The following is a 60948-nucleotide window of genomic DNA, read 5'->3' as shown; positions in this document are numbered from 1 at the left end:
AGAAAACAAAGGGGGTAGTTTTAACGCCCCAAAACGGGTGGGTTTGAGTCAGGTGTGAAGTTAAGATTTTAAACATTTCAAACCGGCCCACTGTCGGTTTTGATAGCGGCGAGCGACCAATTCATTCTCAGGAGCTGGGTCCTCCATTAAAGCTTTTAAGGAGGCTAGGTGCCTCCATTTTAACAAGATACATATTGTAACCCATTCGTCCGGGATTCTCGCGTCTATTGAAACCCGGCAGGTAAAATGACACGAGAAAGGCCAGATCGGTGAGGTAAGTGCCTTAACAGCCCTGCTTATGGATTAGGAGGAGCAGGAGTGTATTAGTTCCCTCCCATCCCAAACAAGATAACATACGATCAGCTATCACCCCGACCCCGACCACCATCGCACCACCCGACCACCATCCCTCCCCCTTGATCGCGAACTCTCCCCCCGCGATCTCGCCCCAAGACAATGTCTAAGTTAGGACCCTAGACCCGTGTGTTAAACACGACCCGAGGTAAACAAACGCTAGGCTGGATTTCAAGGGTATTCGAACACATGTCAAAGCAATCTATTCTAATATTTTATAGTTCTGGCATAAGACCAAATTTTAGACCAAACTGATGCCAGAATGTCATTCCATGCTATAATATGTAATGGATATGTTGTACATAATATATACGGTGCCAAATATGAGGATTACAGAGCCACTCAGCTCAGTGCACTTTCCATTTACCCCCAACCCTGCTTCAATGTCAACTGTGTCACAAATCAGCGCGGTTATACCAGCGGGCGCAGTAACCGCTCCAAACCCGTCCCCCGAAATGTCATTAACAGGGACTTGCTGAACATGTGTATTTAAAAAAACCCAAAATTATGTTAAAATAGTAAAGTTATTTCTGTTTCCTGGTGACTTATTCATTTATCTAATCAGCGATTGATTCCAACAGTTATTTTAACACGAGATCATACAGGGTGAGAACAATCCTGGGGTGATAACTTCAATTAAAATATTTTGATGTTATTACAGGCGGTGGGACTCGGATTTAACAGTGAGCCCCGGCGAGAGCCAAGGGAAGCTTGAGACGTTTTCTAAGATTGTGAAAGGAAAGTCAGGGCGGCGGTTCCAGTTTATCATCGGGAGAGACTGAACTGACTGGCCGCTCGGTCAATAATGGGGAATTAGTTCTAGGGATTTAGTTCAGGAAAATAAATTGTCCCTCCCCCACTCCAACTCCCAAGAAACACGTCAGACTGCTCTGTCAACACTTCCAATTCACGCTTTTTTTCTCATTGGTCCACAGTTGTCATCTTGCGATATAAAACCTGGCTGTTTAAAACTGGCGAGATTGTGACAGGTTAAAACCGGAGCACAAGTTCACTGTGCGCTGTTCCAGTGCTCCTCGGGTCAGTGTGGGAGGGAAGTGGGCTGAAACAAAGAGAATTAAAGATCACTGCGGGAACAGTGAGGTCTCTTTAAGTGAGTTTGTCGTCTTCCTTATTGTGTTTAATTTTGAATGATATTCTTTTGCTCGATTTCCCCTGCGCTGCTGTATCTCTGGGGTGCTCAATAATTACTGAGACTGAGAGAGCTGCGAGGCCATCTTCTCCATGAAATAATATTTAATGAAAGTATTTAATTAGTAGTATAACTTACTAATTGATATATATATTATTTGTAGTGTTAGAAGCAGTAAATGTAAACGTTTTATTATTAGCATTATCGGGAACATTTATAACATTAGTAGTATTGAAATGACTATAAAATATATTATTATATTATTAGGATATAAGGATAATATTAGTAGTATAAGGATTAGAAAGAAAATTAATAGTTTCATTATTAGTATTATCGGAATGATTATTAATGCTATTATTGGGATAATTCTCAGTGAGAATCTCCTTCCTTCGAGTAATATACTTATTATATCTGAGGATCAACATTTCACAATTAACTTCTTTTAACAAAGATCTTGCCTCGTAATAACTCATCTATTAAGACTGGGGGAGGCGGACAATATATTTGAAACCTCGTTTATAAAGAAAGGAAACTGTCACATTAGGATGTGCACAACGAGGTGAAGTTTGGAATTCACCACTTTTGATTCACGGATTGGAAAGTAAAAGGTGGAATTGTTAGCTTATATTTAAAACTTAACTTCCTTGTTATCAGAATGTGGGCTCTGACTGGAGCAGATGCGTTTTAAATGAAGAGAAATCACCAGATTATTATTGGAATCCTTCCTGTACCCAGGACCGCAGCTCAAATCACCCAGCTGCCGTTGACGGATTTCCGTTACAGTTTTGAAATGGATTCAGTATTTGTGACCTCACTGGTCAAGATCGCAGTTTGTTCTTCCATTTCTCCCTTTCCATTTCTTTCTTTATGCTAGTTCTCCTTCTATTTCTCCACCTTTATAATTAAAGGCTTTGCACCTGCCGTGTTTCTGACTTGTCTGGAGGGCAACATTTCAGCGGGGATAAAGTCTGTGGGCATCATTTCTCGGGTTTGGAAAGTGCCTGGTGTGCAGGCGGAACACAAATTGTCTGAAATTTAACCCGATTAAACCGCTATCAGTAAATCCAACGTATTTTAAAGACATTTGTGCTAGGTATGACTCCAGCCAGTGGAGTGTTTTCCCCCTGATTCCCATTGATTTCAGGTTTACTAGGGCTCCTTGATGCCAGCGTCGGTCAAATGCTGCCTTGATGTCAAGGGCAGTCACTCTCACCTCACCTCTGGAATTCAGCTCCTTTGTCCATGTTGGGACCAAGGCTGTAATGAGGTCGGGAGCCAAGTGCTCTTGGCGGAACGCAAACTGGGCATCAGTGAGCAGATTATTCATGAGTAAGTGCCACTTGGTAGAAGGAGAACTAGCATAAAGAAAGAAATGGAAAGGGAGAAATGGAAGAACACGAGAAAGGCCAGATCGGTGAGGTAAGTGCCTTAACAGCCCTGCTTATGGATTAGGAGGAGCAGGAGTGTATTAGTTCCCTCCCATCCCAAACAAGATAACATACGATCAGCTATAGCCCGACCGCGATATCACAGCTTTTCATTTCCAGGTTTTAAAATGAACTGAATTGAAATTCACATGGTGGGATTTAAACTGATGATCTCTGTATTCTAGTCCAGTATCATAACCGTAGGCAGATCACAGACTCGAGGTTTACACACTGGCACTTGTGCAGAAAGGAGGATGCGAACTTTTAAAATCCGCTGCGGTCCTACAGTTGAATCTATCACGGGCTCTCTTAATATTTCTATTTAATTTCCCCGGTTAGCAAATTATACTCTCGCCCCCTCACTCAATTTCAGATCAACTTCTTCTCTTATTCTTTCTCTCCTGTACTTTGGGTATGGATCCTTTCCCTCCCGCCCTCTACACCTGCTCCTTGTCCCTCGGCAGCCCAATGAGCACCACACGGGGACCTGGAGTGGGGAGCTGACCAATAGATAAAGGTTTGTTTAGGTATGTAATGGTGTCTCCATTTAAACAGCGCTGCTCCTTGTTGGGTTCAACGGGCACTGTTGGGTTTATGCTGAACCTGCTGAATTATTTTATTTAACAGTTGTATCCATTTTATAGTAAAAGGAGACCCCTTGTGCTTTGCTGTGGGTCTTCCTGTGATAGTCTGAGATTTAAAACACAGTTAAATGTCGCGCTGCCTTTCTACATTACAGGTTTCTTTAACGTCTTTCTTTGATACGAGATAACATCTTGGAATGGACACGTGGGGCTGAAACTGACCGAAATCCACATCCGGGAACTGGAAGGAATCTTTTTGGAGATCGAAGAGAGTCCGTTTGAAATCAGAGAGAATGAGCAGCACCGAGGATAAGAATCTCCCCAAGGAGCTGGAGGAGAAGGAGTATAAGTTTAGTGGACACCCTTTAAAGATCACTACGTTTGAAGGAGCTTATTAGGCGTTTCCGCGTATGTCTGGGAACCTGTAAGTCTAGTGGACTTTTACAAATGTATTGTTTGAGTTTAAAAGTAAACTCCCGATCTATTTCTCGCTGCAGTTTTGGCTACACTCGCATGGATTGGAAGCGGGTGTAGGTAGGTGCATATCTCCAGAGTCAGCTCCGGGTCTGATTCCGAGGCAGAATGGTACCAGAGCCTCAATGGAGAGCGATGTCCCAATACTTGGCTTGGCAATGTGGATCTCCTGGGTGCTGCGTAGTAATGATTTTTTAAATTCGTTTATGGGATCTGAGCGCGGCTGGCAAGGTCAGCATTTATTGCCCATCTCTAGTTGCCCTGGAGAAGGTGGTGGTGAGCTGCCTTCTTGAACCGCTGCAGTCCATGTGGTGATGGTACTCCCACAGTGCTGTTAGATAGGGAGTTCCAGGATTTTGACCAAGCGACGATGAAGGATCGGTGATATACTTCTAAGTTGGGATGGTGTGTGACTTGGAGGGGAACTTGGAGGCGGTGGTGTTCACATGCGCCTGCTGCCCTTGTCCTAGGTGGAAGACGTCGCGGGTTTGGGAGGTGCTGCTGAAGAAGCCTTGGCGAGTTGCTGCAGTGCATCTTGTAGATGGTAAACACTGCAGCCATGGTACGCTAGTGGTCGAGGGAGTGAATGTTTAAGGTGGTGGATGGGGTGCCAATCAAACGGACTGCTTTGTCTTGGATGGTGTCGAGCTTCTTGAGTGTTGCTGGAGCTGCGCTCATCCAGGCAAGTGGAGAGTATTCCATCACACTCCTTACTTGTGCCTTGTAGATGGTGATAAGGCTTTGGGGAGTCAGGAGGTGAGACACTCGCTGCAGAAAAGCTAGCCTCTGACTTGCTCTTGTTGCCACCATATTTACGTGGCTGGTCCAGTTAAGTTTCTGGTTACTGGTGACCACCCGGATGTTGATAGTTGGGGATTCGGCGATGGTAATGCCATTGAACGTCAAGCGGAGGTGGTTAGACTCTCACTTGTTGGAGATAGTCATTGCCTGGCACTTCTGTGGCATGAATGTTACCTGCCACTTATCAGCCCAAACCTGAATGCCGTCCAGGTCTTGTTGCATGTGAGCATGGACTGCTTCATTATCTGAGGAGTTGTGAATGGCGCTGAACACTGTGCAGTCAGCAGTGAACATCCCCATTTCTGACCTTATGTTGGAGGGAAGATCATTGATGAAGCAGCTGAAGATGGTTGGGCCTAGGACACCGGCCTGAGGAACTCTTGCAGTGATGGCCTGGGGCTGTGATGATTGATCTTCAACCACCACAACCATCTTCCTTTGTGCTAGGTATGACTCCAGCCAGTGGAGTGTTTTCCCCCTGATTCCCATTGATTTCAGGTTTACTAGGGCTCCTTGATGCCAGCGTCGGTCAAATGCTGCCTTGATGTCAAGGGCAGTCACTCTCACCTCACCTCTGGAATTCAGCTCCTTTGTCCATGTTGGGACCAAGGCTGTAATGAGGTCGGGAGCCAAGTGCTCTTGGCAGAACGCAAACTGGGCATCAGTGAGCAGATTATTCATGAGTAAGTGCCACTTGGTAGCACTGTTGATGACACCTTCCATCACTTTGCTGATGAGTGAGAGTAGACTGGTTGGATTTGTCCTGCTTTTTGTGAACAGGACATACCTGGGCAGTTTCCCACATTGTCGGATAGATGCCAGTGTTGTAGCTGTACTGGAACAGCTTGGCTAAAGGCACGGCTAGTTCTGGAGCACAAGTTTTCAGCACGATAGTCGGGATGTTGTCGGGGCCCATAGCCTTTGCTGCATCCAGTGCGCTCAGTCATTTCTTGATATCACATGGAGTGAACTGAATTGGCTGATGTAGGGTTCTCAAAATTCCCACATTCCCCAAAGTTATGGATAAAGGGACCCTGTATGGCCAAGTTATGAAAAGGCACGGTACCCAACATGGCTTCTGCAACCTCGTGACCAAAATTACAGGATTTTAAAAGCAAGGCTCTGCAAACAGGCAGGCACCTTTTTCAAACCTGAAACGAAACTTAAAATGCATAAACCTGTGAAGAGACTTTGTGGAGCCAGACAGTTAAAGCAAACACAGAATATGCATTCCATTCGCCTTGAAACAGATCAGGTTAGAATGGGCCTCAATTAAGGCCATTAGGTTTCTACATATTTAATCGGTAACAGCTCACAGAAGCCATCGAGTCAGGAAAACCGAATTAAGTTTCATACATAACCAACAGCCAGGACATAAAACCATTAAAACACAGAGACAATCATTTCAGGAGTTGTTAAAGTAAATGCCTGTAATCAGTTTAAACGAGCCCGCCAAAAGTTAGACAAAGGACTGACCTGATTTGGCACGCAGATAAGGAAAGAAGAATCGGGTATAATTGTAGGCCCATCAGTAGTGATCGGTCTCTTATTGTGCTTGCTCTTGGCTCTCTTAGCTCTTGCTCTTAGTTTTCTCGTGCCCTGGTCTTGTGGCGGGCTGTCTTCTCGCTCCCCGCGCCGCTCAACACCAAGGACGCCCATTACACCGAGGGTCCAACGCGGGGGGAGAACGAGACCCAAGTTCAAAACCACATAGGACACACAGGCTGCAAACGGGCAGATGAGACGAGACGAGATGAAGAATACGGTAAACCAATAAGAGCAGAGAAGGGCAGTGAAAGACGCATTGGGGAACAAACGCCTAGTTATAAGCTGGTGTTTGGTGAATAAGTTGGCGTTACATGCATGGATAGTAAAACCCCAATTTAAGAATATGCTGGTGTTCGAAGAATGGGTAGCTAAATCAATATAAATGGCCTAGTTATAAGCTGGCGTTTGACACATGGATAGTAATAGCCTAGTTGAAGAATAAGCTGGTGTTCGAAGCATGGATAGCAAAATCATTAAACGGTAAAAACCGCCAACCGACCCCCGACCACAGCCATACCTTTGGCGACCGCCCGAAGGAGAAGAAGGCCCATCGCAATGAAGTACTCGACGAAGACGTTAACGGAGAAAAAGGGAGGGTGCCTCGCACAAACAACTTCAGCGCCGCGCCCTGTGACCATGTGGCGACAGGATACTCCAAAGGACAGAAAAAGCGGACTTCAAACCCCACCATCTAAAGCAACAGGTTTTGAATTGGTGAGCATGAATTCTTGGCCACTCGTAGCTTAATCTAGTTAGGTATAGGGGGTGGGATAAGGATAAGGGGATTTTTAATGTATTTGTGTCCCTCGATGTGCTGTGTGTTCCCCATTCCCATATAAGTGTATCAACTGTTTTATGCCTGTAACTATACCAGTAATTCTCAGTAGTATTGTGTTTTTTTCAGCCTTTTAATAAAATTTGGTTTTCTTGCACCAAACCACTTGTCTACCCGATTTTCTGTATCACCGGTGTCTAGAACCCAGGGGGTGTGGAGCAATTCGAACCGGTCAGAGACAGTCAGGGGCAGAGCTGACTGGGCACACACGCCAAAACCCCCTACACTGAAGACTGGCTTCTATGATAGTGGGGACCATTTAATCTGGGATTTCTAAACTCGCTTCCTTGCGATCTGAGAGTTTACAGCTTAGACCCCACAGCTCCTTGTTAGCACGTACCTTTTTGCAGTAACGCTGTGCTCTAGATTTCTGAAGGATTTCCACCTGTCTGATCAACACGAAGGCGGGCGTGTCACCGTTTGCATCTGACCGTTGGCGGCACAATTACTATTTACACGATTTCCTTTCAAAGAAGAAACATATCTGCTCAGGTTAGGGCACACGGAACAAACTAGGCCCAAAACAATATCGAAAGGAAAATACATTTATATGGTGCCTTGCAGGATCAAAGGACACCGCAATGTGATCTCCAAGTGGTGAAATACTTCTGAAGCGTTGACACTGTTGTTATGTCGGGAAACCCGGCAGGCCCCACAAAGAGCAATGAGGTAAAAAACCAGCTAAATGTTCGTGGTGATGGCTGAGGGATAAATGTTGGTCAGGACAACTCCTCTGATCTTCATTGAATGCCGCCATGCAACCGTTTGCATCTGCCCGAGAGGGCGGCCGTGGAACGCCTCATCCGAAATCTGACCTCTGACTCTCCGCAGCGGCCCTCGGTGCTGTATTGAAGGGTCTGGCTGAATTACATTCTCAATGCCTCCAGTGGGATATGAACCATAATCCTTCTGACTCACTGACCAGAGGGTTTTATCTTGGTGGCCAAGGCTGCCACCAACTAATCTGCTTGTGCCACCGAGTATATGAAGCCCATTAAAGCGGCAGCCCGCAATGACCACTTTTCTTCAGTAGAAAGTAACCTTTTGATGTCCAATTTCACAAATAGTCCAACACGCCGTGGACCAGCGATGTCTTTCATTCCATTAGATCATGTCACGCGAACTGTGTGCCGTTGACGGCAGTGTCCTGCTTCTACTGTTCTTTCGCTGCACATTCAGAGTCTACTTCCATCGCCTCAGACCGGCAATACAGGATAACTGCAGTGTAACTCTTTATCTGGAAATTCTAATTGCTCTTTCCTCGGACACCCACACTGTTCTCACAGTGAACACAGCTGTGAAAGATGGATATATTATTTGTAAATACCTAAGGGGACGAGTGGCGATAGTTGGATTGGATCACTCTGCTTTCCATTATATATTTCTCCTTTCCTTGATTCTGCGTAGATCCACTCCCCACTAAACCCGAGAGGTTGGGAAGAGGACCTGCGTGCAGGACTCTGTCAAGGTTGCTCTGACCTTCCCACACGAAGGCGCCTGATTGGCGTTTAACAACTTCCCCACAAATCATCCTTCCCTCCCTCTTCCAACATTGTCCTCGTTGTTTGTGCACATTGTAAATAATTATCTTTATATGAGTGTGTTTTTTCAGGGTCTTGTCCTTTGTCGGTACTTCCACGATGAGAAGATTAATTTTTCTGGGAAGAAGGTGCTTGAGCTGGGATCTGGCACCGGGATTGTGGGCATTTTAGCGGTGCTGCTGGGTAAGTTAATTCTGCATTTACTATTCAGAGTATTTATCCCTCTACTTACTAATTAAAGCACATATCCCTATAGTTATATTTCATGCACAGAATGTACTCTGGGTGGGGGGCTTCAATGTCCATCACCAAGAGTGGCTCGGTAGCACGACTGCTGACCGAGCTGGCCGAGTCCTGAAGGACATAACTGCCGGTCTGGGCCTGCAGCAGGTGGTGAGAGAACCAACACAAGGGAAAAACCTACTTGACCTTGTCCTCACCAACCTGCCTGTCGCAGATGCAGCTGTCCATGACAGCATTGGTAGCAGTCACCACTGCACAGTCATTGTGGAGATGAAGTCCCATCTTCACACTGAGAACACCCTCCTTCATGTTGTGTGGCACTACCACCATGCTAAATGGGATAGATTCAGAACAGATCTAGCAGCTCAAAACTGGGCATCCATGAGGCGCTGTGGGTCATCAGCAGCAGCAGAATTGTAATCCACCACAATCTGTAACCTCATGGCCCGGCATATCCCTCATTCTACCATTACCACAAAGCCAGGGGACCAACCCTGGTTCAACAACGAATGTAGAAGAGCATGCCAGGAGCAGCACCAGGCGTACCTAAAAATGAGGTGCGAACCTGGGGAAACATAGAAACATAGAAACATAGAAGATAGGAGCAGGAGTAGGCCATTCGGCCCCTCGAGCCTGCTCCGCCATTCAATGAGATCATGGCTGATCATCCAAACTTAGTAACCCCGTACCTGCCTTCTCCGCATATCCCTTGATACCTTTAGCTCTAAGAAATATATCTAACTCCTTCTTGAATATATTTAAAGACTTGGCCTCAACCGCCTTCAGTGGTAGAGAATTCCACAGGTTCACCACTCTCTGGGTGAAGAAATTCTTCCTCATCTCTGTCCTAAATGGCTTACCCCTTATCCTTAGACTATGACCCCTGGTTCTGGACTCTCCGACCATCGGGAACATTCTACCTGCATCTAGTTTGTCCAGACCTGTCAGAATTTTATAAGTTTCGATGAGATCCCCTCTCATTCTTCTAAACTCCAGCGAGTATAAGCCCAAATGGCCCAATCTCTCCTCATACGTCATTCCTGCCATCCCAGGGATCAGCCTTGTGAATCTTCACTGAACTCCTTCCATGGCAAGAACATCCTTCCTCAGATAAGGTGACCAAAACTGCACACAGTACTCAAGGTGTGGTCTCACCAAGGCCCTGTACAACTGCAGCAGGACATCCTTGCTCCTGTACTCAAACCCTTTTGCTACGAAAGTCAACATACCATTTGCCTTCTTCACCGCCTGCTGCACCTGCAAGCTTACCTTCAGCGACTGGTGCACAAGGACACCCAGGTCTCGTTGCACTTCCCCTTCTCCCAATCTATTGCAATTCAGATAATCGTCTGCCTTTCTGTTTTTGACACCAAAGTGGATAACCTCGCATTTATCCACGTTATATTGCATCTGCCACGCTTCTGCCCAATCACCCAACCTGTCCAAATCATCCTGGAGTTTCTCGGTATCCTCCTCGCAGCACACATGCCCACCCAGCTTTTTGTCGTCTGCAAACTTGGAGATATTACATCTAGTTCCCTTATCTAGATCATTAATGTATATTGTGAATAGCTGGGGTCCAAGGACCGATCCCTGCAGTACCCCACTAGTCACTGCCTGCCACTCAGAAAAAGACCCGTTAATTCCTACTCTCTGCTTTCTGTCCGTCAACCAGTTCTCTATCCAAGTCACTACCTTGCCCCCAATCCCATGTGCCGTAACTTTACACGCTAATCTCTTATGCGGGACCTTATTGAAAGCCTTTTGAAAGTCCAAATACACCACATCTACTGGTTCTCCCTTATCTATTGTCCCAGTTACATCCTCAAAAAAATTCCAGTAGATTAGTCAATCACGATTTACCTTTTGAAAATCCACGTTGACTTTGTCTGATCCTGTCACTGCTTTCCAAGTGCTCAGCTATTACATCCTTTATAATGGACTCTAGCATTTTCCCCACTACCGATGTCAGGCTTACCGGTCTGTAATTCCCTGCTTTCTCTCTACCACCCTTTTTGAATAGTGGGGTAACATTAGCTACCCTCCAATCCATGGGTACAGTTCCAGATTCCAGCGAATGTTGGAAGATGATCAGCAATGCATCTACTATTTCTAGGGCCACTTCCTTAAGTACCCTAGGATGTAGATTATCAGGCCCTGGGGATTTATCAGCCTTCAATCCCATCAATTTCCCCAACACCATTTCCCTACAAATACTGATTTCTTTCAGTTCCTCCCTCTCATCAGACCCTATGCTCTCCAACATCTCTGGGAGGTTATTTGCGTCCTCCTTTGTGAAGACAGAACGAAAATATGCATTTAATTGGTCGGCCATTTCTTTGTTCCCCATTATAACTTCCCCTGCTTCTGACTGCAAGGGACCAACACTTGATTTCACTAATCTTTTTCTCTTCTCATATCTATAAAAGCTCTTACAGTCAGTTTTTATGTTCCCTGCAAGCTTACTTTCATATTCTATTTTCCCCTTCTTAATTAATCACTTTGTCCTCCTTTGTTGAATCCTAAACTGCTCCCAATCCTCAGGGTTACTGCTTTTTCTGGCCAATTTATATGCCCTCTCCTTGGATCTTATGCTATCCCTAATTTCCCTTGTTAGCCACGGTTGAGTCACCCTTTTTGTTTTATTCTTATTCCAAACTGGGATGAACAACTTCTGTAGTTCATCCATGCGGTCTTTGTATGTTTGCCATTGCTTATCCACCATCAACCCTTTGAGTGACATTCCCCAATCAATCCTACCCAATTCGCGCCTCACACCATCGTAGTTTCCTTTATTTAAATTCAGGACCCTAGTCTCCGAGTCAACTACTTCATTCTCCATCCTAATGAAGAATTCTATCATATTATGATCGCTCTGACCCAAGGGGCCTAGTGCAACAAGATTGCTAATTAATCCTCTCTCATTACATAATACCCAGTCTAAGCTGCAACACAGGACAATATGCATGCTAAAAAGCGGAAGCAGCATGCTATAGACAGGGCTAAGCGATCCCACAATCAACAAATCAAATCAAAGCTCTGCAGTCCTGCCACAGCCAGTTGTGAATGGTGGTGGACCATTAAACAACTAACGGGAGGAGCAGGCTCCAATAATATCCCCATCCTCAATGATGGTGGACCCCATCTCATGAGTGCAAAAGACAAGACTGAAGCGTTTGCAACCAACTTCAGCCAGAAGTGTCGAGTGGGTGATCCATATCAGCCTACTCCCGAGGTCCCCACCATCACAGAGGCCAGCAATGCACAAGCAAGGAGTGTGATGGAATACTCTCCACTTGCCAGGATGAGCGCAGCTCCTCCAACTCGACACCGTCCAGGACAAAGCAGCCCGCTTGATTGGCACCCCATCCACCACCTTAAACATTCACTCCCTCCACCACCAGTGTACCGTGGCTGCAGTGTATACCATCTACAAGATGCAGTGCAGCAACTTGCCAAAGCTTCTTCGGCAGCATCTCCCAAACCCGCAACCTATTCCACCTAGAAGGACAATGGCAGCAGGCGCAGGTGAACACCACCACCTCCAAATTCCCCTCCAAGTCACACACCATCCTGACTTAGAAGTATATCACTGACCCTTCATCTTCGCTGGGACAAAATCCTGGTACACCTAACCGAACAGTGGGAGTACCTTCACCACATGGACTGCAGTGGTTCAAGAAGGCGGCTCACCACCACCTTCTCAAGGGCAACTAGGGATGGGCAATAAATGCTGGCCTTGCCAGCGACGCCCAGATCCCATAAACAAATAAAATAAAAATGCTCCTTGCTACAATAGGTAATGCTCACAATGCCTACAGATTTATTTACTATTTGTAGTCCTTAACATTCCACATATTGTTCTTGGTTCATAGAGTTAATGTATTAATCTATAGGTACAATTATAGAGCTGATCCCAATACTTACTATTAATCACGCATATCCCTATAGTTAGCTTTCGTAGTGGTTACTCATATAGTAATTATTTGTAGTGCTTTGTGCTATAAGAAATATTTGTACTTGTTACTCCTATTCTTCTTCTTCTTTTTTCCTCTCTAATTATTTTGCGCAGTGCATACTTCCGCTTCAAGGTGTTTACCCATAGAGTCACAATTAGGAATATAGGAACAGGAGTAGGTCAGTTAGCCCTCGATTCTGTTCGTCCATTCAATCAGATCACGGCTGATCTATACTTTAACTCCTTTTATCCGCAATAGTTCCATAGCCCTTAATACCTTTACCTGACAAAAATCTATCAATCTCAGTACAAGCCAAATGAAGGTTGAATGTTTAAATGTCTTAATCTAAATGTACACTCTCGGGAGCCACAAGCCTACATTTCGTTGTACTGCACTTGTGCACTAACAATGACAATATAGTTGATTATTATTATTATTATTATTATTTTGAAATTTTCAATTGACCCCCAGCCTCAACACTATTTTGGGGGAGCGACTTCCATATTTCCACTAGCAATTGTATGAGGAAGTGCTTCCTGACATCACCGCTAAACACCCTAGCTCTCAGTTTAATGTTATGCTGTACCTAACGAAAAGACTGAGTTCGACTCAGGCAATCAAAATAACGAACTTTAATGGAACAAAACAGGATTAAACTGGAAACTGCTGGAACACAACGAATACAGGTCTGCTCTCATTGAAGGCTCCATGAGGACTGACCCTCTGGTCTGAAAGCTGAAGTCATGACATCATCGCGTTCTAACGGCATGATGTCATCACGTTGAAACTGCACTGTAAAGGTAACTAGACATAGTACAGTTAAACAGTGTAATTAAAGGTACAGACACAGGCAGTAACTACATTGCTGTTAAAGGAATTATATACAACTGCTGAGTCCTTTGGTGGCTACGCCACATGCGCCCCCCCCAGAATTGTCTTTAACAGAAAAAGTGAGACGAGGGGGAGGTCTGACAAGTCTGTCTGATCGACTTCGATAACCTGGCAGAGGAAGTTGATGACTGGTGGTCGAGCTGGCTGGCAATTGTGGTTGAGCAGGCGTGGCAAGCGTGGTCGAGTTGGTGGGCAGCTTTGGTTGATCTGGCATGGCGGCTGCGGGCGGTCGGCCACGTTTTGGTGGTTGAGTGACAAAGACTGGGCGGTCCAGGTCCAGGTGAGCCAGCTTCAATTGGTCCACCGAAATGTGATCTGGCTTTCCTCCGATGTCGACCGAAAAGGATTTGTCTCCTGGTTCACTGACGCGGAAAGGACCAGTGTAAGGGGGCTTGAGCGGATCCCGGTGAGCGTCGTGGTGGATGAATACATACTCTGCATTCTTCAGTTCTGCTGGCACATGGGAGTTCTGTAAGCCGTGATTTGATGTAGGCACCGGAGCGAAGCATCTGGCCGCTTCCTCGTGGCTAACGAGTTGCTGGGAGGCAGACCATGGCTCTGTGGGAGAAGGGAGGAAATCCCCTGGTACTCGGAGAGGCTGGCCGTAGACGAGTTCAGCTGAGGACGATTGCAGATCTTCTTTGGGCGCCGTACGAAGACCCAAAAGGGCCCATTGAAGTCTGTCCACCCATCCTGCACCTTGAAGACTGGCCCGAAGGGTGGCTTTAAGTGACCTATGGAATCGCAAGCAAAGGCCGTTCACCTGTGGATGATAGGCGGTGGTGCGATGAAGTTTGGTACCGAGCCCCTGAGCTACAGTGTTCCAAAGCTCCGAGGAAAATTGTGGCCCACGGTCGGAAGAGATGTCCGCCGGTACCCCGAAATGGGCAACCCAACAGGAGATGAAATCTCTAGCGACGTCTGCCGAAGTGGTGGAAACCAAAGGAATTGCCTCTGGCCACCTAGTGGTGTGGTCCAGCATGGTGAGGAGATGAGTACAACCCTGAGAAGGCGGAAGCAGCCCCACAAGGTCCACATGCATGTGGTCGAAACGACGCTCCGGAACAGCGAACGCAGCCACTGGAGCTTTAACATGATGCTGGACCTTGGCCTTCTGGCAGACCATGCAGGTATTAGCCCAGTCACGGACATTGACGTGCATACCTTTCCAGATGAACTTCGCCGACATAAGCCATTGTGAAGCCTTCATCCCAGGGTGCGACAGCCAATGTATGGCATCAAACAGCTTCCGGCGCCATGCGACTGGCACGATAGGTCGGGGAACGCCCATGGAGACGTCGCAAAGGAGCGTGGTGCCTGTGGCCTGGGAAGTGATGTCGGTCGCTTGGAAACTAGTGGGGATGGTTCTGTATGATTGGACCTCAGGGTCTGAGGCCTGATCTGCAGCCATGAGGGCGTAGTCGATCCCTAGGTGAACCACGTGGTCCGTCGCACAGGAGAGGCAATCTGCCGCTTGGTTGTCCTTAGCAGACGCATGTTGAATGTCCGTGGTAAATTCGGAAATAAACATCAAGTGACGTTGTTGACGAGCGGACCATGGTTTGGCAGTCTTGGCCATGGCGAACATTAGAGGCTTGTGGTTGACAAAAGCCGTGAAGGGATGTCCTTCCAATAAGAACCGGAAATGGCGAATGGCTAGGAAAAGGGCCAGTAACTCCTGATGGAAGGTGCTGTATTTTTTTTCATTTTTCCGTAGTTGATGGCTGAAAAATGCCAGCGGTTGCCATGTGCCATTGACCCACTGCTCTTGCACTGCACCGATGGCGTAGTCTGACGCGTCCGTGGTAAGGGCGATGGTGGCACCTGGAAGTGGGTGCGCCAGCATGGTTGCATTGGCCAAAGCGCTCTTGGTGTTGATGAACACCTGGTCCATCTCGGCTGTCCAGCTGATTGGATCCTTACTGGACTTGCCCTTGATGGCCCCGTACAAGGGTTGCATAAGCTGAGCCGCCTTAGGGACAAAACGGTGATAGGAGTTGACCATCTCCAGGAACTCTTGCAAGGCCTTGACGGTTGGCGGGTGCGGGAAAGAGGTAACCACTTCCACCTTCATCATTAAGGGGACGGCGCCATCCGATGTTATGCGGTGTCCCAAGAAATCGATCTGCTGCAGGCCGAACTGGCACTTGGCCGGGTTGATGATTAAACCATGCTGGCTGAGGCGCATAAAGAGGGTACGCAAATGGGAGATGTGCTCTTCCTTTCTAGCACTGGTGATGAGAATGTCATCAAGGTAGACGAAGATGAAGCTTAGGTCTCGGAGCATGGAGTCCATTAAGTACTGGAACGCCTGTGCCGCGTTCTTCAAGCCAAACGGCATCCACAGGAACTCAAAGAGGCCAAAAGGGGTGATGACTGCAGTTTTTGGGACATCTTGCGGGTGCACGGGAACCTGGTGATACCCCCGGACGAGGTCGACTTTAGAAAAGATAGAATTTCCCACCAAATGGGCTGAGAAATCCTGAATATGCGGAATCGGGTACCGATCAGGAGTGATGGTGTCGTTCAGGCGTCGGTAGTCACAACATGGCCACCAGCCACCGCCCGGTTTCGGAACAATGTGGAGAGGTGAACACCAGGGACTATTGGATCGTCGAATGATCCCGAGCCGCTCCATCGTGTTGAACTCCGCTTTCACAGCCGCGAGCTTGCTGGGTTCGAGCCTTTTAGCCCATGCATGAACCGGGGAGCCAGTAGTGGTGATATGATGTTCAACACCATGCTTCGTGTCCGAGGAGGAGAAAGTGGGCCTTGTCAGCTCCGGAAACTCTCCAAGGAGCCGAGTGAAGTCATCTGGAGGAGGGAAAGCACAGGCAATAGAGCGTGCCATGGTGGTACCTGCCGCGGCATTTGGTAGAGGAAAAGCTCCCGGAAGAGGAAGCATTCCGGTTCGGCACCCAAGAGCGTGAGCATTTGGCTCATGAGCTTGGACGGTTTGGAGTCCCCAAGGCCAGACATCGTGATGAGCCGGTGAGCGCGCTCTGACTTCAAGAGCCCGAAGACCTGTAGCAACCGCGCCTTTATCGTATCTTACTTGCTGTCAGTAGGAGGACTATCGAGGAGGCTAATGATCCATGAGGCAGTTGCGCTGTCGAGGGCAGAGACCACGTAGTAATAACGGGTCTGACCACAATGATGTTCCTGATGGTGAACTGGGCTTCAGCCTGGATAAACCAGGCGTCTGGTTGTTGCTCCCAGAACTGTGGCAGTTTCAGAGTCATGGCATTCCTGTCCATGCTGGAGATCTTCCGCGAAAACTGTGCACGAAAGTCGGGGTCACCAATGTAGGAATGGAGCTTCCTAACGAAAAGACTGGGTTCGACTCAGGCAATCAAAGTAATGAACTTTAATGGAACAAAACAGGTTTTAACTGGAAACTGCTGGAACACATCGAATACAGATCTGCTCTCATTGAAGGCTCCACGAGGACTGACCCTCTGGTCTGAAAGCTGACGTCATGACGTCCTCACGTTCTTCCCGCCATTGGGGAAACACGTGACTAACTGCATGATGTCATCACGTTGAAACCGCACTGTAAAGGTAACTAGACATAGTACAGTTAAACAGTGTAATTAAGGGTACAGACACAGGCAGTAACTACATTGCTGTTAAAGGAATTATGTACAACCGCTCTGAGTCCTTTGGTGGTTCTGCCACAATGCTACTTTTCCTGGATTCCTCCACCAGAAGTAAAAAATTACCCCTATCTACCCTATTTATTCTTTAACTCTAAACACATCAATTAGCTCACTCCTTAATCTTCTCTACCCAGGGGAATACAAGACTAGTCTATGTACCCTGTCCTCGTAATGTAACACTGGCATTATCCTGGTGAATCTGTGCTGTACCCTCTCCAAGGCCAATATAGCCTTCCTGAGGTGCGGTTCCCAGAATGGAATGCAGTGCTTCATGAGCTGTCTAACCAGAGCTTTATACAACTCAAGCATAAATTCTGCCCCTTTGCATTTCAAACCTCTTGAGATGCAGGATAACATTCCACTCGCCATTTAAATAATTTTGTGTACCTTCCCACCACTTTTTAGTGATTTCTGTGTATGGACCCCTGAATCTCTCTGCTCTTCCACAGTTCCCAGCTTCTTATCATTTATAAAATACTCTGATCTATCTTTCATAGGTCAAAGTGACCTCAGATTTCCCCACGTTGAACTCCATTTGCTACCGTTTTGCACTCATTAAATCTATCAATATCCCTTTGCTACTGTCTGCTTCCATTTACACTAATTGTTTTCAGGACAGGTGGGAAAGATTTTATAAACTCTTGTCTTGTTGCACCTTTGTGCAACTCAGTAGATCTCCACGCTCAGCACCACAACCATAGGATTCAAGCTGACCAGCATAGACATTGGTGGGATTCAAGAAACCCGGTACTCGTATTGCCACAGTAACAAGAGAGACGATGCATAAACATTACTGTATAATGACCCGGGAAGCATTCACTGGAAGATTGTTGATACTTAATGATTAAATCTATGTGAATATTAGACCCAGACGGCAGAGAAAGAATCCAAGCCGGGAATCTGCCAATTGGGTGGAATTAGAAGTCCCAGTTAGATTGATTCTCCGCCATCAGATGTCACTAGCACCTTCACTCATTGCTGCACTGAACCCTAATCCATGGGACGTCGTCTAAGTTAAATATTGTTTTGCCAAATCTACCTAACCGGCTGGTCTCAGATTCCGAAATCTAATCAATTGTTTCAGTGATCTTAAGAATTTTCACTGCAACACTCAATAGTACTTAATATATGCTTTTTTAAAGAAGAAGTTACATTAATGAAAAAGTACAAAGAGGAACGCGGGTCCATGTTCTCAATATGTTCCTGTCCATTTTATTCTGTTTTCTTGAGAAGAATCATTGGATTAGCCAAGACTAAGACTCGTGTTAAAAAGCTGGGCATTTTTTTTTTAGCACCGAACACGGTTTCTCTATAAATGCCAATGGTGTTTGTGGAGTGAAGTTATATATAGAAGTACTCACTTTCTGTCTTCAAACGACACATTTAGGCTCAATCGGGTTGAGCCGGCCTGCAATGGCAGACTGATGAACTCTAATATTATAACACTCTCTGTAAAGTCCCCACAGACCTGATTATTTCCAAATGATCAGGCGCTGGAGAAAATTCATGTTAAAATAACGCGCGACGTTTTCTTCCCAACAGAATAACAGCGGCATTAAAAGGAAATAGACAGGTGCGATTAGAGAAGGATTGCTGCTCCCTGTCATATTTTTAAATGGAATACGATTTTTTAAAGATCTGATTTCACTTCATCTTCTTGTGAAACCTGCATTGCAGCCAACGCTTGTAGAGCAGGCGCGCGTTGGGTGATCTCAATTTCCCGAATCCGGTTCAGGACACGTGCTCCGAACTCGATGGGCCATTCTGCTTCTCACTGGCTCAAGGGCATTCGCACCGATTTGCCCAGATAGTTTCCTTTTCTTTACAGACTTCTACTTTCTTTCTCTTCCCGTGACCAGAATGTATGTTGCAACTCCTGCTGCCGGGAAACGATAGAATAATGATATTGTTATTTTATTCTTTTTGCCAGGTGGCGATGTTAACATGACGGACAGACCGGACATTTTGAAGCAAATAGAATACAACGTCTCAGGTAACATTCCTTTCAGCTCCAGACCCCGTTCAAAAGTCTGTGCCCTTACCTGGGGTCACGATCAGAGAAACTTTCCAGCCGACTATAATTTCATCCTGGGGTCGGATATTGTGTACAACCCATCGCAATTTCCAAATCTTTTACAGACGCTGCTGCATCTCTGTAACGAAAACACCACAATTTACCTGGCTTCTAATGTGAAGTACAGAGAGGGGGCCGCTAAATTCCACAATGAGTTGGTGCCCGAGCAGTTTAACAGCAAGCTCATTCATACAAGCGGCAATAACTGTATTTACAATGTGACCAAAAAGGTCCCAGGCGACGAGCAATAGTTTCTGATGCAGAGACCGAGTGACAACGGTCTATTTTTCACTTTACATCATTCTGGGGATTCACCAGGTTTAATTTCTCCCTCTTTTCGCTTCCTTTTCAAAGGTCCTTCCCTGGCTCACCCAAACATTGGTGATTGATACTGGCACATTACATTAACATATAGAGCACGTCAAGAATTGATGTTTCATCCGGAGTTTATGTAAGTGAAAGCCCATCAAGGAGTTAATTTGAGGCGTTACTTTTCCGGCCACCCAGAAGCTCACATACTCACCCCATGGGCAGGCACAGTGTTTAAATGTTAACGTTATTGAGTCACAGTAACAATATAAGATCCCAGGTAGAAATTTTTTGGTGATGAACGCGTGTCTGTCTCTTATTTACAATGGGCTTAACTCTTTAAAATAAACGGGCTAACCCCCTCGTTAAATAGCGCACAAGGGAATTTCATACGGGCAGCAATTTATTTGTTATCAATATTGTAAAGGGCATTTTAACCCTCCAATATTTATTCAATTCTGGACATTCACTGAACAAATAAGTTTCAAACTATTCCAAGTGACCGATATAATCCTTATTTCAATTTTGTTCTCACTCTGGGGATGTTTCCAACAGTCATCGCCCCTGGTCTTCGATGGTTTCGCCCGGCTCCTCCATCTCTGGCTAATCTTATTTTCACTCTTTCCTCTGGCCTTAAATGCAGCTCTCACATTTCCTCCATGGCGAATTCTGATTGCAAGATGTTTTCAGGTGTCGAACCCTCAGGTACCCTCACCGCTGTTATGGCCGGGATTCCATCTCTCTGGGAGTTTGAATGCCCTGAGTGAAGGTGCAACTGAAAAGCCAATTCGATGCCTGCAATAAAGCTGCGCAGGTTAATCCGCTAACGATAAGTTTAACGAACGGAAATCCGCAATTCCTTGATAATAGTGCTGCTCAGTGAGCATGCGCCTGGTGCCTTTTCCTCTCGGTTCGTTTGCTGAACCCTGGGGAATCGCAATGTCGCGGGTTTAACTCTACAAAGGCGAACCTTCTGCTTTCTTGTAAATAGACCATTGTAGCCGGTGTTAAAATTGTAATTTGTGGCCCTTTCTATTCATTGTACAAGTATCGCTCGCTCCAGTGTATACATTTCCCAACTATTGGAACGTTTTATTTTTCATTTGGAGAAGTAAATCACAACACAATCATGTGTTCGCAGTGGAAGTTTTTGATCTATAACACAGTACAATTCATTGTGCCTCATAATTACTTCGTACCACAGGAAATAAAACGACGATAAAGCTTGAATTTGTTTCAGTACTTGAATGGAACTGGTAGTGCAGAATAAATAATCAATGGCTCTTTTTCCGTCGCCTTCATCTCCGTGCCCACTTATTTGGCCAAGAATCTTCCTCCCTCCCATTTTGAGAATTCTCATTCCACCTGGACTCCTTCCTCTGGTTTTTACCCTCTCTAGATCTTTTCATTGCGAATTGCTGGCGTGACATTGGCCATCTCAATTTCTCTGCTCCCCTCACTCACTCCAACCTACCTCCCTCTGAATTTGCAGCACTCCATTCTCTCCGATCCAACCCCAACATTGTCAATAAACCTGTTGGCAAGGGTGGCATTGTTGTTGTTTGGCGAACCGACCTCTACCTAGTGGAGGCTGAACGTGAACTCTCTGACACAACCTCCTCCCTCCCCCTGGACCATAACCCCACTACCGAACATCAAGCCATCAGTTCCAAGACTGTCACTGACATTGTATCCTCCGGAGATCTTCCCTCCACAGCCGCAAACCTCAAAGTCCATCAACCCTGCACAGCCTGCTTCTACCTCCTTTCGAAGATCCACAAACAGGACTGCCCTGGAAGACCCATCAATGCAGCCTCTTCTTGCCCCATGGAACTGATTTCTTCCTATCTCGACTCTATCTTTTCTCCTCTTGTCCAGTCACTTCCACGACTCTTCCAATGCCCTCTGACACTTTAACAGTTTCCAGTATCCTGGTCCCAACTGTCTGCTTTTCACTATGGATGTCCAATCCCTCTACACCTCCATCCTTCACCAGGACGACCTGAGGGCTCTCTGCTTCTTCCTTGAACAGAGGCCCAACAAGTCCCCCTCCACCACCACCCTCCTCTACCTGCCTGAACTTGTTCTCCTTTAACTCCACTAACTTCCTCCAAATTAAAGGTGTCGCTATGGGAACTGACATGGGTCCTAGCTATGACTGCCTTTACGTGGGATATGTGGAACATTCTTTTTTCCAGTCCTACTCGGGCCCCCTTCCTTACCTCATTTCTGATACATTGGTGACTGTATCAGTGCCGTTTCCTGCTCTCATCCTGAACAAGAACATTTCATTCACTTTGCTTCAAATTTCCACCCTTCCACACCTTCACATGGTCCACCTCCGACTCTTCTCTTCCCTTCCTCGACTTCTCTGTCTCCATTTCTGGGGATAGGCTATCGGCAAGCATACACCATAAGCCCACTAACACCCACACCTACCTGGACTACACTTCCTCCCACCCTGCTTCCTGTAATGACTCTATTCCATTGTCCCAGTTTCTCTGTCTCTGCCGCATCTGTTCTGATGATGCCACCTTCTATACTCGTGCTTCCGATATGTCTTCCTTTTTCCTCAACCGAGAATTCCCCTCTACCATGGTTGACGCGGCCCTCGACCATGTCCATTCCATTTCCCACACTTCTGCTCTTACCCTTCACCTCCCTCCCAGAACCAAAGTAGGGTTCCCCTTGTCATCACTTTTCACCCCACCAGCCTTCACATTCAATGGATCATCCTCCACCATTTCTGCCACCTCCAGCATGATCCCACCAGCAAATGCATCTTCCCCTTCCCTCCCCTTTCAGCATTCCAAAGGGACCATTCCCTCCGAGACACCCTGGTCCACTCCTCAATCACCCTGTACAGTCCTTCCCTTCCCACGGCACCTTCTCTTGCAAGTGCAGGAGATGCAACACCTGTCAAAATAAATTAAAGCTAGTATTAAGTCAAAGGAGGAAGCTTATAAAGTTTCCAGAAAAAGTGGTCAGCCTGAGGATTGGGATCTTTTTAGAAATCAGCAAAGGGGGACCAGGAAATTGATAAAGAAAGGGAAGATGGAATATGAGTAAAAACTAGCAAAAAATATAAAACCGGTTTGTAAAAGTTTCTATAGTTATGTGAAAATGAAAAGACTGGCAAAGGTAAATGTAGGTCCTTTACAGTCAGAGACAGGAGAATTTATAATGGGGAATGAGGAAATGGCAGAGAAAGTAAATAAATTCTTTGTTTCTGTCTTCACGGAGGAAGACACAAAAAACCTCCCAGAAATACAAGAAAACCAAGGGTGTGGCGAGAATGAGGAAATTAAAGAAATCATTAATAGTAAAAAAACTGTACTAGCAAAATTAATGGGACTAAAAGTCGATAAATCACAAGGACCAGATGACCTACATCCTAGGGTTTGAAAGAGGTGGCCATTGGGATAGTGGACGCATTGCTTGTCATCTTCCAAAATTCTATAGATTCTGGAATGGTTGCTGCAGATTGGAGGATAGCAAATGTAACCCCGCTATTTAAGAAAGGAGTGAGAGAGAAAACGGGGAACTACGGACCTGCTAGCCTCACTTCAGTCGTTGGGAAAATGCTGGAATCTATTAAAAAGGATGCAATAACTGGGCACTTAGAAACTAATAGTAAGATTGGGCAGAGTCAACATGGATTTATGAAAGTGAAATCCTGTTTGAAAAACCTATTGGAGTTCTTTGAGGATATAACTAATGGAGTAGACAAAGGGGAACCGGTAGATGTGGTTAATTTGGATTTTCAGAAGGCCTTCGATAAGGTCCCACACAAGAGGTTGTTAAACAAAATTAGGGCACATGGAATTGGGGGTAATATACTAGCATGGATTGAGAATTGGTTAACAGACAGAAAAGAAAGAGTAGGGATAAATGGGTCTTTTTCAGGATGGCAGGCTGTGACTAGTGGGGTACCACAAGGATCAGTGCTTGGGCCCCAGCTATTCACAATCTATATCAATGATTTGGATGAGGGGACTAAATGTAACATTTCCAATTTGCTGATGATACAAAGCTAGGTGGCAGTGTCAGTTGTGAAGAGGCTGTGAAGAGGCTTCAAGGGGATCGCGACAGGCTCAGTGAGTGGGCGAGAACATGGCAGATGGAATATAATGTGGAAAAATGTGAAGTTATCCACTTTGGTAGAAAAAATAGAAAGGCAGAGTATTTCCTAAATGGTGAAAGATTGGGGAATGCAGATGCTGAAAGAGACCTGGGTGTCCTTGTACATGAGTCACTGAAAGTGAATGGGCAGGTACAGCAAGCCATTAGGAAGGCAAATGGTATGTTGGCCTTCACTACAAGAGGATTTGAGTACAGGAGTAAAGAAGTCTTACTCCAATTATATAGGGCCTTGGTGAGACCACACCTGGAGTACGGTGTACAATTTTGGTCTCCTTACCTAAGGAAGGATATACTTGCCATAGAGGGAGTGCAACAAAGGTTTCCGAGGTTGATTCCTGGGATGGCGGGACTGTCGTATGAGAAGAGATTGAGTAAACTAGGCCTGTATTCTCTTGAATTCAGAAGAACGTGAGGGGATCTCATTGAAGCATACAAAATTATTACAGGGCTTGATAGGATGTATGCTGGGAGAATGTTTCCCTTAGCTGTGGAGCCTAGAACCAGGGGCCGCAGCCTGAGGATAAAGGGTAGGCCATTCAGGACTGAGATGAGAAGGAATTCCTTCACACAGTGGGTGGTGAATCTTTGGAATTCTGTACCCCAGAGGGCGATAGATGTCTGACTAGTAAAGGCATCAAGGGATATGGCGATAGGGCTGGTGAATGGAGCTGAGGCAGAAGATCAGCCATGATCTCATTGAATGGTGCAGCAGGCTCGAAGGGCCGAATGGCCTGCTCCTGCTTCTATTTCTTATGCCCTTTTACCTCCTCTCTTCCCACTGTCCAGGCCCCAAATACTCCTTCCAGGTGAAACAGCAATTTGCTTGTACTTCTTCCAATTTAGTATACTGTATTAACTGCTCACGATGCAGTCTCCTCTACATTGGGGAGACTAAACGCAGATTGGGTGACCACTTTGCAGAACACTTACATTCAGTCTAGAAGTGTGACCCTGAGTTTCTGGCAACCTGTCACTTTAAATCTCCGCTCCACTCCCACACTGACCTCTTTGTCCTCGGTCTCCTACACTGTTCCAACGAAGCTCAAAGTAAACTTGAGGAATAGCACCTCATCTTTCGATTGGGCACTTTACATCCTTCTGGACTCAACATCTATTTCAACAATTTCAGACCATAACTCTGGTGGAGAGGTTTACAGAGGGAATTCCAGTGCTTAGGGCCTTGGCAGTTAAAGGCAAGGGCGCCAATGGTGTAATGATTAAAATTGGGGCTGCTCAAGAGGCCAGAATTGGAAGAGTGCAGATATCTGCAAGTGTTGTAATAGGGCTGGAGGAGATTGCAGAGATAGGGAGGGGCAAGGCCATGGAGGCATTTGAAAACAAGCATGATGATTTAAAATTGATCCATTGCTTAACCAGGATGCAATGTAGGTCAGTGAACGCAGTGGTGATACAAGAAAGGGCTCCTTGTTACTGAGCCAACTCATAGAATCACTATAAAGAATATCATGATCTCAAGTATATTCTTACTTCAGGTAATAAAGTAAATATCACCATGCACAATGAGTGGGCAAACTGGTGGCAGATGGAGTTCAACGTGGGGAAATGTGAGCTCATCCACTTTGTACCAAAGAAAGATACATCAGATAATTGTTTAAATGGTGAGAAGTTAGGAAATGTGGAGGAGCAGAGAGATTTAGGGACTATACAGAAACAGCTCAAAACTTGTGGACAAGTACAAAAAGTACATTAAAAGGTTAATGGAATGTTGGTCTTCATCTCAACGAGTTGGGAATACTAAGGGGTGGAAGTTAAGCCATAGTTGTATGAAGCTGTGGTGAGATCACATCTGGGAAACTGCATTCAGTTCTCGGCCCTGCAAGTCATGAAGGATATATTCGTCTGGGAGTGAAAGAAAGTAGGACTTGCATTTATATAGCGGCTTTCATGACCATCGGATGTCCCAAGCACTTTACAGCCAATTAGGTACTTTCTGAAGTGGAGTCACTGTTGTAATAAAGAAAATGTGGCAGCCAACTTGCGCAAAACAAGCTCCCACAAACAACAATGTGATAATGACCAGATAATATTTTTCTTAGTGATATTGATTGAGGCATAAATATTGCCCAGGACACCGGGGATAACTCCCCTGCTCTTCTTTGAAATAGTGCCATAGGATCTTTTATGTCCACCTGACAGGGCAGACATCAGTTAAATGTTTCACCTGAAAGACAGCATCTCCAATAGAGCAGCACTCCCTCAGTACTGCACTGGAGTGTCAGCCTAGATTTATGTGCTCAATCTTCTGGAGTGGGACTTCAACCCACAACGTTCTTGACTCAGAGGTGAGAGTACTACCAACTGAGTCACAGCTCACAGTGGGTGCAACAGAAATTCACTCGAATGTTACCAGGGCTAAAAGGGTTAAGTTATGAGGAAAGGTTACATAGACCCGGCTTGTATTCCCTCGAGGATAGAAGATTAAGCTGTGATATAATTGAGGTGTTTAAGATGATTAAATTGTTTGATATGGTAGATAGAAAGAAACTATTTCCTCTGTTGGAAGAGTCCAGAAGAATTGGGCATAACCTTAAAATTAGATCTATGCCGCTGATGATTGATGTCAGGAAGCACTTATTCACACAAATGTTAATGGGAGTCTGGCACTCTCTTGTTCAAAAAGCAGTTAAGACTAGGCCAATCGAAAATTTCAAAACTGAGTTTGATATATTCATATTAGGCAGCTGTATTAAGGGATATGGAATGAAGGCGGGTAAATGGAGTTGGGAGACAGATCAGCCATGATCTAAAAGAATGGTGGAGCAGACTCAAGGGGCTGAATGGCTTACTCCTGTTCCTAAATTCCAATTACACAACTGTTTATTTCCCTCCAGTGTTAAAAGGAACTGTTCACCACTGTTCTCTGCTTTATGTCTCTTTCAGCATTCCATTAACCATTAAAATTATTTTTTGTACCTGCCCACCAGTGTTAAATGGGGTACGGTAATATAGTGGTTATATTACTGGAATAGTAATGCAGAGGCCTGGGGACTAATAATCCAGAAACGTGAGTTTAAATCCTACTATGGCAGTTCGGGAATTTGAATTCAGTTAATTAAATAAAGCTGGAAAAAAGCGCTGGTATCAGTAATGGCGACCATGACCCTATCAGATTTTCATAAAAACCCATCCGGTTCACTATTGTCCTTTAGGGAGGCAAACCTGCCATCCCTACCCGGTCTGGCCTATATGCGAATCCAGACCCACAGCAATGCTCTTTGAAATGGCCCAGCAAGACACTCAGTTGTATCAAACTGGTACAAAAAGATATAAGAATAAAACTGGAGCAACCACCCAGCAATGACCTAGAAACGGGTTCGGACTTGGCAACGGCTCACCCAGCCAAGTCGATCCTGCAAAATCCTTCTCACTATCATCTGGGGACTTGTGCCAAGATTGGGAGAGCTGTCTCACAGACTAGTCAAGCAATTGCCTGACATAGTCATATTCACAGAATCACACCTTTCACCCAGACTCCTCAATCACCATCCTTGGGTATGTCCTGTCTCAACAGCAGGAACAACCCACCAGAAGATGCAGCGCTTTGTTATATAGTCGGGAGGGAGTGGTCCTGGGAGTCCTCAACATTGACTGCGGATCCCATGATATCTCATTGCACCAGGTCAAACATGTGCAAGGAAGCCTGTTGGTTACCACAGGTCGCCCGACATCAGCTGATGAATCAGTATTTCTCTATGTTGATCACCACTTGGAAGAAGCACCGAGGGTAGCACTGGTGCAGAATGTACACTGGGTGGGTGACTTCAATGTCCATCACTATGAGTGGCTCTGTAGTATCACTACTGACGGAGCTGGCCGTGTCCTGAAGGACATAGCTGCCAGACTAGGCTTGTAGCACGTGATGGGAGAACCAACAAAAGGGAAAAACCTACTTGACCTCGTCCTCACAATTCTATCTGTCGCAGATACATCTGTCCATGACCGTATTGGTAGGAGTGAGCACTGCATTGTCCTTGTGGAGACAAAGTCCCATCTTCACACTGAGGATACGATTCATCGTGTTGTGTGGAACTAACACCGTCCTAAATGACATATATTCAGAACAGATCTAGCAGCTTAAAACTGGGCATCCATGATGTGTTGTGGGTCATCAGCAGAAGAACTGTATTTTACCACAATTTGTAAGCTCATGACCTGGCATATCTCTCTCTCTACAATTACCATCAAACCAGGTGACCAACCCTGGTTCAATGAGGAGTGTAGAAGAGCATGCCAGGAGCAGTACCAGGCACACCTGAAAATGAGGTGCCAACCCGGTGAAGCTACAGTGCAGGACTACATGAATGCTAATCAGCGGAAGCAGCATGCTATAGACAGAGCTAAGTGATCCCACAACCAATAAACCAGATCAAGGCTCTGCAGTCCTGCCACATCCAGTCATGAATGGTGGAAAAGGAGGTTCCGTTAACTTCCCCATCCTCAACTATGGCGGAGCCCAGCACATTCTTGCAAAAGGCAAGGCTGAAGTGCTCACAACCATCTTCAGCCAGAAGTGCCAAGCAAATGATCCATCTCGACCTCCTCCTGAGGTGCCCACCATAACAGATGCCAGTCTTCAGCCAATTCGATTCACTCCACGTGTTCTCAAGAATCGGCTGAGTGCACTGGATAATGCAAAGTCTATGGGCCCCGACCACATCCCGGTTGAAGACTTGTGCTACAGAACTTACCACACTTCTACCAGACAAATTTGAAAACTGCCCAGCTATGCATTGTCCAGACAAAAGGAGGACAAATCCAATCCAACCAATTACTGCCCCATCAGCATACTCTCAACATTAGCAAAGTGATGGAATGTGTCGTTACAAGTGCTATCAAGCAGCACTTACTCTCGAATAATCTGCTCACTGATGTTCAGTTTAGGTTCTGCCAGGACTGCTTGGCTCCAGACCACATTACAGCCTTGTTCCAAACATGGACAAAAGAACTGAATTTCAGAGGTAAGGTGAGAGTGACTGCCCTTGACAGCAAAGTAGCATTTGACAGATTGTGCCATCAAGGAGCCCTAGTACAAATGAAGTCAATGGGAATCAGGTGGAAAAGGCACCACTGACTGGAGTCATACCTCGCACAAAGGAAGATGGTTGTGATTGCTGGGCCAATTATCTCAGCCACAGGACATCGAATCAGGTGTTCCACAGGGCAGAGTCCTAGGCCCAGTCAACGTCAACTGCTTCATTAGTAATCATGGGTGACTTTAATCTACATGTAGACTGGCCAAACCAAATTACCAATAATACTGTGGAGGATGAATTCCTGGAGTGTGTACAAGATGGTTTTTTAGACCAGTATGTTGAGGAGCCAGCTAGGGATCAGGCTATCCTAGATTAGGTATTGTGCAATGAGAAGGGGTTAAGTAATAATCTGTTGTGTGGGGTCCTTTAGGGAACAGTGACCATAACATGATGGAATTCTTCATTAAAATGGAAAGTGAAGAACTCCAATCCGAAACTAGGGTCCTAAATCTAAACAAAGGAAACTACAATGGTATGAGGAGTGAGTTGGCTATGATAGATTGGACAGCTTCATTAAAAGGCATGATGGTGGGGAGGCAATGGCTAACATTTAAGGAATGAATGCATGAATTGCAACAGTTATACATTCCTTTCTGGCACAAAACACAAAAAGAAAAGTGGCCCAACCATGGCTAACAAAAGAAATTAAGGATAGTATTAGATCCAAAGAGGAGTCATATAAAGTTGCCAGAAAAAGTAGCAAGCCTGAGGATTGGGAGCAGTTTAGAGTTCAGCAAAAAGGAACCAAGAGATTGATTAAGAGGGGAAAAATCGAGAATGAGAGTAAACTAGCAAGGAACGTAAAAGCGGATTGTAAAAGCTTCTACAAGTATGTAAAAAGAAAAAGATTAGTGAAGACAAATGTAGGTCCCTTACAGTCAGAAACGGGAGAATTTATAATGGGGAAGAAGGAAATGGCAGAGCAATTAAACAAATGCTTTTGTTCTGTCTTCATGGAAGAGGACACAAATAACTTCCCAGTAATGCTAGGGAACCAGGGATCTAGGGAGAAACATAGAAACACAGAAACATAGAAGATAGGAGCAGGAGTAGGCCATTTGGCCCCTCGAGCCTGCTCCACCATTCAATGTGATCATGGCTGATCATCCAACTTAAGTACCCGATCCCTGCTTTCTCCCCATACCCCTTGATCCCTTTAACCTTAAGAAATAATATCCAACTCTTGAATATATTTAATGAATTGGCCTCTACTGCCTTCTGTGGTAGAGAATTCCACAGGTTCACCACTCTCTGGGTAAAGAAATTCCTTCTCATTTCTGTCCTAAATGGCCTACCCCTTATCCTTAGACTGTGACCCCTGGTTCTGGATTCCCCGACCATCGGGAACATCCTCCCTGTATCTAGTCTGTCCAGTCCTGCCAGAATTTTATAAGTTTCAATGAGATCCCCTCTCATTCTTCTAAACTCCAGCGAGTACAAGCCCAATCGACCCACTCAAGATGTGGTCTCACCAAGGCCCTGTACAACTGCAGCAAGACATCCTTGTCCCTGTACTCAAACACTCTCGTTATGAAGGCCAACATACCATTTGCCTTCTTAACTGCCTGCTGCACCTGCATGCTTACCTTCAGCGACTGGTGCACAAGGACACCCAGGTCTCGTTGCACTTCCCCTTCTCCCAATCTATTGCCATTCAGATAATAATCTGCTTTCCTGTTTTTGACACCAAAGTGGATAACCTCACATTTATCCACGTTATATTGCATCTGCCATGCTTCTGCCCAATTGCCCAACTTGTCCGAATCATCCTGTAGTTTCTCGGCATCCTCCTCACAGCACACACGCCTACCTAGCTTTGTGTCATCTGCAAATTTGGAGATATTACATCTAGTTCCCTTGTCTAGATCATTAATATATATTGTGAATAGCTGGGGTCCAAGGATCAATCCCTATGGTACCCCACTAGTCACTGCCTGCCACTCTAAAAAAGACCCATTTAATCCAACTCTTTGCTTTCGATCTGCCAACCAGTTCTCTATCCAAGTCAATACCTTGCCCCCAATCCCATGTGCCTTAACTTTACATGCTAATCTCTTATGTGGGACCTTATTGAAAGCCTTCTGAAGGTCCAAATACACCACATCCACTGGTTCTCCCTTATCTATTTTACTAGTTACATCCTCAAAAAATTCCAGTAGATTAGTCAAGCACGATTTACCTTTCGTAAATCCATGTTGGCTTTGACCGATCCTGTCACTGTTTTCTAAGTGCTCTGCAATTACATCTTTTATAACGGACTCGTGCACTTTTCCCACTACTGGTGTCAGGCTTACCGGTCTGTAATTCCCTGTTTTCTCTCTACCACCTTTTTTGAATAGTGGGGTAACATTAGCTACCCTCCAATCCATGGGTACTGTTCCAGATTCCATCGAATGTTGGAAGATGATCAGCAATGCATCTACTATTTCTAGGGCCACTTCCTTAAGTACCCTAGGATGTAGATTAGCGGACCCTGGGGATTTATTGGCCTACATTCCCATCAATTTCTCTAACACCATTTCCCTACAAATACTGATTTCTTTCAGTTCCTCCCTTTCATCAGACCCTATGTTCCCCGACATTTCTGGGAGGTTATTTGTGTCCTCCTTTGTGAAGACAGAACCAAAATATGTATTTAATTGGTCTGCCATTTCTTTGTTCCCCATTATAAATTCCCCTGATTCTGACTGCAAGGGACTTACGCTTGACTTCACCAATCTTTTTCTCTTCACTTATCTATAAAAGCTTTTACAGTCAATTTTTATGTTCCCTGAAAGCTTGCTCTCATATTCTATTTTCCCTTTCTTAATTAATCCCTTTGTCCTCCTTTGTTGAATCGTAAACTGCCCCCAATCCTCTTGATTACTGCTTTTTCTGGCCAATTTATATGTCCTCTCATTGGATTTGATGCTATCCCTAATTTTCCTCGTTAGCCACGGTTGAGTCAGCTTTTTGGTTTTATTTTTATGCCAAACTGGGATGAACAAATTCTGTAGTTCATCCATGTGGTCTTTGAATGTTTACCATTGCCGATCCACCGTTAACCCTTTCAGTGACATTCCCCAGTCAATCCTACCCAATTCGTGCCTCAGACCATCGTAGTTTCCTTTATTTAAATTCAGGACCCTAGTCTCTGAGTCAACTACTTCATTCTCCATCTTAATGAAGAATCCTATCATATTATGATTGCTCCAACCCAAGGGGCCTCGTACAACAAGATTGCTAATTAATCCTTTCTCGTTACATAATACCCAGTCTAAGATGGCCTGATCTCTGGTTGGTTCCTCGACATATTGGTCCAGGAAACCATCCCGTAAACACTCCAGGAATTCCTCCTCCACAGTATTGTTACTAATTTGGTTAGCCCAATCTATATGTAGATTAAAGTCACCCATGATGATTGCTGTGCCCTTTTTACACGTTTCTCTAATTTCCCTTTTAATGCCATCCCCCACCTCCACATTACAGTTTGGAGGTCTATATACCACTCCCACTAATGTTTTCTGCCCCTTGGTATTTCTCAGTTCTACCCATACGGATTCCACATCATCAGAGCTAATATCCTTCCTTACAATTGTGTTAATCCCTTCTTTAACCAGTAATGCTACCCCACCTCCCTTTCCTTTTTGCCTATCTTTCCTGAATAGTGAATACCCCTGGATGTTGAGTTCCCAGCCTTCGCCACCCTGGAGCCATGTTTCCGTAATCCCAATCAAATCTTATTCGTTTACCTCTATTTGCGCAGCTAATTCATCCACCTTATTACAAATGCTCCTCGCATTAAGACACAAAGCCTTCAGGCTTGTTTTTTTTATCACTCTTAGACCTATTAGAATTATTATTTACTGTGGCCATGTTTGATTTAAACCGTTGATTTCTCTGACTGCCAATTTTGTTTTTCTCCTTCCTTTCTTTTGCTTTTATCCTTGTTTCCCTTTCTTCTGTCCCCCTGCTCAGGTTCCCAATCTCCTGCCATTTTAGCTTAAACCCTCCCCCAGAGCACTAGCAAACACTCCCCCTAGGACATCGGTCCCGGCCCTGCCCAGGTGCAAACCATCCGGTTTGAACTGGTCCCACCTCCCCCAGAACCGGTTCCAATGTCACAGGAATTTGAATCCCTCCCCCTGGCAACATTCCTCTAGCCACGTATTCATCTGAAATATCCTTCTATTTCTACTCTGACTAGCACGTGGCACTGGTAGCAATCCTGAGATTACTACCTTTGAGGTCCTATTTTTTAATTTACCTCCTAACTCCCTATATTCAGCTTTTAGGACCTCATCCCGTTTTTTTACCTATATCGTTGGTACCTATATGCACCACGACAACTGGCTGTTCACCCTCCCTTCCAAGATGTTCTGCAGCTGAGAAGGAGCAATTAAAGGCAATAGTATTAGAAAAAATTAGTACTGGAGAAATTAATGGGACTGAAAGTTGATAAATCCCCAGGGCCTGATAATCTGCATCCCAGAGTACTAAAAGAGGTAGCCATGGAAATAATGGATGCATTGGTTGTCATCTTCCAAAATTCTATAGATTATGGAACAGTTTCTGCAGATTGGTGGGTGGCAAATGTAACCCCACTATTTAAAAATGAGGGAGAGAGAAAACCGGGAACTACAGATCGGTTAGCCTAACATCAGTAGTAGGGAAAATGCTACAGTCGATTATAAAGGATGTGATAACGGGACACTTAGAAAATATCAACGGGATTAGACAAAGTCATCATGGATTTATGTAAGGGAAATCGTGTTTGACAAACCTACTGGAGTTTTTGAGGATGTAACTTGTCAGGACAAATGTCGCAGGGCCATGTAGACACGGGGCCGTGCTGTCTGGGCGAGGCTAGTTCTGGACCCAAGTGCAGACAGACGAGGCGAGAAGCAGATATGCAGCCTTAAATAACAGTACTTTACTAGAATCACACAGGTAAACAATACAAACATAGAAGCTCAAGACAAGCTACCACATAGGCAAATGGCTAGTCAAGATAGGAACTCAAGACAAGCTACCGTGAGGCAACCGGCTTGTAAAGACTGAGCTCAAGACAAGCTACCCCAGGGCAACCGGCTAGTCACAATATATATCAATGATTTGGATGAGGGAACCAAATGTAATATTTCCAAGTTTTCTGTGCTAATGGTGCTAGATTGGGAATTGCTGATGTACAAAGCGACCTGGGTGTCCATGTGCACCAGTCACTGAAAGCAAACATGCAGATGCAGCAAGCAGTTAGGCAGGTAAATGGTATGTTGGCCTTCATTGCAAGAGGATTTGAGTACAGGAGCAATGATGTCTTACTACAGTTGTACAGGGCCTTGGTGAGACCACACCTGGAGTACTGTGTACAGTTTTGGTCTCCTTACCTAAAAAAGGATATATTTGCCATAGAGGGAGTGCAGCGAAAGTTCATCAGACTGATTCCTGGGATGGTAGGACTGTCGTATGAGGAGAGATTGGGTCGATTAGGTCTGTATTCCCTAGAGTTTAGAGGAATGAGTGGTGATCTCATTGCAATGTATAAAATTCTGACAGGGCCAGACAGACTTGATGCAGGGAGGACATTTAGGACTGAGATGAGGCGAAATTTCTTCACTCAGAGGGTGGTGAACCTATGGAATTCTCTACCACAGAAGGCTGTGGAGGCCAAGTCACTGAATATATTTAAGAAGGAGATAGATAAATTTCTAGACACAAAAGACGTCAAGGGGTATGGGGAGAGAGCGGGAACATGGCATTGAGATAGAGGATCAACCATGATCATATTGAATGGTGGGGCAGGCTGGAAGGGCCGAATGGCCAAGTCTGCTCCTATGTTTCTATATTTCTATGTTTCATAAATTTCCTTTCCTCAATCTTAAGATTATAAAAGTGCATGTTCGCTGATGATTGCACAGTGTTCAGTTTCATTTGCAACTCCTCAAATAACGAGGTCACCAGAGATCGATAGATTTTTGAATATTTTGGGATATGAGGATAGTCCAGAAAAGTGGAGATGAGGCAGAAGTTCAGCCATGATCGTATTGAAGGGCGGAGCAGGCTCAAAGGGCCAAATGGCCGACTCCTGCTCCTGTTTCTTATGTTCTTATGAATCAGTACATTTCCCCATGCCGCAAGACCTAGACATTGGGCCAGAAATTCGGGTCCCCACGGGTGAGTACGCGCTGGCTGCCCACATGTAGGTCCAATGAAAGTGCTGGTTTTGTGCATGCACTGTGCATGCGCGGGAAACCAGAACTCCGTTCCCTTAAAGGAAGCGGTTCACAGGTCGAATGTGTGTGCCAGAGAGGCAGCGCGTATGCCTGGAATTTCCGATTTTTTTGCAGGTTTCTCCAGGAGGGTAAGTCTCCAGGAGCTACGCTTTTAAAAAGCAGTCACAAGGCCTGCTTTTAACAAGGTAAGTGGTGAATTCAGTAAAATTAAAACATTTTTTCCACAGGTTTATTATTTTTAAATACTTTAAAGAAAGGTAAGTTTATTTTTAGCCCCGTTAGAAACTGTAATTAATTTTTTCAAAAATTTAAATTATTGTTTAAAATAGGTATTTTATGTAATTTATAGTTATTTTAAAATTGTGATAAAAAAAATTAATTTGAAGTTTTAGTTATGTTTTGGGTCTGAATTTTATTCATAGATTTGACAGCTCTTCCTGTCAAACCTATTAATACAGATTCCCTGCTACCATTGGCTCTCCATGGCCCACGTTTTCCCAGGGGATGCTTCAAACTAACTGTGCCCCTGGGATACGCAAGCAATGTGCGCCGGCAGTTGGAGCAGGCCCAGGATCAGAATCCCACGTGGGCCCACAGCACAACGGCCGGTGCGCTAGGTAAGTGCAGGTTGGAGGCTTGCACCCGCAGGAAGCCTCTGACCCGAATTTCTGGGCCAATATTGAAACTTGGGCTAATAAGTGGCAAATAACTTTCGTGCCACACAAGTGCCAGGCAATGATTATCTTCAACTAGAGAGAGTCTAACAACCTCCCCTTAACATCAATGGTATTACCATCGTCGAACCCCACCACCATCAACATTCTGTGGATCACTATTGACCAGAAACTTAACTGGCCCACATAAATACTGTGGCTAGACCAGCACTTCAGTTGTTGGGTATGCTGCGGCAAGTGACTCACCTTCTGCCTCCCCAAAGCCATTCCAATACCTATAAGGCACAAGCCTGGAGTGTGATGGAATTCTCTCCACTTGCCTGGATGAGTGCAGCTCCAACAACACTCAAGAAGCTCAACTCTATCCAGAACAAAGCAGCCCGCTTGATTGGCACCCCATTGACCACCTTAAATAATTCACTCTCTCCACCACTGGTCCAGCGTGCCTGCAGTGTGTACCATCTACACGAGGTTAGAAGTTATGCTGCAGATATACAAGGCCCTGTTAAGACCACACCTGGATTGAGCAGTTCTGGACAACACACCTTCGGAAGGATATATTGGCCTTGGAGTGAGTGCAGCTTTGGTTTACCAGAATGACACCCGGACTTCAAGGGTTTAAATTACGATCAGAGATGACACAAATTAGGGTTGTATTCCACACAAGTTAGAAGGTTAAGGGGTGATTTAATCGAAATTTTCAAGATATTAAAGGAAACAGATAGGGTAGGTTGAGAGAAACAATTTCCGCTGGTTGGGGAGTCTAGCACTAGGGGGCATAGTCTAAAAATTAGGGCCCGAGTTTTCAGGAGTGAAATTAGGAAACACTTCTACGCACAAAGGGTGGTGAAAGTTGGTACTCTCTTTCGCAAACAGATCAATTGTTAACTTTAACCTGAGATTGGTAGATTTTTGTTAAGCAATGGTGTTGATGTTTATGGGGCAAAGGTGGAGTTAGGTCGCAGATCAGCCTTGATTTCATGAATGGTGGAACAGGCTTGAGGGGCTGAATGGCCTACTCCTGTTCCTATGTTCCTATGTACCTAAGATGCACTGCAGCAACTTGCCAAGGCTTCTTCGAAAGCGTCTCCCAAACTTGCAAACTCTAATACTTAGAATGGCAAGGTTTGCAGGCACATGGAAACACCACCACCTCCAAGTTCTCCTCCAAGCCACACACCAGCCTGTCTTATAATCATAGAATCATAGAATGTTTACCGCACAGAAGGAGGCCATTCGGCCCATCGAGCTGTGCTGGCTCTCTGCAAGGGCACTTCAGCTAGTCCCACTCCCCCGCCCTTTTCGCCGTAATCCTGCAAAAATGTTTCTTTCAGGTACTTATCCAATTCCCTTTTGAAAGCCATGGTTGAATCTACCTCCACCACCCTTTCAGGTACTGCATTCCAGATCATAATCACTCGCTGCGTAAAAAACTTTATCCTCGTGTCACCTTTGGTTCTTTTGCTAATCACCTTATATCTGTGTCCTCTAGTTCTCGACTCTTCCACCACTGGAACATTTTCTCTCTACTCTGTCCAGACCACTCAAGATTTTGAACACCTCTATCAAATCTCCTCTCAACCTTCTCTGCTCTAAGGAGAACAACCCCAGCTTCTCAAATCTATCCATGCAACTGAAGTCCCTCATCACTGGAACCATTCTTGTAAATCTTTCCTGCACCCTTTCTAAGGCCATCACATCCTCCCTAAAGCGCGGTACCCAGATTGGACACAATACTCCAGTTGAGGCCGAACCAATGTTTTATAAAGGTTCAACATAACTTTCTTGCTTTTGTACTCTATGCCTCTATTTATAATGCCTAGGATCCGGTATGCTTTTTAACTGCTTTCTCAAGCTGCCCTGCCATCTTCAACGACTTGTGCAGATATACCCATAGGTCTCTCTGTCCACGCACTCCCTTTAGAATCGTTCCCTTTAGTTTCTATTGCCTATCCTCGTTCTTCCTACCAAAATGTATCACTTCACACTTTTCTGCATTAAATTTCATCTGCCATGTGTCTGCCCATTCCACCAGCCTGTCTATGTTCTCTTGAAGTCTATCACTATCCTCCTCACTGTTCACTATACTTCCAAGCTTAGTGTCATCTGAAAATTTTGAAATGTTGCCTTGTACTCCCAATCCCAAATCATTAATATGCATCAAGAAAAGCTGTTGTCCTAGAACAGACACCTGGGGAACCCTACTATATACCTTCCTCCAGTCTGAAAAACAACCGTTCTCTGTTTTCTGTCACTTAGCCAATTTCATATCCATGCTGCCACTGTTCCTTTTATTCCATGGGCTTCAACTTTGTTGGCACTTTATCAGACGCCTTTTCAACTGCAATGCCCTCATCAACCCTCTCTGTTACCTCATCAAAAAACTCAATCATGTTAGTTAAACACGATTGGTCGTAAACAAATCTGTGCTGGCTTTCCTTAATTAATCCACACTTGTTCAAGTGGCTGTTAATTTTGTCCCTGATTATCGTTTCTAAAAGTTTCACTACTGAGGTTAAACTGACTGGCCTATAGTAGCTTGGTTTATCCTTACACTCTTTTTTGAAAAGAATTTGCAATTCTCCAGTTCTCTGGCACCATCCCCATATTTATGGAAGATTGGAATATTATGGCCAGTCGCTCCACAATTTCCACCTTTACTTCCCTCAGCATCCCAGGATGCATCCCATCTGGTCCTGGTGACTTATCTACTTTAAGTACAGCCAGCCTTTCTAGGACCTCCTCTTTATCAATTTTTAGCCCATCCAGTATCTCAAATACCTCCTGTTTGCCTTTGGCAGTATCTTCTTCCTTTTAAAGACAGATACAAAGTACTAATTTAGTACCTCAGCCATGCCTTCTGCCTCCATGCATAGGTATCCTTTTTGGTCATTAATTGGCCTCATCCTTCCTCTTACTACCCATTTCCTATTTATATGCCTATAGAAAACTTTTGGATTCCCTTTTATATTAGCTGCCAATCTATTCTCATACCCTCTCTCGTTGCCCCTCTTATTTCCTTTTTCACTTCACCTCTGAACTTTCTATATTCAGCCTGGTTCTCACTTGTATTCTCAATCTGACATCTGTCATACGCCCCCTTTTTCTGCTTCCTCTTTCGTCACCCAGGGAGCTCTGGCTTTGGTTGCCTTACCTTTCCCCCTTGTGGGAATTTACCTCGAATGTACCCCAACCATCTCCTCTTTAAAGACAGCCCATTGTTTGATTACAGTTTTGCCTGCCAATCTTTGATTCTAATTTACCCGGGCAAGATCCATTTTCAACTCACTAAGTTTGGCCTTCCTCCAATTAAGTATTTTTACTCTAGATTGCTCCATGTCCTATTCTATAGCTAATTTGGACCTTATTATACTATTATCAATGCTCCCTAAGTATTCCCCTGCTGACACCTGCTCCACTTCACCCACCTCATTCCCCAGAACCAGATCCAGCAATGCCTCCTTCCTCTTTGGACTGGAAATGTACTGATGAAGAAAGTTCTCCTGAACACACTTCAGAAATTCTTCCCCCTCTCATGGATAGCATGTTTCTGGAGGTGGTCACCCCGCAGCTTAAGAATGTGCAGGCAGAGAGGGAATGGGTGACCGCCAGACAGAAGAGGAGGATCAGGCAAGTAGTGCAGGAGTCCCCGGAGTGCATCGCGCTCTCCAACCAGTATTGTGTTCTGAGTAATGGTGAGGGCCATGGTTCCTCTGGGGAGTGCAGCCAGAGTCAAGTCCACGGCACCGCGGGTGGCTCAGCTGCACAGGAGGTGGGGGGGTGGGGAAGAGTGGATGAGTAATAGTGGTAGGGGATTCGCTAGTTAGGGGAGCAGACAGGCGTTTCTGCAGCCGTAGATGTGACTCCAGGATGGTATGTTGCCTCCCTGGTGCCAGGCTCAAGGATGTCACTGAATGGCTGCAGGACACTCTGAGGGGCGAGGGTGAACAGACAGAGGTCGTTGTCCATATCGGTACCAACGACATAGGCAGAATAAGGGATGAGGTCCTGCAGGCAGAGTTTAGGGAGCTAGGAGAGAGATTAAAAGCAGGACCTCAAAGGTAGTAATCTCCAGATCACTCCCGGTGCCACGTGCTAGTGAGTACAGGAATAGGATGATATAACAGACTAATGTGTGGCTGGAGAGATAGTGCATGAGAGTGGGCTTTAAATTCCTGAGGCATTGGGACCATTGCTGAGGAAGGTGGGACCTGTACAAGCCGGCTGGGTTACACATCAACAGAGCCAGGACCAATATTCTCCTAGGGAGGTTTGTTACTGCTGTTGGGGAGGGTTTAAACTAGTTTGGCAGGGGAATGGGTACTAGCATATAAGAGTATAAAAGAGGAATACGGTGCATAAAAGGGTGAGTGTGTTGGATAATACTGTAGAAGAAAGTAATACTAGAGTTGGAAGTTGTACCATATTAGATAGGAGCAGACAAAGAAAGACTACGAAAAATTAAAAAATGGGTTATAAAGCATGTACCTAAATGCACAAAGTGTGGTGAGTAAGGTTGCTGAGCTACAAACAAAATTAGCCGCGTGGCAATGTGATGTTGTGGCAATAATGGAAACGTGGCTTAAAAGCGGTGATGACTGGGCACTTAATATTGAAGGGTACAAGATATTCAGAAAAGATAGGGGAGGGAAAAAGGCGACGTAGTGTGGCAGTGCTGATTAAGAAAGACATTTTAGTGTTAGGAAGGGAGGATGTTCTTGAGGGGACAAGGGCAGAATCCATTTGGTTAGTGTTGAGGAGCAAAAAGGGTATGATTACGCTATTAGGGGTACTCTATACGCCTCCAAATAGTGAGAGGGAGGTGGAGGAGCAAATCTGCAGGGAAATCGCAGAAATATGCAAGAGTGGTGATATTAGGGGACTTTAATTACCCAAATATCGATTGGGATAATGCTAGGGTAAAGGGAAAAGAGGAGGAGGAACTTCTGAGATGTGTTCAGGAGAATTTCCTTGACCAATATTTTCTTGACCCAACTAGGAAGGAGGCATTGCTGGATCTGGTGCTAGGGAATGAGGTGGGCCAAGTCGGCCAAGCATCTGTGGGAGAACACTTGGGTACGCGTAGTCATTGTATCATAAGATTTAGTTTAGCAATGGAGAGGAACAAGGAATAATCTAGAGTGGAACTTCTAAAGTGGAATAGGGCTAACTTCAATAGGATGTGAAAGGATTTAGTCAGGGTAAAATGGAACCAACGACTGACAGGAAAATCTGTAATGGAACAATGGGTGATCTTTAAGGAGGAGATGTGCCAAATACTGGCTAGGTACCTTACAATAAGAGAAAAGGGTAAGGGAACCAAAGCAAGGACTCCTTGGACGACGAGGGAGATAGGGAAGATGATGAAACCAGAAAAGAGGGTATGATGCATGTCAGGTGAATTCCTCAACCAGACCAAATACAATAAGTTGAGGGGAAGTGAAGATGAAAATAAGATTGGCAAAGAGAGAATATGAGAGTAGAATGGCAGTTAACATAAAAGGGACCCCAAAAATCTTCTACCTGCATGTAAACCGTAAGCAGGTAGTAAGAGGTGTAGTGGGGCCTATTAGGGACAAAGAAGGTGATATATACTTAGAGGCACAGGGCAAGGCTAGAATGCTCAATGAGTACTTTGTATTGGTGTTTACTAAGAAGGTGGATGCTGACGAAATATCAGTAGAAGTGGAAAAGTTAGAAGCAATGGAAGGGGTGAAAATAGATAGATAGGATGTACTGGAAAGGCTGGGTATGCTTAGAGTGGACAAGTCGCCTGGTCCAGATGGCTTGCATCCCAGGTTGCTAAGGGAATTGGGGAAGGAGATAGCGGAAAGATTTGCCATAATTTTCTAATCTTCCCTAGATGCGGGGGAGGTGCCTGAGGATTGGAAAGTGGCAAATGTGACACCAATGTTCAAGAAAGGGTATAAGGACATTGCAATAACTACAGTTTAACATCAGTGGTGGAACAAGTTTCAGAACAAATAATCAAGGAAAAAATTAACGGGCACGTGGAAAGATTTAAACTAATTAAGGAGAGCCAACACGGATTTGTAAAAGGCAGATCGTGTTTGACTAATCTAATTGAATTTTTTGATGAAGTAACAGAGAGGAATGATGAAGGGAATGCAATGGATGTTGTCTACATGGATTTTAGGAAGGCATTTGACAAAGTGCCACATAGAAGGCTGGTTAAAAAATTGGAGGCTCATGGAATAGTTGGGTCAGTGGCAGCTTGGATAAGGAATTGGCTTAAGGACAGAAAACAGCGAGTTTTGGCAAATGGCTGCTTTTCAGACTGTAAGATGGTAGACAGTGGGGTTCCCCAAGAGTCAGTGCTGGGGCCACTGCTTTTTGTGATATATATAAATGACCTGGATATTGGAATGCAAAATATAATTTCAAAATTTGCCGATGACACCAAACTTGGGGGGGGGGGTGTGGCAAACAGTGAGGATGATACCAATCAACTGCAACAGGACATAGAAAGGCTAACAGAATGGGCAGACAAGTGGCAGATGGAAATTAATAGAGAGAAGTGTGCGGTGATATATTCTGGCAGAAGGAACAGAGAGAAGCAATATACACTTAATGACACAGCTTTAAAGAGTGTGCAGGGACAGAAGGACCTGGGAGTTTATGTGCATAGGTCCCTGAAGGTGGCAAAACATATTGAGAGAGTGGTTAACAACGAATATGGGATCTTGGGCTTCATAGATAGAGGTATTGATTACTAAAGTAGAGAAGTTATGCTGAACCTTTGTAAAGTGCTAGTTAGGCCACAACTGGAGTATTGCATCCGGTTCTGGTCACCACACTTTAGGAAGGATGTGAAGGCCCTTGAAAGGGTGCAGAGGAGATTCACCAGAATGGTTCCAGGGATGGGAGATCTTAGCTACAAGGACAAGTTGGAGAATCTGGATTTGTTTTCATTACAGCAAAGGAGGTTGAGGGGTGATTTGATAGAGGTGTACAAGATTATGACGGGTTTGGATAGGCTAGACGGGGAAAGGCTGTTCCCACTAGTTGATGGTACAAGGACTAGGGGACACAAATTTAAGGTTTTGGGCAAGAGATACAGGGGGGGGCGTGAAGAATTTTTTTTTATGCAGCGAGTGGTGATGATTTGGAATTCGCTGCCAACAGAAGTGGTGGAAGCAGAGACACATAATGTTTTCAAGGGGAGACTGGATAGGCACTTGAGGGAAATAAACCTTCAGGGCTACGGGGATAGAGCAGGGAATTGGACTGACTGGATTGCTCTACAGAGAGCCGGCACGGACTCGATGGGCCGAATGGCCTCCTTCTATGCCGTTATGACTCTATGACTCTATGACTCTCTGTCCTTTACACTATTACCATACAGTCTATATTAGGATAATTTAAGTCCGCCATTATCTTTACTCTTAGTTCTTGCACCACGCTGTAATTTCCCTGCAAATTTACTCCTCTATATCCTCCCACTAGTAGGTGGCCTATAGAATGCAGCTAGTACTGTTATAGCACCTCTATTGTTTCTTACCTGTAACCAAATAGATTCTGTCCTCCCTAAACTGCGGTGCCCAGAATTGGACACAATACTCCAGCTGAGTTCTAACCAGTGATTTATAAAGCTTTAGCATAACTCCCTTGCTATTGTATCCTATGCCTCTATTTATAAATCCCAGAATTCAGTATTTTTTTAGCAGCGTTATCGACTTCTTCTGCTGAAGGGATAATTACAGTCCTCGCCCTTTTGGGCTACCCCAGATCAGGCATATTCCCCAGACGTTCACCTTCAACTTAAGTTAGAGACTGCCGAATTCCATAAGATGCTTAAATGGGTATAAAGTTTCAGGCTATCTCTCCGTAAAGGAAAGGAATGACTAAAGTTGTTACCATCCTCCAGATAGTACTTTTAATAAGTTGAACTAGACTGTAACCTTCTGGATATTATGACAGTCTGGAATACCCCCCAGAATTCTGCAACTCCTTAAAAAAGAGTGTACAGAATTTGTGGGTTCGCAAGTCTATACAGAATTACTCTTTGAGACAATTCTAAAAATATGTATTGTTTTATTTAAGAGCCGACATTCAGTCAACATCTGTTGAATCAGTCACAACATTAACAATTCAAAATACAATTAGCTTACATTTCTTATTTCTCAGAGATCCTTATTCTCAAATCTTTACTTCATTGCATTTCTTATTTCTTACTTATTTCAAAATCCAGAACATCCACCAAAATTATTCTGACTTCCCAAGACTCATAGTTAAAGACTTATAGAGATGCCTCTGGAAAGTTGAGAAATGCCCTGTCCGTTCAGCGTGTTCTGACTTCTGTTAAAAAATGTCTTATTTGATGTTCTCTGCTGATGTCAGCTAATTGTCTTTATTGATACCTCTTTCGAATGCTTCCCATTTACTGTCAATTCAACTATTGCATGCATAATGATTTCTCTACCTTTATGTGCTTCAAAAACCATCATAAAAACAAGGACAGCTATGGTTTCTGTTTGATGTCATTCTTATCGAAGATTCTTAATATTGGCTTTACTGGTTTTTAGCAGACATTTTGACTCTCTTTACTGCTCCAAGTTCAATGCAAACACAATGCAATTGCTTGGTGTCTCTATTGAAGTCATATCTTCAAAGCCTTCTTGCTGGGATTGTTTTTACTATGTATATATTAAAGACACTTCAACTGAATGTTTCATGCATTTCTAGCTATCTCAATTGGTTGCATATTTAATCTTATGGTTCCTGTTTTCCAAGTTTAACATAAAACTATTTGACCAGCAGTTGTTTCTTTACTTGATGTCATGTTTCAAAGGCACATGCCTCTTTTAATGTTTGTGTTTCTGTTCCAACGTGTTAGTTCTTCACACTTAAACTGGGCATTCTCATTGTGTTACCTCGAAACTCGAGACGCTCCAGAAGCAAGTCTTTGCTTTTCATTAGGGTCTTAGTTTCTTGGTAAATATCCCTTTCCATTTCAAAGCCTGTTTACAACTTTGTTATCAACTGATCTTATCTCAGAAGCCTGTATTCTGTTTACAGCCTGTGTGCTGAGATTTGTGTCTTTTAAACCCAGTATGTCTTTTATTAATAATAGCAGAATTCTGCTCATAGTATCGTGTATTTCTCTGAATCATGGCTATTCCTTCACACTGCCACCTTCAAAGAAATCCAATAAATTAATCAAGTATGAGCCCACCTCCCCACTCCGACTGTGGAAGATTACCTCATGCCCCTCAAGATACTCCTTTATGTTATCCCCCACAATACTTTCAAAACAACGGAAGTAAGGCTTACGGATCTATAATTTGACCGCTCATCACTCTTCCCTTTTGCGAGGAACTATTAGACCTCAGAGTTACCCATTTTCCGGAGCCGCCTAAACACGGCACCAGAAAGTGGCTGGTCGGATGAATGTCTTGGGCTGAATTTCCTCTCTAACTTCGGACTAGCGGGAGAACCCCCGATATTCACAAAGCCCCCAACGTGAGCTCTCTCGGACCAGACTCTTGTGTGGGACTGTTTACTGCCTATCACTTCATTCCCATTGTTACCGGTAGCAAAATATAAGCTATCACATCAGAACATTTCAGAATAAGTTCACAGGCATTACAGCCACTTTCAATGACTCGGATGTGCAGCTACAGCGAACAAAATGATCACAGATATTTGTGGGATGTTGAATTGGTAAATCCCAAGTGAACACTTCGTTGAACAAGAACAAATTGGACACACGCACTGTGGAACCTTAGAACCTGGAACAACAAGTGCTGGAAGCACAGAACATCTATTGAAGAGAACAGCACTTACTGACCTCAGTGTGAAAAATTGCTCAATGCCTCGCGTCACTCAATAACAATCCAGTGCAGTACTGAGGAAGTGCCGTCCTTTGGATGGCGTGTTAAACCGAGGCTCCATCTGTTCTCCGAGATATCTGCACTCCTCCAATTCTGGCCTCTTGCACATCGCCGATTTCCATCGCTCCACCATTTGCAGCCGTGCTTCAAGTGCCAAGGCCCTAAGCTCTGGAATCCCCTCCCCAAACCTCTCCGCCTCACTACCTCTCTTCCCTTATATCTCATTATGTGGCTTGATTTTAGTAGTTAAAGGCGCTACATAAACACAAGTTTTTGTTTTATCTCAGCAATCCAAAGACACCTCACATTCATTCTGTTGGGAAGTCCCTTTTATCTTAGAATAAAAAGCTTTAACAGAAATATAGAGAGCTCTTCTCTCTGTTTCAGAATGATGTGCGAACAATCATGTGCAGTATTGGAGAAGAGAGGAGTCAGCGTTTAAAGAAAATGCTACAAACATAGTCTGGTCCAACAAAGGCTGCAAGAAAGTTAGTATTCCAGAGAGTAGTTAGAAGCTATTTGGATTACCAATTAAGATGACCCACAAAGACGAGTTGAGCTGATTAAACGAAGTAAATCTGACTATAATTGATGAACTTGTGCGCACTCACTGTGAAATCCAGGAGCTTGAGAATTCGCACCCCTCGTCTTATCAAGTGATTTCTCGGTCCACCTTTGCAGAAGCACAGGTGTGAAAGAGACAGATGTCCCGGTCAGATCACTATGGTATTCCATTGTTACCCACCTGGGTTATACTTTTAGTTATATATCAGTCATTAGGAGCTCACCCTTGTGCGTAACATGCTTAGACCACTTACAGGAGCCACTATCACCACTGTACCCGAGACAATGTCTAAGTTAGGACCCTAAACCCGTGTGTTAAACACGACCCGAGGTAAACAAACGCCAGGCTGGATTTTAATGGTATTCGAGCACAGGTCAAAGCAATCTATTCTAATATTATACAGTTCAGGGATAAGACCAAATTTTAGACCAAACTGATGCCAGAATGTCATTCCATGCTAAAATATGTAATGGATATGTTCTACATAATTTATACGGTGCCAAATATGAGGATTACAGAGCCACTCAGCTCAGTGCACATTTACCCCAACTCTACTTCAATGTCAACTGTGTCTCAAATCAGCGCGGTTATACCAGCGGGCGCAGTAACCGCTCCAAACCCTTCCCCTGAAATGTCATTAACACGGGCTTGTTCAACATGTGTTATTTAAAAAGAAAGAAAAATGATGTTAAAATAGTAAAGTTATTTCTGTTTCTTATTCATTTATCGAATCAGCGATTGATTCCAACAATTATTTTAACACGAGATCCATCAGGGTGAGAAAATTCTGGGGTGATTACTTCAATTAAAATATTTTGATGTTATTACAGGCGGTGGGACTCGGATATGACAGCGAGCCTCGGTGATAGCCAAGGGAAGCCTTGAGACGTTTTCTAAGATTGTGAAAGAAAAGTCAGGGCGCCTCTGGTCGGCGGTTCCAGTTTATCACCGGGAGAGACTGAACTGACTGGCCGCTCGGTCAATAATGGGGCATTAGTTCTGGGGATTTAGTTCAGGAAAATAAATTGCCCCGGCCCCACTCCCACTCCCAAGAAACACGTCAAAACTGCTCTGTCAACACTTCCAATTCACGCTTTTTTCTCATTGGTCCACAGTTGTCATCTTGCGATATAAAACCTGGCTGTTTAAAACTCTGGCGAGGTTGTGACAGGTTAAAACCGGAGCACAAGTTCACTGTGCGCTGTTCCAGTGCTCCTCGGGTCAGTGTGGGAGGGACGTGGGCTGAAACAAAGAGAATTAAAGATCACTGCGGGAACAGTGAGGCCTCTTTAAGTGAGTTTGTTGTCTTCCATATGGTTGTTTAATTTCGAATGATACTCTTTTGCTCGCTTTGCCCCGTGCTGCTGTATCTCCGGAGTGCTCAATAAGATCCGCTTACCCAATAATCACTGTGGGTGAGAGATCTCAGACTCCTGGTAGGCCACAGTCTCATGAAATAATGCAGAATTTAATTATTTAATTAGTAGCATAACTATAGATTTAATATTTATTATTCGTAGTGTTATAAGCATTAGAAGTAGTAAATTGAATGTTTTTATTATGTTTTATCGGGAGCATTTACAATATCAGTAGTATTTAACTGAGTATAAAATGTAATATTGTAATTAGTATTATTAGGATATATGAATAATATTAGTAGCATAAGGATTAGAAAGAAAATTACTCGTGTTATTATTAGTATTATCGGAATTATTATTAATACTATCATTGGGATAATTCTCAGTGAGAATCTCCTTCCTTGGAGTAATATACTTATTATATCTGAGGATCAACATTTCACAATTAACTTTGTTTAACAAAGGTCTTCCCTCGTAATAACTCATCTACTGAGACTGGGGGAGGCGTACAACATATTTGAAACCTCATTTATAAAGAAAGGAAACTGTCACATTAGGATGTGCATTACGAGGTGAAGGTTGGAATTCACCACTTTTCATTCACGGATTGGAAAGTAAAAGGTGAAATTGTTAGATTATATTTAAAGCTTAACTTCCTTGTTATCAGAATGTGGGCTCTGACTGGAGCAGATGCGTTTTAAATGAAGAGAAATCACCAGATTATTATTGGAATCCTTCCTGTACCCAGGACCGCAGCTCAAATCACCCAGCTGCCGTTGACGGATTTCCGTTACAGTTTTGAAATGGATTCAGTATTTGTGACCTCACTGGTCAAGATCGCAGTTTGTTCTTCCATTTCTCCCTTTCCATTTCTTTCTTTATGCTAGTTCTCCTTCTATTTCTCCACCTTTATAATTAAAGGTTTTGCATCTGGCGTGTTTCTGACTTGTCTGGAGGGCAACATTTCAGCGGGGATAAAGTCTGTGGGCATCATTTCTCGGGTTTGGAAAGTGCCTGGTGTGTCGGTGGAACACAAATTGTCTGAAATTTAACCCGATGATACTGCTATCAGTAAATCCAATACGTTTTCACCAACGTATTTTAAATACATTTGTATTCGCTGCAAAACAAACACCGAACAACCACAGTAATTAATATAACCCCTTAAGAAAACCAAGTGGGTAATTTAACCCCCAAAATGGATGGGCTTGGGTCAGGTGAGAAGTTAAAATCTAAAAAATATCAAACCGGCCTCGAACCGGCCCACTGCCGGTTTTAATAGCGGTGAGCGACCAATGCATTCTCAGGAGCTGGGTCCTCCATAAAAGTTATTAAGGAGGTTTGGTGCCTCCATTTTAACAAGATAGTTATTTCTAACCCATCCCCACCGGGATTCCCGGGCCTAATGAAACCCGGCAGGTAAAAGGAAACCAGAAGGGCCGGACCAATAAGATTTACATAAGTGCCTGTACAGCCCTGCTTGTGGGCCAGGAGGAGTGGGAATATTTCCCATCACCTTCCCAGGTCCAACAAGCTAACTTGCCTCCAGCTCACAGATCATTGGCACCATTCCCTCAGTGATCTCTCCTACCCCGACGACCATCTCGCCAGGCCGACCACCATCTCGCCAGGCCAACCACCATCTTGCGACCCGACCACCATCTCGCCACCCCGACTACCATCTCCTCACCCTGACCACCATCTCGGCACTCCTACCACCATCTCGCGACGCGAACCACCATCTCGCGACGCCGATCACCATCGCGCGACGCCGACCACCATCTCACCACCCCGACCACCATCTCGCCACTCTTACCACCATCTCGCTACCCCAACCACCATCTCGCTACCCCAAACACCATCCCTCCCTCCGACCGTGATCTCTCCGTCTACCTACCTGCTTCATGGTCCCCGACTTCAGCCTTGTGCTGGAGGCTTTCCCGCCGGAGAGTCAAGCAGCCTGTCAGTCAGGCTGGCAGTCGGGCGCGGAACCTGCAGAGAAAATGTAAAGGACTTCCTGCATTAAATATCTGCGGGCCGTCCGGCAAACCTTGACATCCGGTTTTCCCGGCAACAAAATAACTTCCCTCTGCTGGAGCATCAAGCGCGACAAGCTTGTCTTCTGCACCACTCACTGATGTCTTAATTCTAATTCATTCTCCTGCTGTGTGGGACTCTGGCAAAGCTGCAATTTTTTTTGCCCGTCCATGGTTGCGCTGAGAAGGTGGTGGTGGGCCCTGCGCTTGAACCGCTGCAGTCTGTGCGGGGAAGGTGCGCCACAATGAGCGGTTTGATACAACTCATTGGCTTCAGAGGACAGTTAAGCGTCAACCAGAACGGCTTTCGGCGAAAGCAGCTAAGGCCAGCATGTTTCCTCCCCGAATGAACAACGGCAGAGATCCGTGTCCACTTTTACTGATAACAGCTTTTCATTCCCAGATTTTAAAATGAACTGAAATAACAACAGAAAATGCTGGAAATACTCAGCAGGCCTTCACATGGTGGGATTTAAACTGATGATCTCTGTATTCTGGTCCAGTATAATAACCGCAGGCATATCACAGACTCGAGATTTACACACTGGCACTTGTGCAGAAAGGAGGATGCTTACTTAGAAAATCCGCTCTCCAACGGCCCTTTAGTTGAATCTATCTCGGACTCTCTGAATATTTCTATTTAATTTCCCCGGTTTACAAATTATACTCTCGCCCCCTCACTCAATTTCAGATCAACTTCTTTCTTCTGTTGTTCTTTCTCTCCTGTACTTTGGGTGTGGCTACTTTCCCTCCCGCGCTCTACACCTACTCCTTGTCCCTCCGCAACTCAATACGTTTCATGGAGCACCACACGGGGACCTGGAGTGCGAAGCTGACCAATAGATAAAGGTTTGTTTATGTATGTAATGGTGTCTCCACTTAAACAGCGCTGCTCCTTGTTGGGTTTATGCTGAATCTGGTGAATTCTTTTATTTAACAGTTGTATCCATTTTATAGTAAAAGGAGATCTCTTGTGCTTTCCTGTGGGCTTTCCTGTGATAGTCTGAGATTTAAAACACAATTAAATGCCGCGCTGCCTTTCTACATTACAGGTTTCTTTAACGTCTTTCTTTAATCGAGATAAAATCTTGGAGTGGACACGTGGGGCTGAAACTGACCAAAATCCACATCCGGGGCCAGAAGGAATCTTCTTGGAGATCGAAGAGAGTCCGTTTGAAATCAGAGAGAATGAGCAGCACCGAGGATGAGAATCTCCCCAAGGAGTTGGAGGAGAAGGAGTATGAGTTTAGTGGACACCCTTTAAAGATCACGATGTTTAAAGGAGCTTTCTTAGGCGTTTCTGCTTTTGTCTGGGGACCTGTAAGTCTAGTGGTCTTTTACAAATGTATTGTTTGAGTTTAAAAGTAAACTCCCGATCTATTTCTCGCTACAGTTTTGGCTACACTCGCATGGATTGGAAGCGGGTGTAGGTAGGTGCACATCTCCAGAGTCAGCTCCGGGTCTGATTCCGAGACAGAATGGTACCAGCCCCTCAATGGAGACCGGTGTCCCAACTCTTGGCTTGCCAACGCGGATCTCCTGGGCGCTCTATAATAATTATAATAGTCTGTGCTTTCTCCTTTTCAACGGTTGCACCAGACTCATCGCAATTGAGGTATAAGAAAGAACGATTTATATCTGTATAGCGCATTTCAAACAAGCGCTTTACAGCAAATTAAGTACTGTTGAACTGTAGTCACTGTTGTAATTTAGAAAACGCAGTAATCTACTGAAGTGTCGGCGTAAATCATGTGCTCAAGTCCCTGGACTGGATCTTGAATCCACAACATTCCAACAGAGAGGCACGTGTGCTAACGCTGAGCTACAACTTGCGAGCTGAGTGTTCACACCTTGGACCCCACAGCTCCTTGTTAGCACGTGTCGTTTTGCAGTAAGGCTGTGCTCTAGACTTCTGAAGGATTTCCACATGACTGATTAACACGAAGGCGGGCGTGTCACAGTCAGCATCGGGCCGTTGGCGGCATAATAACTATTTACACGATTTGCTTGAAAAGAAAAAAAAATCTGCTCAGTTTAGGGCACACGAAACACACTAGGCACAAAACAATATCGAAACATTGTTTTTATTTATATAGCGCCTTGCACGATCAAAGGACACCGCAATGCGCACTCCAAGCGGTTAAATACTTTTGAAGCGTTAACACTTTTGTCATGTCGGGAAACCCGGCAGGTCCCGCAAAAAAGCAAAACGATAAACGACTTGCTAAGTGTTCGTGGTGATGGCTGAGGGATAAATGTTGGTCAGGGCAACTCCTCTGCTCTTCATTGAATGGCGTCATGCAACTGTTTGCTTCCGCCTGAGAGGGCGGACGTTGAACGTCTCATCCGAAATCTGGCCTCTGACTCTATGCAGCGCCCCTCGGTGCTGTATTGAAGGGTCTGGCTGAATTACGTTCTCAAGTCCTCGTATGGGATATCTCTCCTTTCCTTGATTCTCCGTTGATCAACTCCACAGATAATGAAGCAGTCCATGCCTGCATGCAACAAGACCTGGACGACATTCAGGCTTGGGCTGATAAGTGGCAAGTAACATTCGCACCACACAAGTGCCAGGCAATGACTATCTCCAACAAGTGAGCATCTAACCACTGCCCCTTAACATTCAACGGCATTAGCATCGCCGAGTACCTCATTCTCAATATTCTGGGACTTACCATTGGCCAGAAACTTAACTGGACCAGCCACATAAATACTGTAGCAACAAGAGCAGGTCAGAGGCTGGATATTCTGCGGTGATGTGTCTCACCTCCTGACTCCCCAAAGCCTTACCACCATCGACAAGGCACAAGTCAGGAGTGTGATGGAATCCTCTCCACTTGCCTGGATGAGTGCGGCTCCAACAACACCCAAGATACTCGACATCATCCAAGACAAAGCAGCCCACTTGATGGGCACCCCATCCGCCACCTTAAACATTCACTCCCTCCACCACCGGCACACTGTGGCTGCAGTGTGTATCATCTACAAGATGCACTGCAGCAACTCGCCAAGGTTTCTTCGGCAGCACCTCCCAAAACCGCCACCTCTACCACCTAGAAGGACAAGGGCAGCAGGCACATGGGAACACCACCACCTCCAAGTTCCCATCCAAGTCACCCACCATCCTGACTTGGAAGTATATTGCTGTTCCTTCATCGTCGCTGGGTCAAAATCCTGGAACTCCCTCCCAACAGCACTGTGGGAGTACCTTCACCACATGAATTGCAGCGGTTCAAGAAGGCGGCTCACCACCACTTTCTCAAGGGCAACTAGGGATGGGCAATAAATGTTGGCCTTGCCAGCGACGCCCAGATCCCAGGAACAAATAAAAACATCTAAAACCGAGAGGTTGGGAAGAGGACCTGCATGCAGGACTCTATCAAGGTTGCTCTGACCTTCTCACACGAAGGTGCCTGATTGGCCTTTTAGCAACTTTTTCACCAATCATCCTTCCCTCCCTCTTCCAACATTGTCCTCGTTCTTTGTGCACATTATAAATAATTATCTTTATATGAGTGTGTTTTTTCAGGGTCTTGCCCTTTGTCGGTACTTTCACGATGAGAAGATTCATTTTTCTGGGAAGAAGGTGCTTGAACTGGGATCTGGCACCGGGATTGTGGGCATTTTAGCGGTGCTGCTGGGTAAGTTAATTCTGCAGTCACTATTCAGAGTATTTATCCCTCTACTTACCAATTAAAGTGCACATCCCTATAGTTATATTTTATGATCCTTACTACAATAGTTAATGCTCACAATACCTACCCATTTATTTACTATTCGTAGTGCTTAACATTCCACATATTATTCATAGTGCTTACCCCTCGAGTTACTATATTAATCTATAGGTAGATCCCAATACTTACTATTATTCATGCATATCCCTATAGTTAGTTTGCGTACTGGTTACTCCTACAGTAATTATTTGTAGTGCATTGCAGTATAACAACTATTCATAGTTGTGACTCCTATTATTATTCTTATTCTTTTTTCCGCTCTAATTATTTTGCGAAGTGCATACTTCAGCTTCAATGTGTTTACCCATACATTCACAATTAGGAATATAGGAACAGGAGTAGGTCAGTTAGCCCTCGAGTCTGTTGGTCCGTTCAATTAGATCACAGCTGATCTATATTTTAACTCCAATAATCCGCATTGGTTCCATAGCCCTTAATATCCTTGCCTAAGAACAAATTATTTATCACAGTTTTTAAATTTTCAATTGACCCCTGGCCTCAACAGAATTTTTTTTGGGGGCTGGGCGGGGGTGGGGGGGGGGCGACTTTTACATTTCCACTAGCAATTGTGTGAAGAATGCTTCCTGACATCATCCCTGAACGACCCAGCTCTCAGTTTAAGGCTACGCCCCTTGTTCTGGACTCGCCAGAAGAAATAAATTCTCTCTATCTACCCTATCCAATCTTTTAATGCTAACACCTCAATTAGGTCACCCATTAATCTTCTATACTCAGGGGAATACAAGACTCATCTATGTACCCTGTCCTCGTAATGTAACACTGGCATTATCCTGGTGAATCTGTGCTGTACCCTCTCCAAGGCCTATATATCCTTCCTGAGGTGCGGTTCCCAGAATGGAATGCAGTGCTCCAGGAGCTGTCTAACCAGAGCTTTATACAACTCTAGCATAACTTCTACCCCTTTGTGTTTCAATCCTCTTGAGATACAGGATAACATTCCCCTATCCATTTAAATAATTTTGTGTACCTGTCCACCACTTTTTAATGATTTCTGTGTATGGACCCCTAAATCTCTCTGCTCTTCCACAGTTGCCAGCTTCTTATCATTTATAAAATACTCTGATCTATCTTTCATAGGTCCAAAGTGACCTCATACTTCCCCACGTTGAACTGCATTTCCCACAGTTTTGCACTCATTAAATCTATCAATGTCCCTTTGCTGCTTCCTGCTCCCATTTACATTACTTGTTTTCGGGAGAGGAGAGAAACATTTTATTAAACTCTTGTCTTGTTGCACCTATGTGGAACTCAGTGGGTCTCCACACTCAGCAGCATTGCCATAGGATGCAAGCTGATCAGCATAGATATTGGTGGGATGCAAGAAATCCGGCACTCGTGTTGCCACAGTAACAAGAGAAACGATGCAAAAACATTACTCTATAATGACCCGGGAAGCATTCAATGGGTGATTTTTGAGGTTTAATGATTAAATCTACGTGGGTATTAGACCCAGACGGCAGAGAAAGTTTCCAAGCCGGGAATCTGCCAATAGGGTGGAATTTGAAATTGCTGTTAGATTGATGCTCCGCCACTAGATGTCACTAGCACCTTCACTCATTGCTGCACTGCACCCTAATCCATGGGACGTCATCTGAGTTAAATATTGTTGCGCCAAATCTACCTAACCAGATGGTCTTAGATTCCGAAATTTAATCAATTGTTTCAGTGATTTGAAGAATTTTCCCCGCAGCACTCAATGGGTGCTTAATATATACTTTTTTTTAAGTTACATTAATGAAAATGTGCTAACAGGAACGCGGGTGCAGGTTCTCAATATGTTTCTGTCCATTTTATTCTGTCTTCTTTATAAGACTCATTGGATTAGCCAAGACTAAGCCATTACGCATGTTTAAAAGCTGGGCATCTGTTTTTTTTTTGTCCCGAACAAGAATTCTCTATAAATGCCAATGGTGTTTGCGGAGTTAAGTTACATACCGCAGTACTCACTTTCTGTCTTCAAAGGACACACTTAGGCTCAATCGGCTTGAGCCGGCCTGCAATGGCAGACTGATGAACTCTAATATTATAACACTCTCTGTAAAGTGCTCACAGACCTGATTATTTCTACATGATCTGGCGCTGGAGAAAATTCATGCTAAAGTAACGCGACCGTTTTCTTGCCCAACAGAATAACAGCGGCATTAAAAGGAAACCGGCAGGTGCGATTAGAGAAGGATTGCTGCCCCCTGTCATATTTTTAAAAAGAATATGATTTTTTAACGATCTGATTTCACTTGATCTTCTTGTGAAACCTGCATTGCAGCCAACGCTTGTAGAGCAGGCGCGCGTTGGGTGATCTCAATTTCCCGAATCCGGTTCAGGACATGTGTTCCGAACTCGATGGGCCATTCTGCTTCTGACTGGCTCAAGGGCATTCGCACCGAATTGCCCAGATAGTTTCCTTTTCTTTACAGAATTCGACTTTTCTTTCTCTTCCCGTGACCAGAATGTATGTTGCAACTCCTGCTACAGGGAAACCATAGGATAATTATGTTGTTATTTTATTCTTTTTGCCAGGTGGAGATGTCACCATGACGGACAGGCCGCACGTTTTGAAGCAAATAGAATACAACGTCTCTGCTAACATTCCAGTCAGCTCCAGACACCGTTCAAAAGTCTGTGCCCTTACTTGGGGTCAGGATCAGGAAAAATTTACAGCCGACTATGATTTCATCCTGGGGTCGGACATTGTCTACAGCCCATCGCAATTTCCAAGTCTTTTACAGACGCTGCTGCATCTCTGTAACGAAAACACCACAATTTACCTGGCTTCTGATGTGAAGTACAGAGAGGGGGCCGCTAAATTCCACAATGAGTTGGTGCCCGAGTATTTTATCAGGAAGCTCATTCATACAAGCGGCAATAACTGTATTTATAATGTGACCAAAAAGTCCCAGGCGATGAGCACTACTTTCTGATGCAGAGACCGAGGGACAACGGTCTATTTTTCACTTTACATCGTTGTGGGGATTCACCAGGTTTCGTTTTTTCTCTTCCTTTTCCAAGATCCATCCTGGATCTCCCAAGCATTGGTGATTTATACTGGCAGATCACATTAACACATGCGCTTGCCTCGGGCCTTAAATGCAACTCTCTCATTTCTTCCATGGCGAACTATGATTGCAAGATGCTGGGTTTACAGGTCCCGAACCATCAGGTATCCTCACCAGCCCTTACGGCTGGAATTCCACCTCTCTGGCTAAAATAGGGGGCGATTACTATCACTTCCCCTGAATTATAACCCACAAATTATAACCTGCCTGGATTTATGGGAGCTTGAATGCCCTGAGTGAAGGTGGCACTGAAAATCCAATCCCGTGGCTGCGATAAAGCTGCCCAGGTTAATCTGCTAACGATGTATTTAACGAACGGAAATCCGCAATTTCTTTATAAAATGCTGCTCGGTGAGCATGTGCCTGGTGTCTTTGTTTCTCCTTGCCTTAGCTGAACCCTTGAGAATCGCAATGTCGCGAGTTTAACTCTACAAAAGCGAACCTTCTGCTTCTTTGCAAATAGACCGGTGTTAAAATTATTATTTGCGGCCCTTTCTAATCATTGGGCAAATATCAGTAGCTCCAGTGTATACATTTGTCGACTATTGGAACTTTTCTATTTTTCATTTAGAGAAGTAAATCACAACACAATCATGTGTTCGCAGTGCAAGCTTTTGGTCTATAACACAGTACAATTCCTTTGTGCCCCATATGTTGGAAATATGCGAACAACTCCTTTCTGGTGTATATTTGTTATGTCTGTAATTTTATTTATTTGTAATGCAAGCAATAAAAAGTTGATAAAACTTGAACTTGTTCCAGTACTTGAATGGAACTGGTAGCGCAGAATAAATAATCACTGCTTTGCTTTTGTTTTTCCAATCAACGTGGCTTCAAATAGAACCACTGTGCAACAATACATGAATAATAATAAATTAAGTTTTCAGCTTACAGCCTGATATCGCAAAGTGTGGATCATTTTGCATGCCTTTACAACAATAACGACCTGTGTTTATATAGCACCTTTAACGTAGACCAATTAAATACATATTTTGGTTCTGTCTTCACAAAGGAGGACACAAATAACCTCCCAGAGATGTCGGGGAACATAAGGTCTGATGAAGGGGTGGAACTGAAAGAAATCAGTATTTGTAAGGAAATGGTGTTAAGGAATTTGATGGGACTGAAGGCCGATAAATCCCCAGGGCCAGATAACGTACATCCTAGGGTACTTAAGGAAGTGGCCCTAGAAATACTAGATGCATTGCTGATCATCTTCCAACATTCGATGGAATCTGGAACAGTACCCATGGATTGGAGGGTAGCTAATGTTACCGCACTATTCAAAAAAGGTGGTAGGGAGAAAACGGGGAATTACAGACCAGTAAGCCTGACATCGGTAGTGGGGAAAATGCTAGAGTCCATCATAAAGGATGTAATAGCTGAGCACTTGGAAAACAGAGACAGGATCGGACAAAGTCAACATGGATTTACAAAAGGTAAATCCTGCTTGACTAATCTACTGGAATTTTTTGAGGATGTAACTGGTAAAATAGATAAGGGAGAACCAGTGGATGTGGTGTATCTAGACTTTCAGAAGGCTTTCGATAAGGTCCCGCATAAGAGGTTAGCGTGTAAAGTTAAGGCACATGGGATTGGGGGCAAGGTATTGACTTGGATAGAGAACTGGTTGGCAGACAGAAAGCAAAGAGTTGGAATAAACGGGTCTTTTTCCGACTGGCAGGCAGTGACTAGTGGGGTACCACGGAGATTGGTCCTTGGCCCCAGCTACTCACAATATATATTAATGATCTAGACGAGGGAACTAGATGTAATATCTCCAAATTTGCAGCCGACACAAAGCTGAGTGGGCGTGTGTGCTGTGAGGAGGATGCCGAGAAACTCCAGGATGATTTGGACAGGTTGGATGATTGGGCAGAAGCATGGCAGATGCAATATAACGTGGATAAATGTGAGGTTATCCACTTTGGTGGCAAAATCAGGAAGGCAGATTATTATCTGAATGGCAATAGATTGGGCGAAGGGGAAGTGCAATGAGACCTGGGTGTCCTTGTGCACCAGTCGCTGAAGGTAAGCATGCAGGTGCAGCAGGTGGTTAAGAAGGCAAATTGTATGTTGGCCTTCGTAGCGAGAGGCTTTGTGTACAGGAATGAGGATGTCTTGCTGCAGTTGCACAGGGCCTTGGTGAGACCACATCTGGAGTATTGTGTGCAGTTTTGATCGCCTTATCTGAGGAAGGATGTTCTTGCCATGGAAGGAGTTCAGCGAAGATTCACCAGGCTGATACCTGGGATGGCAGGAATGATGTATGAGGAGAGATTGGGTCGATTGGGCTTGTACTCGCTGTAGTTTAGAAGAATGAGAGGGGATCTCATTGAAACTTGTACAATTCTGACAGGACTGGACAGACTAGGTGCAGGAAGGATGTTCCCGATGGTCGGGGAGTCCAAGTCCAGGGGTCACAGTCTAAGGATAAAGGGTATGCCATTTAGGACAGAAATGAGGAGGAATTTCTTCACCCAGAGAGTGGTGAACCTGTGGAATTCTCTACCACAGAAGGCAGTAGAGGCCAATTCATTAAATATATTCAAGAAGGAGTTGGATATATTTCTTAAGGGTAAAGGGATCAAGGGGTATGGGGAGAAAGCAGGGACCAGGTACTGAATTTGGATGATCAGCCATGATCACATTGAATGGTGGAGCAGGCTCTAGGGGCCGAATGGCCTACTCCTGCTCCTATCTTCTATGTAGTAAACGTCCCTAAGCATTTCCCAGGAGCGTTACCAAGTACAATTGGACACCGAGCCAGATAAGGATATATTAGTACAGGTAACCAAAAGCTTGGTCAAAGAGTTAGGTTTTAAGGAGCATGTTAAAGGTGGAAAGTCAGATAGGGAGGTGGAGAGGTTTAGGGAGGGAATTCGTCTCAACTTTTCGAGAACACTAAAGGGTGGAAGTTATGCTATAGTTGCATAAAGCTCTGGTTAGACCACATCTGGACCATTGCGTTCAGTTCTCGGTCCTGCACCTCTGGAAGGATATATTTGCCTTGGAGCTGGTGCAACGCAGATTCACTGGAATGTTACCATGGCTAAAAGGGTTAGAATCATAGAATCGTAGAAAGTTACAGCACAGGAAGATACCATTTCTGCCCATTGTGTCCGCGCCAGCCAACAAAGAGCTACCCAGCCTAATCCCACTTCCCAGCTCTTGGTCCGTAGCCCTGCAGAGTACAGCATCCCAAGTGCACATCCAAGTACTTTTAAAAATGTGGTTAGGGTTCCTGCCTCTACCATCCTTTCAGGCAGTGAGTTCCAGACCCCCACAAATCTCTGGGTGAAGAATTTCCCCCTCAAATCCCCTCTAAACCTTCCACCAACTACTTTAAATCTGTGCCCCCTGGTTTCTGACCCCTCTGCTAAGGGAAATAGGTCCTTTCTATCCACTTTATCTAGGCCCCTCATAATTTTATACACCTCAATAAGGTCTCCCCTCAGCCTCCTCTGTTCCAAGGTAAACAAACCCAGCCTATCCAATCTTTCCTCATAGCTAAGATTCTCTACTTCCGGCAACATTCTTGTAAATCTCCTCTGCACCCTCTCTAGTGCAATCACATCTTTCCTGTAATGTGGTGACCAGAACTGCACACAGTATTCTAGCTGAGGCCTAACTAGTGTTTTATACAGTTGAAGCATAACCTCCCTGCTCTTGCATTCTATGCCATGGCTAATAAAGGCAAGCATTCCGTATGCCTTCTTAACCACCTTATCTCCCTTGCTTGCTACCTTCAGGGGGCTAATTTATGAGGAAACGTTGCATAGACTAGGCTTGTATTTCCTCGAATATAGAAGATTAAGGTGTGATATAATTGAGATGTTTAAGATGAGTAAAGGATTTGATAGGGTAAATAGAGAGAAACTATTTTCGGTGGGAGAGTCCAGAACACGTGGGCATAAACTTAAAATTAGAGCTATGTTGTTCAAGGTTGATGTCAGGAAGCACTTCTTCACAGAAATGCTTGTGGGAGTCTGGCACTCACTTCTTCAAAAAGCGGTTGAGGCTAGGTCAATTGGAAATTTGAAAACTGAGGTTGATATATTTTTGTTAGGAAAGTTTATTAAGGGATATGGAATGAAGGTGGGTAAATGTAGTTGAGCCATGACCTAAATGGATGGCGGAAAAGACTCAAGGGGCTGAATGACCTGCTCCTGTTCCTATGTTCCGATTACATCATTGTTCCTTCCTTCCAATGTTAAAAGGAACCGGTCACCACTGTTCTCTGCCTTTTGTATCTTAGCCAATTTTTGGCATTCCATCAGCCATTTAAATTATTTTTTGTACCTGTTCACTAGTTTAAAGTGGGGTGCGGTAGCATAGTGGTTATATTACTGGACCAATAATACAGAGGCCTGGTGTAATAATCCAGAGACGTCA

General features: G+C 44.6%; 2 protein-coding genes and 1 long non-coding RNA gene across 3 annotated transcripts; all 3 read left to right on the top strand.

Moving 5' to 3' along the window:
- Positions 1 to 738: 738 nt before the first annotated feature.
- Positions 739 to 7275, top strand: LOC147109658 (uncharacterized). Its single transcript, XR_015080333.1, has 2 exons — positions 739 to 1465; positions 3671 to 7275. It is a non-coding gene; the product is annotated as an uncharacterized LOC147109658 (long non-coding RNA).
- Positions 7276 to 7803: 528 nt separating this feature from the next.
- LOC147109657 (EEF1A lysine methyltransferase 3-like) lies at positions 7804 to 19791 on the top strand. The gene is made up of 3 exons (XM_086002341.1): positions 7804 to 7842; positions 8786 to 8897; positions 19397 to 19791. The coding sequence occupies exons 1-3, from the start codon at positions 7804 to 7806 to the stop codon at positions 19789 to 19791; spliced, it is 546 nt and encodes a 181-aa protein (XP_085858467.1).
- Positions 19792 to 53102: 33311 nt separating this feature from the next.
- Positions 53103 to 57341, top strand: LOC147109656 (EEF1A lysine methyltransferase 3-like). The gene is made up of 2 exons (XM_086004219.1): positions 53103 to 53386; positions 56018 to 57341. The coding sequence occupies exons 1-2, from the start codon at positions 53257 to 53259 to the stop codon at positions 56416 to 56418; spliced, it is 531 nt and encodes a 176-aa protein (XP_085860345.1). The 5' UTR covers positions 53103 to 53256; the 3' UTR covers positions 56419 to 57341.
- Positions 57342 to 60948: the final 3607 nt, after the last annotated feature.

This window comes from Somniosus microcephalus, chromosome 12 (genome assembly GCF_052327205.1).
Source record: "Somniosus microcephalus isolate GS21.2 chromosome 12, FLI_Smic_1.0, whole genome shotgun sequence".
Lineage (NCBI taxonomy): Eukaryota > Metazoa > Chordata > Chondrichthyes > Squaliformes > Somniosidae > Somniosus > Somniosus microcephalus.
The sequence above is the reverse complement of the archived record's forward strand: the minus strand, read 5'-3'. Positions and strand labels throughout refer to the sequence as shown.

Bases quoted from the DNA above. Each gene is read 5' to 3' on its own strand.
- LOC147109657 (XM_086002341.1), top strand. From the start codon at position 7,804: ATGTCGGGAAACCCGGCAGGCCCCACAAAGAGCAATGAG. The intron at 7,843-8,785 runs GTAAAAAACCAG...GTGTTTTTTCAG, and splicing joins GCCCCACAAAGAGCAATGAG to GGTCTTGTCCTTTGTCGGTA. The intron at 8,898-19,396 runs GTAAGTTAATTC...TCTTTTTGCCAG, and splicing joins CATTTTAGCGGTGCTGCTGG to GTGGCGATGTTAACATGACG.
- LOC147109656 (XM_086004219.1), top strand. From the start codon at position 53,257: ATGAGTGTGTTTTTTCAGGGTCTTGCCCTTTGTCGGTACTTTCACGAT. The intron at 53,387-56,017 runs GTAAGTTAATTC...TCTTTTTGCCAG, and splicing joins CATTTTAGCGGTGCTGCTGG to GTGGAGATGTCACCATGACG.